Raw genomic sequence first — 72,089 nt, forward strand, 5'->3', positions numbered from 1 at the left:
ACCTATGTTTCAACCGTTTCAATTGAAACGGGCCCCAGCCACCAGGGGGGCCCCCAGCTGCCAGCCACCAAGTAAAAGACAGCACAATAATTCATAGGTTTCACCTTATCATACACACACACACAGGCCTACATCCACCACACACACAAACAGCTCTGTCCACCGTGTGGTCACCCACTCGACCCCTGATCCGCTCTACAACCACAGATGCGCGCATCATGCCACACCGCGACTGTAGCCTACTAATCGCTCCTGATTAATAATACGGCAGGAAATATCAATAACAACGTAGGCTTACCTTTGAAAACGGCCGCAAACTATCAATAGACCCTCGTTTTCCTTCTCCCAATATTATTCCTTTTCTAATGTCCTTTTGTTTTTCCTGCTTTCCTCCTGACGTGCGCCCAGTTGCGTAACCTGATGATTGACGTCTGTCAATCACTTTCCTCCTCTTTTCTTTTTTTCTTCGGGTTAAAATGCCTCCAAACAGGCGATCTATGAGTACGTCCTAACTTAACAGAGAAATTAAACACAGCAAGAGCACAACTAAAATGTGATATTATTCGCAGCTTATTTACAGATTTTAATAATGAAGGAGACAGCTGTCTGTCTGCCTCCAGTGGCTGCTCCAGCACCGCAGCACCGACAGGATCAGCACCAGACGTCTGTCTCGTCCCTTCCTTGTCCGTGGTGCTGAAATAACGCGGAGCACTTTGCTCTCATTACTTTTGTTGCCAATTTAAATTCAGAATATTGTTAAAGCCTGTAGTTTTTGATTGTGTTAAGATTCCTGTTTATGTCTTTTTTTCTTCTGGTTTCTTGCCCTGATAGTGATTTTAACACTTAATGTGTTGTGCGTACCTGGGATGCATGGATAGTGCGTTTACTGCGTCCTTTCAGGGTTTAAAGCATCAGCGACACATGGGAACATAGCTGGCAAATAATTTTATGTTTAACAGGGTAGGGCCTCATATGAAATATTGAAACGGGCCCCCAGATGTCTAAGGCCGCCACTGCTAAAACTGATCCCCACCTTGGGGAAAAGCTGCAACACAGAGTAAGAATGTTTGCAAATTAATATTAAAGGGATAGTTCACCCAAAATTGAAATTTCAGGGGGTCTCTGCGTAGCAGTGCATGTCCATATAACAGTTGCAAATGGATACCAACTGTCTTCGTAACAAAAAGACACACCAAGAAACCACAGATAACTGAAATTTCAATTTTGGGTGAACTATCCCTTTAACAGAGATTGAAACTCAATAATTAACATTAGCTTTGTGTCTCAATGAGCATAGTATTCTGAAAATATGCATTGATTTACATTCGTGTTTTAGTATTATTAGTAGTAGTATAACAGAGATCTGTTGCCACCTTCAGCCATGACAGAATATCATGTGCTAAACACACTGACCTTGACCTACGATAATCATGTCAACAAAACAATAATAAACTGTTAAATCAAGCTGAATCTAATTTTTTCACTTACCACCAGGTAAGTCCAAGGCCATACATGGAGGGACACCTGGGGAGGAACATTAGAGATTGAATAATGTCAAAACACCTTTCTCTTTCAGAAACATCACACCTTCATCAAAAGATATTGAACCTATAATAAAACATAACTTTAATCAGGTCTATGTCAACACATGTAGCACAGCTTCACAGACACAGTAGATACAGTATGTGTTGTTTTTTGTTGATAAGATCACTCTTATTGGACTAGCCCATAAAACATCAGTGCTTACTTGTGATTGGTTCACAGAACTGTCCATCAGGAAGTCCATTTATGCAGTCACATCGTTCTGTGGTGGTGTTACTGCATGAACCAAACATGTCACACTTGTCACATGACCAAGCATAGTCCGGCTGACACTGACACTGCCGAACTCCATTTAAGCTGGGAGAGCATGCTGTTAAAAGAATTCCAAAAACATCATGTCACCGTATCAATATGACACATTGTTGATAAAAGAGCTTAGTCAGTCAGATCATTTTTAATCACTCGACACAAGAAATTTCTTACCAGTAGTGACATTTACACCTGTTACATTTAAAGTGTCTGAGATGGCAAGAGGAAAGCTCAGAGATTCCAGATGTCCTAAGAAAGAGTCTTCTGAGCTGCGCAAGGCGAGGACTACATCGATGATCAACAGTTCTTCTGTGGTGAAGAGCAGGAGAAAATTTCATCATAGAAGTCTATCAACATCTCATGGAGCCATGTACAACACTTTTCACTACTGACATTGATCCCATTGATCAAAGTGTTGCCAACCTACACTGTCTCTCAAATGTTCCTGCAAACCTTTCTGTTTGCATACACATCTTAACTGTGCATACAGTACGTTGTATTAACCTAGAGGCATACATGTGTATTTTCAAACCATTTAACCTCTTACTAACACCCACTGGCCTGTGGATTGTGTTACTTCTAATGCATGCCCTGGGATTTAAGGGGTTAATTTCTGGTACAGATACTTTTTAAATTCACATAACAAAGAAAGAATCAAATCAAATCAAAGAATCAATTGTGCTCTATCCATTCAAAGCTAAATCCATTTTTTTCATCAATACTTTTCACGTTGGGTATTCATTTCATAACTTTAAATACATGCTGATGTACTCTGTAAATCAACATTATCATGAAAGCTGTAGGAGCTTGGAAACTGATTTACTGTATCTCTTTCCAAACCAATGAATGATACAACATCACGATTTACCGAAAAGGAAACTTGAGAGAGGCTTAATAATAACTTTGCGTCACAGGGGAGGAGGCATTCACGACATCTGTTCAATCAAAAGGCATCAACTAAACAAGGAAACCCCGTAGAAAGCCACTGTGTGTGTGTGTGTATGTGTGTGTGTGTGTGTGTGTGTGTGTGTGTGACAGATTTGTATCTTCAGGTATGTCTGATGAAAATGTCACTGAGTTCATGCAAAAGAAATTGAGGAAGCATTTTATTTTTTGTGATGAGTGGCTTCTTGTTTCATGACTCAGCAGAGTAACAACTAGGTGTCTAACACTTGACATATCTAATTTCAGGAACGGTACAGTAAACCAGCAACACACAGATAATTTGATGCACACAAAGCAACACCTACTGGCAAAATGGGGCCACACATTTATAAACTAAATGGACTCATCTTATATGTAACATAATGAGGATTAAAAGTCCTCATTGAGTACAATACTCTTTATAAAAGTGCTATATATTTTCATTTACATTTACAAGTAATAAGAGAAGAATGTAGTGAAGTATGAAATACATCGTATCATAAAATTGTATGTACTGTATGAATACACTAGTCATGAACTTCACATTTTAATGAGTATGAAAAGTGACATCGCAGCTAAAATGTCCCATATTGAGCCAATCACAACCAGAGGAGAGGCTCACGGCCTCCTCTCTTCTGATTGGCTCACTGACCTGTTCTTTGTAGAGCTCCAGAGAGAAGATGTAAACTACACCAATGTGGTTTATGGTTCTTAAAAAAATGAATACACTCCATGTCTTGTATTCAGAAGCTCTCTACTCATTTAATAAATTGTTGGGTGGTTACAACAGTAGAACCAGTATCATATCTGCCCAGCGATTGAAGTGGGGCAATTTGGTTGTGGAACATCAATTCTCTTAGGTACTGATTATAATATTTCACCAATGGATGAAGGATCAACTTAGCTTACCTGGAAAGCTAGTATTCAGCTGGCAGTACTCGCCAGGTGGAAGGGCATTAATGCACCCACATGTGCCATCAACGATGGCATCACAGGCCACATGGTTAATGCAGGTGTTATACGACCAAGCATAGTTCTCCTCACATCTGCACTGGTATCCACTGATATTTGATGATGAACACACTGAATGAGGAGGTTTAATGACACGTTTACTGTCAGGTAAGATGCAACTTTGATGCAAGAGTCAACTCAAGCAGAGCTGAATTTATTCTAACATGCAACAACAAGGAAGTGTTATGTACCTGTTGTGACCTCAATGTTGATAAGGTCAACAGAACTGTTGATTGGTAAAGGAAAAGAGAGATTGCTCAAAAGACTTCTGAAATGGTCCAAGTCATGGGTGGTTATTTCAGCTTCCAGCGTAAAGTCAGTGGAATTCAAGGCAGCTGGGAAGATAATGAAACAGTCGTAAACACTCAGCATCTAAGTTGGCATTGCATGGTACTGTGAGAACACGGAAATGTCAGTATGATATGATATATGAACAGCAGACAGAAGAGACTCACTCGCTCTCTTTTCTCTGGCATGAATGTTTGTTCCCAACAAGTCCTGTAAAAATAAATTTCCTTCCAGTTAGCTCAAGTGAACACCTTGTTCAAAACTAATTGATCAACAACAAATACACCTTAAATCAGACACACTGTACTTGTTTCACAATCACAATCTTGATTAAACGATTGGTTCCAGAACATTGTGGCTTGCAATGTCTTGCGAAAAAGCAGCTGGGGATTTTTGTTATGTGCATCAGTTGTCTATGAGCTGTTAGCAGTTACACCAAATAGAAAAAATCCCAATGAATGTTTATAGTTCATAGAACAACATTGATACAGTAGAATCATTAAGCGTTCAAGTTCCAGAGAGATCAAATCTTGGGTGAGGTGGTAACTGCTTCATGACAGCACATACAGTAGTTACGGAGGTTCTAACGGCTGGTTTAAAGTCTTATTCTCTGAATAAAAACTGTGTGTGGACTGAATGTGTTGATACTTTCACAATGTTAATATAGAACCTAGAGCTGCGTTGTAATCCAACAAGACAGTGTCCACTTCATCCTTTAAATTAGGAAACCGAATACTTTCTTGTCATATTATATATATACATATACTTCTTGGTCAGGATCACACTTACTTACTTATCACACTTCAAACCTCTGACACACTTATCGCAGTGTCACATAAAGAGCTACAGCACTGATTATTTATAATTATTTATAATTGTTCATTTTAAATCTTACCTTAAATAATACAGTCAGTGACTGTCTGTAGCCCCCACTCTCCAGACTGTAGAAAAGAGCCAGAAGAACAATCGTGCATCCCACTGTCTTTGGTAATGCCATTCCAACTAGAGAGAATAGAGTCAATGCAATGCAAAATGTCTTATCATTAAGTCAACCTGGAGAAATGCATACATATACTTATGGATAAAAATTGTGTAAATGTTTGATGATACAGTAGCTTGAAACCACGTTGTACAGGTGCACAGGGTTCGCGTACAGACAGAAACCAGGAAACAGACGTGTACTAGTAGCTTCCTGATTCTTAAAATGATTCCTTGTGGTTAATGGACATTCGTGTGTGTGAAATAATGGAACGTTACAAGGCAAAGTTGTTTTAGAGGTAAATTAATGCAAAACCGCTGATGCACGTTCCCATCGAGTGCAATTTTTCGGCAAGCAGTCTCTGCATTTGCCTCGAAAACAACTCTGTCTGGTAACGTTCTGTTATTATCTTATAGTGTGGTGAATGTGCAGGTCACAACTTGTCCACCAGAGCATTTTGGAGTTGTTGGATTGTGTATTTGATGAGTTTGATGAGGGAAACCAAGAAATCCCATTAGCCTCCGTAGCATAGCTCTGAGCAGCTAGCGGCCCTGCTCCGCCGTTCTAAAAATAGCTTGCACCGACAATTAAAGGTAACAAACCTACTCCTAAAACGATAGGGATTATGGCAATGGGACAATTTGACAAAATGTTGAACTATCCCTTTAAGTGATAGAAGCCTGTGCTGTGAATACAAGGCTCCGACTGTAGGCTGGTAATGGTAGAGCTTGTAAACAATGAACAGGAAGAAACTATGACAAATGGTACTGGTATAAAAATTACCTCCGTGTAATATGTGACATTCCCTCTTTTTCCTCATATTTCTGTATGTGTGTATGGAAGTTAAAAGGTAAGACAGACTATACACAACTCTTCCTGGGTTCCTGATCCAGAAATGCTTTGACTATGATTCAGTTATATAATTCAATTTGAGTCACACTTCTTGAGAAAATGATCTACGCCTTCCTTACTTATATTACACCACGTCTCAAGCTTACAGATTGTTTCAGAAAATTATATTATTTTTTTGATGGGACGTTTCTTACTGTCTGTAGCAGTGCTACATGAAAATGACATCAAATATACAAATCACAAATATATTTTTTTAGAGGAAGCAGGTTATTTCTATAATTTATTCATTCATGGAGAAGGGGTGGGAGTGAATAATACATGTACGTCCATGGTTTGCACGGCTTGTATGTACACTGTAATTCACGTGTTGTGATCAAGGGTTCATGTAAAGAGATAACTTTATGTGACAGCTGTATAGTTTCTGGTTTGGAAAGTTGCATGAAGTGAAGTGAGTGTTGCTTTGCATTAAAAAAAAAAGGATATATCTTGTGATCATAACTTCTGTCAGTGATAATTATGTCTTACTGTGTCATAATTATAAGTTGACATCCCATAATTATGCCATCACATAATGGCTGTCATCGATCAAGTCAAGTTCCAGCTCATATTTTTCACTTCTATTTGACACTCATTTGGGCGGAGGCAGCATTCATTGCGTAGTGGCGTAGAGCAAAGAGGTCACTGCACATAGAGTTTTACATACATCTCCTCTCTCAGGCCTCCCTCTGAAGCTCTAGTAACAACAGGTTGGTGAGCCAATGAGTGATTTAATGAAAATAGAGCAGATTTCAGGAAAACACTCAGAGAAAACAAATCCTGCACGTTTGCAGGTGGGTTCCATTGGGTGGGGCTTGGGTTTTGGCTGAGGGTAGTAAGTAACCGCTCAGTCCTGCTTAGGAGCTTTTTGTCCTAACCACAGAGGCCTGGATTTGAGCCAAGCCTGAACCCACTGCTGTAAGTCGTCACCTCTCTCACTGCCACTATTGTAATGAAGGCAACACTTCCTTCAAAAATAACTATAGAGAAGAGCTTTGAGTGCCACCACTAAATTTCCCTCACTTTACGGTTTCAATCAGTTATTTATATCAACATGTTACGATTTTCACTCATGATGTAGCAGCTGCTGCTGCACACAAACAAGGCAGATGTATATGTCTGATGTTCTTGAACCAAGTCACCTGTATCCGCATTCAGTTTTTCTAAAATCTGTGGCATGTGATGAAGGCAAGGCAATTTGATATGTATAGCCCGTTTTTACAAACAGTTTGTCTCAAAGGGCTTTAGTTGGCATTGTTTATGGTCGGAACTACTATCTGATTGTCTTCAAACCTCTGACATTAGTTCTAAATGAATGAAAACATTCTTGGCAAATGCTTTCGCTTTTGTCCGTCTTGCGCCCGGTCCAAGAATTTTACTGTGCGCTCATGGGAAATGTAGTGTGAAAACACTTTGCTTTCCGAAACTCTTCATAGTCCCTTTAATAAACGATCTGCACTCCTTTGTGGCTAAAAGACAGGGAAATATATAAATATGATACAACACAGAACTGAATCAAACTGCTTGAGAATGATGTTAAATACTTAACTGTAAACGTGTCAACTAAATAAATATGAAATGTGAAAGTGGTGTAACTAAGTCTACTGTATACATACTAGGCTGAAACCAGGACTTCTGAGAGCAGTGCAGCCCATTTCCTGTTCAGTCAAGTTCACCTCAAACTCTCGCACACACACCACTATTCTCACACACATTGCCTATAGCGTTCTCTGCATTACATTCACCATCATGTTGTTCCATTATGATTATTTGCAATAACAGCATGTGTCATGCACATCTTTTTGTACAAACTGAGACTAAGCTTACATTCGTCTTGTACACATACATCTTGAAGTTCAGTTATACCTCCATTTTCATGTACGTCTATTACAGTACAGTAAACTAGAGTGTAAACACAGCATCACAGCACCAATACTGAAAAAAGAACACTGTATAATATACTGTTGGCAAAGATTCAGACACTGTGGACTACAAGCCAACTCTTTAGAAAAATATGATGATTACAGTTTCTCTTTAAGTCCACCTCATTTAACCCTCTTCCATCCGGGCAACGATATCGCCCCCCTCTGCTTACTAAAAACAGAGCAAAATTTTCTTCTGTGCCCCAGGCCATTAAATCCCTTATTAATAATCAATAGTCACTGTTAGTGTTGGTCAGCTCATAGCCTGCTCAGCTGGTCTGACCAGGTTAAGGCTGAGATAAACATAACAAGTGTGACTCACTGATGATGAGTGTTAATGATGAGTGTTAATCTATGTGTGAAAGTTGTACTGTGCTGTTTTTATCTGTGTTGTTTGTTTTAGATGAAATGTCAAGAGTGTGATCTGCTGCAACTCAATTTCCCTACGGGGACAAATAAACTACTACTACTTCAGCATCTTGCCCATGCACATCTGCAGCAGGCTTACCAGACCTTAAAGGGACAACGAGGAGTTTCGGAAAGCATAGTGTTTTCACACTACATTTCCCATGAGCCTCGGTGAAATTCTTGGACCGGCGCAAGATGGACAAAAGCGAAAAACATTTGCCAAGAATGTTTTCTTTAATCAAGAATGGAAGTTGGAGGTTTGAAGATGATAAGATACCGTCGTAGTTCCGACCATAAACAGCGATTTGGCGGCATTATTCCCATGACCCGCCGGGCAGCATCCGGGAAACCGAAACTAGGAAATCCTTGGCGATTCGACCACTAAAAAAAACTATAAAGACCTAACTTTATATTTATCGAAATTGGACCCATTAACAAGTGTGGGTAATATAGATTCATCCAAATTAAAGGGACATTGTGTAACTTCTCCTGTTATCTATTCACGAAAATCGATTATTTGATTCAAAAGTATGTTTTTCATTAATCAGTAATCCCCCCATCAACAAACTGAAGTGTTCCTTTCAGCTCTGAATTTGCCGTTCATGTCATTCATATCTACATGGAGCGGGTAAGCTCGGTGCTGGCTGCCATGTCATGTCACCATGTTTTTACGTTCAGTGGCAGCGTGACGGTAGGAAACCACGGAAACTCAGCGGAGACACCAGAGCTGTCGGCTCAGGTCGAGGTGCCGTCTGTGAAAAGTCACCGCGGTAACGCAGTGAGGACTATGAGGACTGCACGTGAATGCTGCATTCAGGTGCAGTCAGAAAAACGGCAGTCGGTAACAAACCAGATGTAATTTTAGTCACAGAAGTGGAGAGAAAGCCGGTAAAACGTGGGTCAGGTAAACAATACGACATCGCCATGACAACATATTGTCACGTGTATTGTTTTGCCTCGTGCTGACGGGCCACTTGTTTACAAAAAGGCTTGTTTAAGCTGTTACGTGCAGCTGCTGTTGTCCGTCTGCCATCTAACTGATTTCACATGAATGCAGCATGAAAAATACGACTTGCTTGCGATATACAACCGCAACGCTAGATGGGAGTAATTCTTACACAATATACCTTTAATATGAGACTTTTTTTTTTAACCAAAAGAAAACTTCTCTGGGTCTCTTTAAAGGCCCTTGTATCAATTATGGGTAGAATTGTGAAATTGTTTGTTTATATAGTTTGGTTTAGGAAAATAAAAAATACACAGATGATGTGTAGGCTTGATTTTCATTTTTGAAATCCTTTGTAAATTCTGTTTTTGGAAAGTACTATACAAACACAAATGATTATTACTTGTTATGAGCAAGGTCATGCAAGAACTGCTGTTCTAAATCAAAAATGATTTAGTTGATGATTTTGCTGTGAAATCTCTGACAGTGACATTGACTACTGAAGACCAAAGAAAACTTCTAGTTCATCTTAATTCGACTAAATCAGAGCAATAAAAACTAAAAGAGAAGAAAGTCTGGTTTTCTGTCACTGCTAGCGCTATTGGCAGATTAAAGCACTTCACGTTAATGTTATTGTGAAGAATGGAGTTTACCTTTAAGTTGAAAGCTTATTTATATTATATAAAGTTAAAAAAGATAAGACATTAAAATAGAGTCTTCTTCGTACGTCCCACATGAAAAGGTGTTTCTTTTCAAAATAAAACAATTTCGGCAACTCTCAATTTTAACCAAGATTACACAGAGTTTAGCATTTCCCAGGAGACTATCATGACATATTTGTTGTTAAAACTGAGTAAACAGATGCAGAATAAAATGTTACCTCGTAGAAAATGCGAGCATCTGTAGTCTTTATACATAAAATACCAAAGTCAGTCTGTTTCCCTATTGGCTTTGCTTTGCTTTACATTCTCTGTAATACGCGAGACAAGAGTCAAATGCTAATTGTAATTTATTTACCTCTCATTTTCCTCCAGTTTCAGAGACAGTTCCTTCCAGGACGGCACAATCATTACACTGCGCGTCTACACATGAGAACCAATTATTGTGTTCACATACAAGAAAACACATCCACTTCCTGGAGTACTATCTGACTCATACACCTGTCTGGCAAGTTATGCTTGATGCCTGGCAGACAGTGGCGATATGTAAGGTAGTGTGAGTGTGTGTGTCTGTGAGATGGATTTCACTGTAGATTTTCATCTAAAAGTTGGCTGAGAGACACAAATTGTTTTGTCTTTACACCGTGATTGTGTAAAACAGGCATATTGTGCATTCCAGTAAAGGACATGTACTGTATAGGGCTGACCCAAAAAAATCGAAGCTTCGAAGCTTCGTTCCTTGCCATGGAAAATCGATCATGAAGTCCGTGATCGATTGTTGAATATGATAATCGGGTCAGCCCTACACATGTAATGCTGTCTGCTCTATTCATTTAACCTGTATACTCATATAAACAAACTCATCCATCCCATTAAAATGATGTTTCACCAGCTGTGTTAACGGGGGAACTATGCAACAGTACATGCTCACTTCAGTGACAAATACCTTTACTTACCTCAGAGGAGTTGGTCATGGGGTTTAATATGAATAAGAATCATGAAGGTGTTGTGTGTCATATCCTTCTTGTTTGTCTTAAGCTCAAAACGGTCCAACAAGTAACCGCTACTGCTCAGGGCACGGCAGTCTTATGAAAAGCCTTTGCTGCCAAAATACAATGGAGAATTAATCACACACAGTCTACTGTATGTCAGTGTCAGGCTGACCACTTTCTGTCTCAGTCAATGAATAAGCAGACGGGGAGCTTCTACGTTTGTCTGAAATGAGTTATGAAACAAAACACAGACACACTTCTATTCATGAAACAGCTTAAAAGAATAGCTTGTCTTTCATTTTCTTTTCTTTTTTTTACATCAGCACTTGAGCACTAAAGATCAGTCAGTGTGACTCATGAGTCGGGAAAAAAAACAAAACAAAACATGGGGTCCATGTTTGTTGTGGCCTGTTCAAAGTGTAGATTGAGAGGTGAAGGGACAGAGGCCAGAAAGAGACAGGAATCATGACGGTAGGGATTACAGGACACTCAAAATCAAGATTACAGAGGTTTTAACAACTTCAGCATGAGACAGCATTATGATAAGAGTACATTTCAGAGGAAATTGTTACCTCTTGCAATTTCTGTGCTCTCCTATTCATGCACCAATAGCTTTAAGGAAGGGCTTAGGATTTCAAAGATAAAAACACCCTTACATGGTGTTAAGTGTCATTTATGTCATAGTTACCTCAAGGAAGGAGATTATGTTTTTACCCGTGTCTTTTTGTTTGTTTGTCTTTCAGCATAAATAGACAAAAAGTACAGTACCAAACCAATTTGTGCCAAACTTGCTGGAGGGTCATTTGGGCCATGGAAACTTTGCTGCCAATCCAGTTAAATGAGCAGGTCTAAGAATAACTTTAACAGTTCAGTCGGACAACTCACAATTAAAATGTTTATTGCAGCTTCATTATACATTTGAGTTTGGTGTCAAGGCTCCGACTTCATCACTCCCTGAGAATAGGATTTCATTAAAGAATATGGGAGTGATGAGCGACTATCTTAACCCGGAGCCTACATGTGGATGCTGGGGTGGTGGTGGGGCAGAATATAGGGTACCGCAAAGAGGACGATGGGTAAATCACCCATCTAAAATAGACAACCAGATTGAGAGGGTGTGTGTATGATGTCATGAGAGTGATGCAGCGGAGCTCGAGATGGCTGCCTGAACTAGCTCGCAGGCTTCGCTCCATTTGTGCAATCGCACATTTTTGACAAACTTATCACTTTAAAGGGTGTTTGGATCTCGATGGGAAAAAACGCAAATATTTATAGTGTTAAGATCTGACTGTAAATCCAGATAAAAATCTGGTGGAAAAAAACAATGACTCTGCAGCAAACACAAGGCACTGACAATGTACTGCTAATAGAAGGCAATTCATATGAGCATTTCAGAAAGCTTATATCAGTATTTCATTAAAACATGCACATAATACAACAATGACGAGACAATAACACAGTCAGGGTAGTTGTTTTGACAGAATTATACAAATAGCTGTGGAGCTGTGTTGTATAATACTCATCATTTCACATAAGGTAGGAAACGGTACAGCTGTCACCGTAGCCTACTGTGGCACCAAAGACAATAGATTCATAAAGTCACACTGAGGAACAGCAAAACTGTTTTGCAGAACTGGGTGGATCCACCAGTGGCACGCACCTGCGTGAGTGCCACTCCAATAACACCTTATAGATGTCATACTGTCAAACTGTCACTGGAAATTGACAGCATGTGTTCCCTTTGCTACCATGTCATTTTGCGTTTGTAAAAATTCTCTCAACATCCTTTAGGGGGGTTTGGGTGATTAGCAAGGATGTCCCATACTGGCTCAGGCCCTTGTGTAGGAGATCGCCAGTTTGGTTCCAAACTGAGACGATTGTTTACCGTGTGTCTGTTCCCCCACTCTCAGCAACAAAGAATTTGTGTGGCTGTTGAAAAACATAGTGGTGATAAGTAGTATTCAAAGTATTGGGGTCAATGTCTATATGAAAAAATAATGCTGCCTGTCTGCAACAGCTGAACACGATCAGCTGATCTCTTTAGTGTTAAGATTAAGAATAATTATTTGTTCTGTGAGCTGATGGTTAACACTGATTTATCACGTTTCAAGTTGACTTGACTGTTTTAAACTCTTGAAAAAGCCATTTAAACAACTGAGGCTATCAAGCTGCACACTCCAGGCAGAAAGTCTAAAATAGCTTGTATCAGCGGATCTCCTGTGTGCTAAACTGAAAGCAAAACACAGGCCAACTAACACAATGAATTAAGATCAAGCAGCTGTTTCATTCCAACATAACCCTGTTTGTCTGCATAGTTTACATACCTGTCACTTGGTTACATACTTCTGTGTATTCACTTCTAAAGTTTCAACAGGACAGGCCTTTAGAATGAAGACAGTGTGTCTCAGTGAAAGCTGGCCAAGGTTCCCACAGTGTAAACTCCCTGAAATACAATAAAGAGAGGCTCAGAACAACAGACATTAGCCTGAACTCTGATAACATACAGGACAAACACCAGATAAGTAGATCATATGCTATGAACTGCTCAGTTGGCAGTTTAGCATAATGTCTTATCCCTGTTAACAAATGATTGCTATGAACTAATATCAACTTATTTAAATGCAATCAAATGTTAAGGCATAAAATGTAAGATTACGCAGCATCAATGTGTTAGTATCACTGTAAACACGATGTATTAAGATTTGACTGATGTGATATTGGAAATTATCTTTTTTGATGTAAGGTTTTTCGGACCTCAGGAAGACTAGCTTGTGCCATTGGCATCAGCTAATGGTGATCCTTAAATCAATCAATACATAAAAAAATAAACAAATTGTAGCAAAGGGCTACAACATAACACAATGTGAAAACATCTGAAGGGGTCAGAATACTTTCTGAATGTATTGTACTATATGTTGTTTTTCGTTGAACCATGAAGGTAATCTCCCTCTCATCTGCATCACATTGTCTTTCATGCCTGAAAGATTTGATCTTTGAAAAACAAGGAAGCTTTCAAAGATTAAATCTTTCAGGCATGCTGTTCTTCTGTACGCACCTTTATACATAATTTAACCACCAGTGATATGGGTTGCTTTCCAATACTTATGATGCTAATCTCTTAAATTTTATTAATCATATGACTATGGTGACTATAGTTTGTTAACTAATATGTAAAGGCCTAACATTTGTAACCATTGTCTGCCTGTGTGTATCACAGACACTGAACGGCAAGAGGCCTATAGGCTAAAAGTAGCTCATCCAAAGGCTCGAAGAGTCTGTACAAACCAACAATGTGCAGCCACACAACTTGTTTGTGAAATGAGGTACATAATCAAGTCTGTTTATGTCAGGTGATATCCAAATAACATCTCTAATGAGGAAATTAACTAAAAGTTTTCTAACAAACAGGAAGGGTGCTAGAGTGAAGTTTGACACCTGTTAGTCAACAAAAACACTGAATGTACTCCCGGGAAAATACAGATGTAAGCTCAAAGTGTTGTTGTCTTGTTAAGGTGTTGTCTTGTTCCTCATTACATTGGACTCTGTGGGTGTGTTATGTCCTAATTCCTATCATCAGTGGCTAAGGACTGTTTTGTTTTGTTTTGTTTTGTTATCATTGGAAAACAATAAGGCCCAAGGTAGAAGAGGTGAGATAATGCAGACAGTTGGGAGGAGTATGTGTACGCGCACACACACACACACACACACACACACACACACACACACACACACACACACACACACACACACACAGGGAGCTCAGGGACCATGGACTGCACCATACATTCACACTTCTAATTGAGGACTATTGCATCACATCATGTAATTGGAGACCTCATTATGAAACCCTAAGTGAGCATTTGGATCAATTTTTTTTTTTTTTTTTTTATCAACCTGCATCATACTGCTACTGATACCAACTACCCGGAAAAATATTACAAAGCAGACAAGGGCAAACAGATTAACTGGAACTACACTGATCCAATTACACATGTTCAATAAAGCCATGGTGTATCAGTATCACTCTATTTCCTTCATTTCATTTTTTTTTTTTTTTTTTAGATAGCCTACATTAAGTGTTAGGGTGGTAAAGAACAAATTGCAAAGAAAAAAATATGAAAATGTAATTTAATTTTAATTTTACAATATGGAATACAACATATTTTGATGCTTATAATGCATGGAATGCATACATGGAAAGACTAGAATTATCTTGTAAAGTACAGTAATATATATAAAAAACTAATGTCAATTATGGGGTTTTCTTTCTTTTTTTTTATCAACTACACTGTTTATCTATCTGATTCCATCATTAGACATTCTTCCTGAGATGGTATTTCATTGAGCATTTAGATGGCGCGATGACACGCGATTCAGGCGGTGGCGGCGCGAATGCAGCGTCTGGCGCGATGAGACGCGGTGCGAATGAAGCGGCGCGAATAAAGTTGAAAATATTGAACTTTTCAGGCGGCATCGCGCTGCGACATCCAATCAGCGACATGAAAGCAGGGGGCTTGTCGCTGTGTGTGGGCACCCGGTCCGACACCGAGCCAGCAGCTGAACAGAGCTGAGGAGGAGACACTGCTAGTAGGCTATACTCGACTGTGTCTCTCTGTGTGTGTGATACGTGATGCATGGTTTCTGTGCATGAGTATCAGGAGCACCTAAATATTAACCGTGTGTGGCAAGGTGAAGAGGGCCCGGGCGGGGATTGAACCCACACCTCCCGGGTAAGAGTCACGTGTGCTTGCCAGTCACCCAAAGGGACATCCCTTTGGCTAAGTAGCCAGGGCACATGATCAATTGGAGGCATAGTGACAGGACCACCACTGTCACACGTGCATTAACCGTGCTTGATGTGCAACGTCCGCCTCACCGACAATAGTTCAACAATTACCTCCACGACAACAGTCACATGTATCTTTTTTTTTTTTCGAGTATCAAGCGTGAATGAAGCGAATGACGCGAATGATCCAAAATGACCAAGCGGCGCAAATGAAGCATCTGACGCGATTGTATTCGCGTCTATCGCATCCGGTGTGAACGCCCCATAAGGGAATTTCTTGGTTTCCCTCATCAAACTCATCAAATACACAACCCAACAACTCAAAAATGCTCCGGTGGACAAGTTGTGACCTGCACATTCACCACGCTATGAGATAATAACGGAACGTTACGAGGTGGAGTTGTTTTAGAGGTAAATTCATGCAAAACCGCTGATGCGCGTTGCGTTCAGGGACAGTTTTTCAGCAAGCAGACTCTGTATTTACCTTGTATTTACCTCGAAAACAGCTCAGTTTCGTAACGTTCCATTATTATCTCATAGCGTGGTGATTGTGCAGGTCACAACTTGTCCACAAAAGCGTTTTGGAGTTTTGGGATTTTGTATTTGATGAGTTTGATGAGGGAAACATAGCGTACATACATAGCGTAGCTCTGAGCAGCCTGCTGCTCCGCTCCGCCGTTCTAAAAATAGCTTACACCAAAAATAGCTTACACCAATGTTGAACTATCCCTTTAATACCTCAACAAAAAACTTGTTGTCCATCCATGAACAGTTTTCATTGATTAAAGCAGAAGGATGGAGTTAGCAGTCCCCGCCCTCGTCCCTACGTCACCACATTCACGCGCATCCCTTGGCTGCACACACAGAGAAGACCGCCCCTTTATGCCGTTTTTGTCTCCTCATTGGATAAAGGTTGTAGGATACAAGGAAAGTTTTCTCCTCGGCTTACAGCAGAGCAGAGTGACTGACAGACCCGTGTTTCAGAACAAACACTTTAAGTAAGTGATTGCCGTCGGAAGATATAACTATTTAAGACTTATATTAACACAAATATTCCGCTTACTTCTGCTTTAATCATTATTTAGAGTCAAGAATAAAATCATGATATCAGTTTTCTGGATCATATTTCTATAGGCATTCATTTTGCACTGATTTAAAACCTCAAAATCCTATGTTTTGGTTTCGGCCCATAGAAGCCGATGGTGCACCTCACCAGCTCTGTGTCTTGATCTCCCTCATCTGGCTCTTCCTCATCTGAACTTTTACACTCTCCTACAGGGTCATCAACCTTCCTTTGACTCTCATCCTCCAATAAATCTATTTCTTAATCTCCCTCAATGATTTTGTAAATAATTCACTCAAGTACAGAGTCCTGATGTCCACTACAGTGTACATTAGTAAAATGAGCTTTTTTACATATGAAAAGTAAACAATCCAGTTCTGAAAAATCACTTACATGTTGCTGAGATGTTTATTTATAATAAACAATCAACATATAGGACTCAAAATACTTTTAAATTGTCAATATCATGCTCACATTTACTCTTTCCCATCAAATGTGCTCGTTGAGATGTCGGCCATTTTTAAGAGACACACAGGAAGTTTGTAAGGTCACACCCCCACACACAAGATATCATTGTAAAGGGCCAGTTGTCCTCTGTAGTGAACAACAGGACTTAATTAAGATTAAGATTATACTTTAATTATCAGATCACTTCTGAAATTTGTCTTGCGGTGACATGCATAGTATAAGAGAAATGGGCTTGAATATGATGTGCACAACAGTGTACAAAAAGTGTTTCAAATGGTGAAAAGTGTCCGCAATTGTGCATTGTGCTGCTTATTATTACATGTGTCTGGAACTTTGGAACCCTGCCCCTGAGGTCTTGGTGACTTGTGTGCACTGTGCACCAATGAGCCAAATTACCTTACCTTACCTTGCGCCGAGAGTAGACCAGGTTGGAGCTGGCAGGCTTTTGGCGCCCCTTTGGCACAGCTTTTTGGAATGAAACTTTCACTGTGCCAAGCTGAACCTGTGACACCACCCCCTGCTGCACCTCCACACCCATCTCGATGCACCTCCATCTGCCAAACTGACCATGCGCCATGCTGCATTCAGATTGCTGGCTGTGCTTTCAGGGAGGGCAGAATATTGGTCGTAAACCTTCCCGTAATCGCTGGCATCGTCATTGTACGTAGGGCAAGTGTAAGCTTTGGTTTGATTGATGTTCCAAGGTTTGGCAGAAATCGAACCTCATCAAAAAGCCCAAAATTTGGCAAGGCAAGGGCAAGGCAAGGCAATTTTATTTGTATAGCCCATTTTTACAAACAGTTTGTCTCACAGGGCTTTACATGGCGTCATAACAACATCCTCTGCCCTTAGACCCTCACATCCACTGAGGAAAAACTCCACGGAAAACCCTTTTAACAGGGAAAAATCTGAGAAACCTCAGGGTGAGCAACAGTGGAGGGATCCCTCACCCAGGATGGACAGACGTGCAATAGATGTTGTTACAGACAAGAAAACAGTTTATAACAGAATGTGGGAAACATGAAAATGTTAACAAGAGCTGAAGAAGGAAGCTTCTGGTAGGCAAGGGAGGCAGGGAGAGCAGGCCAGCTTAATGGGAGGACTGTTCCAAAACCGAATTCTGGATTCAGTACATCTCTAATGCAAAGCATGGTTCAACCAGGGAGTTACTTGGCTCTCAGAGTCAAAAGTATCTGACAAAAGCAAATATAATGATGGAGGAGGACGTGGTATAGGCTACTGTAATGTACCTCTTTAAGAATAGATACATTTGGTTCGAAGAGTTACGCAATATCCAATTTGAACTACTGGTAAGATTGCCTCAACAATTTTTAGTGACACTGCTCCAGACAGTACAGACAGTTCAGTCCATTCAATTAACAGTGAACATTTATGAGCCTACAGACAGAAATACACACTCAAATTGAATTAAAATATGTAGCACTGTGGATTACTTTAGTTTAGTTAATTTATGAGAACTTTTTAAAAACCTTTAAAACTCTGTTGTGTATCCTCTGGCTGTCCTTGGGCTTGACACTGACATGCCATCTATAACCTTTCATTGCAGCTTCTCAGCATCAGCACCATTCTGACAGTCACTATTGAAACATGGGCCTTGTGCCAATACAGGCACTAGCTTTCACTTTTTAGACTACTATATTTCCCATATAGCTGGTGTGGAGAGAGAAAAATTAGAAAGAGAAAGCTGATTCAAAATGGTAAAATTAGGCCGCCGGAGAAATAAAGGTTGGGAAATTAATGTGGAACTCTATCTTCATCCTGAAAAAAAAGAAAAGCAACCGCCTTCATACACGTTACATCTCTGCACTTGTTGTGTAATTAGTATCTCATTTATGATTGTGCAACAATTATGGTAATGCACCAGAGGTTGAAGTATATTTAAGTTCTAGACTTGGCTAAGAACAGCTATCTCTGCTGCTGCTGCTTCTGCTACTCACTCAGGTATTTACCGAAGAACTTATGTTTGGCAAAGAAAACTCAAATCATTCATTCTCTACATGGTTTTGTCTGAAACAATTATTCAAATGCAAATTCATTTACAGTGCTAATTATATCATATGTGCTGAATTTTAGAAACTCAGAAACATGGAGCCAGAAGTGTCGTTCAACAGGACTGATGTTGTGGCTGACATACATCCCTGCTATGAAATTGATAACTTCAATTACGTACTGACAGTAACCCCTTCTGTTGTATGTGTCATATTATATATTTTCCTTGTGTTACTGTCTGTTATTACAATATGTGGAAATCTTCTTGTGATAATCTCTGTCATGTACTTCAGACAGCTTCACACTCCTACTAACTGTCTGATTCTCTCTCTGGCTGTTGCTGACCTGCTTGTTGGGATTATAGTTTTTCCTTTCAGCATGGTGTTCTCACTCAGCTCATGTCTCTATTATGACAGTTTATTCTGCAAAATAAGGGGTAGTTGTGATATATCGCTAAGCACATGTTCTATTCTGAATTTATGCTGTATTTCTATTGACAGATACTACGCAGTGTGTCGGCCTCTGACATACAGGACTAAGATAAACCATTGTGTTGTTGCAATCATGATTCTGCTGTGCTGGGGTATTTCTGCTCTTATTGGAATAGGTGTCATAATTGCTGGCTTAAGCAATGAGAAATGTGAGGAACGGTGTTTAGTTGACGTTCTTATTGCAAACACTGTTGGACCTATTCTATCATTTTACCTTCCAGTGATCATAATGCTTTGTATCTACCTTAAGATTTTCCTTGTTGCACAGAAACAGGCACGCAGCATCTGGAGCACAAAGTCTGGAGCAGCTGTCAATTACATGGAAAGAAAGGCAACAAAAACTCTGGCTGTCGTTTTGGGAGTTTTTCTTTTATGTTGGACCCCTTTCTTTTTATGCATCACCTTTCTGCCTTTTTCTCTTCATCCAGTACCAGTCCCTGTGATTGAGACTCTTAACTGGCTTACATTGTCAAATTCAATGCTAAATCCCTTTATCTATGCTTTTTTTTACCGCTGGTTCAGATCAGCTTTCAGAATTATAATTTCTGGGACAATATTTCGTGGTGATTTTGCTAACTCCCTGTTATACTGACTCTCTGAAATAGACCTATAATTACTGATCATGGAATGTTACAATACATGTTGAGACATTAAAGGCGAATACTTGTGTAAAGAAAATGCCTGTTTATTGAAGTGTACATGATTGTTACATTTCAGTACATTGTACTAAGGCAGGCTATATCACATACTACAATCACAGCGACACCAAACCTCAAAGAAACATTTTTAAGCCATGGTAAATGATCCAGAACTGTAAACACGTGTAAATTAAAAAGGGTCTTCTGTAAAGATGTCAAGCAATTACAAAAGTAAATCTAATCAATTACATGCTCTGTGAGTAATCACTAAAAACAAATTGAATGCATCAATTAGAATATGCTTGCCTGCCAAACTAGCCCCAAAAGTAAAGAAAGCAACATCACTCTTGAGCCAACATGCTCTTAAGAGCCATGGCATCGGAGGCATGGTATGTTCAGCCATGCCCCTGCCAGAAGGTAGAACCATCTCCAAATCTAATGGGGGGACACCCAGTCTTCAGGAAGAGGGAGCAACCCTATAAGCAACCCTAAGAAAATGAGCGATGAGGTCAAAACAGCCCCTTGCCAGTTTACAAGGCCTGCCGGGTCCCTTGGATGCTGCCCCTGAAATGCTCCTATTAAATCACCTACTTGGACTGGCACGACTACCAGTCAACATTCTTGTGTTTAGTCATTTAGTCAACAATTTCTAGTGATATTGCTCCAGACAGTACAAATTGTCAGTTTAGTCTGTTAACAATGAACATTCATGAGCCTCCAGACAGAAATGCACACTCAAATTGAAACCTGGGCCTGGTGCCATATCATCTGCCTGCCAGTGCCTGCATTCGTGTATGTGTGTGTGACCGTACGGTGTACATTTCAGGACATCCTCAGGTGTCAGGCTTCAGCTTCAGACTTTAGATGAAAAGGCATAAGGTCTCAGGAAAACCTCAGTCAGATGTCCACTACATAGTGTCACGGGTTCATTTTGGATGAGAGAGAAAAAATGATGGCTCAGTGGGCAAACTTCTGTGTGGTGAATTTTATTAACACCAATTCCCAAAGAGTAGCACAAAGTGGCAAAAATGTTCACCAAACAGGGCGGAGTGCACACAAGAAAAACCAAAGTATTTACATGAAGGTTGAACACTCACACCAGCTAGTTACCCACAATGTCACTAGGCAGATAACTCTCTCTTGAGTGAGCCGAGCTCCCTTTAAACACCCCTAAGCCCCTCCCCCGGGCAAACCAATTAACGAATTGTGGGGTTTTAAGCATAGACTGTAAAAAATTACCCATTGGCTTTGGGGAGTCGTTTCTGTGACTCAAATATGGCAGCCTGAACAGCGCCATGTTGGATTTACCGGCCAAGAACCCGCCCACTGGCCGCAAAGCAGCTCTCTCCGGACCTGTCACTCAACGTTTCCGTGCCCTAATTGGCGGAAATTTGAAACCTAATAATAGTAAAACGGTAGAGTTAAAAAAAAATTCAGCCCCCTCAGAGTGTGTGCGGGGGTAGAAACTATCGGTTGAGACCAAAAAACGTGATGACACCAGACCAGTTGTTCTTGCCACCTCGATGTCAGATCTGGAACTGGAACGGCTGGAGAGAGAGGTACCGGCGGGTGCGACGACTATGATGGTCTTTCATGGAGTTCATCCAGGTCAGAGCCCAATGATCGGTCTCTAAGTCAAACTGCCTCCCCAGCAGGTAGTACTCAAGCTCTCCAGGGCTCAGGTACAGCACAGGTTGTTCTTCACCAGGATGACCTTGGGCCAGGACTGCCCCAAGAACCACTAGCCGAAGTCAGGACTCCTCAGCACTGGAGAAAAGCACAAGCCAGCCTTGAGGGTTTGGAATGAGGTCTCACAGTCCTCGTTCCAGACAACAGGGTTCCTCTGGTCCGTCAGCGCTGTCAGGGGGGTGGCGATGGTGGCGAATTGTGGGACGAATATCCTGTACCAGCCGGCCAAGCCCAAGAAGCCAAGAAGGACCTCACCTCCTTCTTCGTGCAAGGGCGTGGGCTAGGGGTTGCATGACTTCAGATTAGGGCTGACCCAAAATAATCGAAGCTTCGAAGCTTCGTTTGTTGCCATGGTAATCGATCTTTAAGTCTGCGATTGATTGTTTTTTTTCCTTCCTTTTTTCCTTTTTCACACCGGTTCTCATCGGCAATTGTTACATTAAAATGAGTAGGCGACTTGGCATCCTGGAAACCTGCCTGATTTTGGAGATATGCAGTGTAGCTCCTCACAGTACTTTTCTGTGCCCAACTTCCTGTCTGGTACGATCTTGTTCTATCCAGCTTGACGGCGCTCGTATTTTTTTCATTCAACGCACTCAGCTGTTGTTTCAAGCCGCTCCTCTCTTGTACTGTCACATTATCAGCGACTAGTCGACGTCAAGCTCAAAACGTCATTGTGGAGCAGTAAAGTCGACTAGTCGATTAGTGGACTAGTCTGTGCAACCCCTAGCGTGGGCAGCTGCAGATGGCCTCGACCATGTCCAGTGGGGTTCTTTAGAAAAAATAGGAAACCCCGCGGTGTAACACTTTTGGTCTGATGACTTTTTTCTGACGCCTTTTTTTCTGATGACTTTTTTCTGATCCCTTTTGGTCTGATGACGTTTTTCTGACGCCTTTTGGTTTGACGCCTTTTTTTCCGACACCTTTTGGTCAGACGTCTTTTTTTCTGATGCCTTTTACTCTGACGTCTTTCTTTCTGACGCCCTTTGGTCCGACAACTTTTTTCTGAGGCTGTTTAGTGGACATCTGACAGAGGTTTTACTGAGACCTTATGCCTGTACACTGTACATATATTGTCAGACATGACATGGAAGCGCTGGCAGTGTTTTTATGTTTATACCTCTTAACAATTTTTATTTGGTCAACTGAAATCTCAAATTCTTGTGATGCAACCTCTATTTTCCTATGATTATACTTTGGTAAATTCTGTAACATCACTGGCAAGGAGGACAGTATTTCTAAATAATACATTACAAATACACAACTGAAAAGTGTTTAAAAAAGTGAATCTGGACTATTGTGCAGCATGTTGTTCTAACTCCAGGTGAAGTCAATCAAGATGAAAGTCTCACATCTGATTTGACAACGGCTTAGACACTATTGACTATGTAATGTGATATGAGTAGATATAAGCTGAGGTCCGTTGAGCACACCCACACAGTAAAGAGCTGTCATCTGTCTTAGGTATAAACTTGAAGTCTTTCTGATTTGTAGTTTGGAATTTATGGTGGACAAACTATGAGCTTTTCAATAGTCTAATTAATAATATGAAAACTGATTTACAGGAAGATGGCATCAGAAGTCACTGTCAATGCGACTATTAACATACATCCATGTTATGTTATAGAGAAGGTCTCAAACATTCGGATAAGAAAACTCTCAACAATATGTGTTTTATTTTATCTTTTGTGTTGCTCATTGTCTATTGTAACTATCTGTGGAAACCTTCTTGTTATAACTGCCATCATTTACTTCAAACAGCTCCACACTCCCACAAACTCTCTCATCCTTTCTCTGGCTGTAGCTGACCTGCTTGTGGGAGTTGTAGTCTTTCCTCTCAGCATGGAGTTCAATACAGCCACTTGTTTTTATGATATAAATGTATTTTGTCACGTCAGAGACAACTTTGATATAATACTGAGCACAGCTTCAATCCTGAACCTTTGTTGTATTTCCATTGACAGATATTATGCAGTGTGCAAGCCTCTAACATATGGTACTACTAAAACTAATGTCTATGTTGTGATCATGATCCTGGCGAGCTGGGCTGGCGCTTTTATAGTAGGCATTGGCATGATCATTGCAGCATTCAATTTTGAAAAATGTGGGTGTTTAATCGACGTTCTACTTGCAAATATTTTAGGACCTTTTTTAGCTTTTTACCTCCCAGTGATTGTAATGCTCTGTATCTACCTAAAGATATTCCTTGTTGCACAGAGACAGGCACGCAGCATCCAGAGCACAAAGTCTGGAGCAGCTGTCAGTAAGATGGAGAGAAAGGCTACAAAAACTCTGGCAACTGTTATGGGAGTTTTTCTAATATGTTGGCTTCCGTTATTTCTCTGTATCACCTTTCAGCTTTTTTATGTTCAAGTGCCAGTTACAGTGTTTGAAATTCTTGACGGACTTGCACAGGTCAATTCAATGCTGAATCCATTTATCTATGCTTTCTTTTACAGCTGGTTCAGATCAGCTTTCAAAATGATTATTTCTGGGAAAATATTTAAAGGTGATTTTGCTAATGCAAAACTCTTCTAAATTGTTGTTTGGTGTGATTCAGTGGCCCACTGACTAGTGAATAACACTCATTCTCAGCTGTGACAGTTTTGATGTAATGCTGGACAATTCAGTGTGCTGCTTCAGAGGCTGAGATATAAATGCTAAGGCTTTATAGAAAGCAGTACACATTTATAGTCACATACATAAATAGCATTGTCTTTCTTGCAGTATTTGCAGTAGAGGCATTACTTGTTTTTGAAATATGTAATAAATGTGAAATATTGTGTGATAAATTGTATGCAACATTTCTTAACCTATGGAACTTATATTCTCTTATATTATGCTATATTTAATTACCACCATTATTGCTGTTTTGTATTTCATGCTTGGCCTGTGGACAGAAATAATAACCTGAACCAATGAAGTCTTTAAGCCATTAGCTGTTATTGTGAGGATCAACGTTGCATCATTGATCATTCTGCTTTGAGCTTTGGGAGTCATCTTAGCAGGATGCCAATTTGGAGGGTGATGACACAACAAAGTCATCTCCTTACATAGAAAAGTTTGGACTGCTGAATATCTAAACTCTGACATGACAGCTGATGCAATGTTTTTGAGGCATGGTACACATCCACAAGATCTTCTCATTGACATGACATCCAATTTAAAATGTCTCAAAATGTTAATATTTTTGACCCACTATTGGAGTTGTGTTTCTTTAAAAAGACTGTAGGTTATAACAACTGACTCCAATTACCCTTTACTGTAAATTTGCTAAGGGGTTGATTGAAATTATTCGTTTTCCTTGGCTGTAAGGTGTGCTCAGTTAATTTCAAAATTGCATATAATAAACCTAATTGTGTAACTAGCCCCATAGCCTAGTGCACTATGCCAGTATTTCTGTCCACTTATAAGGCCAAGCCAACATGAAAAGTAAGATAGTTATCTAAGCCAGTGGTTCCCAAAGTGTGGTACGTGTACTCCTCTCTTTTTCTCCGCTGTCTGAGTGTACATGTGTTTGTTGTGAGAGAGCAGGGAGGGGGGAACCCTGCCCGTCAGAGGAGAGGAGATGCATTGTAATGAATGTAATGAAACAATAGCAACACATTAGACTCTGATATTGTACAACTGACAAAAAGATAGCTTTTTACTTAATTAAAAAAAAAACAACACCTGTTATAGGTCCTTTCGATTATAATATAAATAGAATAATGGAACAATAATGGAAAGAAATAAGCTGGGAGGCACTGCTGCTGTATTGAATATGATGTCATATTGATTTTTTCAAGTTTGAAATTCAACTCTGTGAAGACACATTTGGCCACGACAAACACCAAAACAGCCAGAAACAACTAAAATGCAGGAGAATATACTGTATGTAAAATGTTTTTGTACAAATTGAAGAGAGAAATTAAAATGATTGTCATTTCATGATCAGTTGTGTTACATTCTATATTATGACCACTTTTGGAGAATCATCAACACGTATGAGGGAGGGGGTACTTGTGGTATGGCAAAAATGCTCAGGGGGTACGCAAGCCAAAAAAGTTTGGGAACCACTGATCTAAGCAATTATATGATCATAGTAACATTAGACCAGTATTTCCCAGTATAATGTTTTTTTCTGGTGACCCCACAGTTTAAAAATGACAAACCACTGCGACCATTGTAATTGCTCGTATCTACAAACCGAGCAGCAGCAGCAGCTTTTTTCATTTCAATTGGAGAAGTGAACGAGATGGATTCTTTCCCTCTATCATCACTGAAAAAAAATTGAGGCCATTTTTTACAGGCCACTGATGCTCCCTAAAATTTTAAATCAACTTTTTTTTATTGCCACCAGTTTTTTGTTTGTTTGTTTGTTTTTACAGTTGGTTCAGATTTATAATTTCTGGGTAAATATTTTGTGGTGATTTTGCTAAGTCCCTGTTGCAATGACTTCAGTTCAGTTCTTCAGAAATAGACTTACAATGACAGAATGTTACAATACAAGCTGAGACATTAAAAGTGAATACTTGTGCAAAGAAAATGCCTTTTTATTTGAGTGTACCTGATCATTACATAGAAAATGCTATATGTGAAAATCCCTACTTCATAAGAACTTTCTAAAAGCTGCACTCAGGCAGGCTATCACAGACTCCAGACCTGGAGCACCACGACTGAGGCTTTACCTCCTGCAGGCAATCTAGCCACCATTTCACCATACATCATTTGTATGAGGTGTCCAGAACAACATACTAAAAGTCCTAAGAAATCATAGTTGGGGAAATATTGTTTAATTCTCATCAATCCCAGATTGATTTACTGTATAAAGTCTATGGTGCCAATCAGGCCAGAAAACAATACACCCCAATGGGGCTATTTTTTCCCCCTTTACTCCTACCACAATGAAAGTATCCATGAATAGTAACATTTTTTGTATGAAAAGTTTCTTTGAAAATGAATATGAATATGCAAATGAGCAATACATTAATGGCATATGTCCAAAATACACCTGAATAGGCTTTTTCCCCTTTATTCCTACCACAATGAAAGTATACATGAAAAGTACAAATTTTTGTATTACAAGTAGAAAATTAAGTTTAATATGCAAATGAGCTCAACACTAATTGACTTACGGTCAAGAAGCCATAAAGCCATGAGCAGCAAAAACAGGGGCCAAATAATGTAGTTCTTAGTCCCGCTCATATATTGTTGAACATAACAGCATATTTAATATAACATCACACACAGTCATTGAAACGACGAATCTGACTTTCTTCTGATGTTCTCTGCAAACTGGGGGGAAAGTTGTTAGGTAAGGCTTGTTCACTAATAAAAAATGAATTTAGAAAGCAACTGGAGACAAAATTGTGCAGTCAATTCTTAAGGTCAATATCTTTTTGTGGCAACTAAGTGTGGCAAGTGACATCAAATTGTGTGTATGCATACTGTAGGTCAAGTGTGGCAACTGGCAAGTGACTTCAGATTGTGTATGCATAGGTTAAAGGACAATTCTGAGCAAATTCAATTCGGGGCTGTATTTTCCTAACATTTTAGGTCTAAAAGAAGGAATCTGATAGCCTAGAAATCTAGACGCACCCTAGTGGCAGCAAATATATTTGCTCTGCAGGTCAGTCTAGAAACAAGCCATAGGAACTTTTTGAGTCTCGAACACCGTTTGTGTTCACCAATCACAGCACTCTATCTGTTTAGAGCAGGGGTCTCAAACTCAAATGAGCTGGGGGCCACTGCTGGCACTGTCATCTCAGTGGGGGGCCACTTCAGTGTTCGAGACAAGTATATAAAAAAAAAAAAATTCTGAAAACGGGGTTTATTTTCAAATATTGTATGATAATTAGGGCTGTCAAACGATTCAAATTTTTAATCGCTATTAATCTCAAAATTTCCTGATCACATCTTTTTCATTTTTGCTTGAAATACCAGCAATATGAATGGAAAGCATAAGAAACATCCAGATCTGGACGTTTCTTATGCTTTCCATGCTTTCCAAAAACCATTTTCATGGTATTTAAAAATCATCTGTCAGAGAGAGAGCATCCTCGTTTGGTGACAAGAACAAGTTCTCTAGTGTAGGAACATGAGGAGAAAAAACATGCAGGTTTATTATAAAACGGCGCCCCCCACCCCCTTACACACGCGCACGCACGCACGCACGCACGCACGCACGCACACACACACACACGCACACACACACACACACACACCACCCCCTCCACCCCCCTCCCTCCCTCACCAGGCTGAATGAACGGGCAATTGAGGGGGGAAAAAAACTTGCTTGTCGAAGCGGCAGCTCTACGTCGCGCACAACCACAATAACGTCAACAACAGCAACATGTTGCAGTGGATTATCACCGTTTGACCACGGGGCAGAGAGAGCAACTCCTCACAGTACAAATCCACGGTCGTCGGTGTGACGTGCAGAGCGCAGTGGGACGACTCCTCAGTCCATGAGTTTCATGTCTCAGACCGGATCATGTAAATCCAGCTGCAGAAATATCCGGGGGACGGGAGCGCCGCGGTAACCGTAGTAACTCACACACACTCAGACACAGACACGTACACCGACCTGGAGAGACAGCCCCTGCTGCCGACCTGTGTGGCCACGTCTGGAGAGAAGCAGCTTCTCTGTTTCCCAAAACTACGGAGCGACCCGAGGTTAGCGGATTAATCGCGCGTAAAAAAAAAATAGTGCCATTAAAAGCATTTTGCGCTAACTTTGACAGCCTTATTTTTTACGTCAAGACGCGGGCCGGATGTAGGGGGGCTGCGGGCCGGATGTGGCCCCCGGGCCGGGAGTTTGAAACCCCTGGTTTAGAGAGTCGTGGGCGGGCTTAACGCCATGACGACATACTTGCGACGGTGAAAAACAACGGCTTTGGCAAAGGAATCGTTTGAATCGGCGTTGGCATCAACTTTGAAAGAATTAAACTTGTCATTTTCTTTAAAAGTTGAGCAAGAAACTGCACTCAAGTCATTCATTTCGAAGAAGGATGTATTTGGTGTTTTACCGACGGGATATGGGAAAAGTTTAATCTACCGACGTCATCCTGCTCTTTGCTCTGATTAGTCGTAGCGCTACCCTATTGGTGTAGAGGCAGTTTGAAAGACTGCCTTCATCCCGCCCCCTGGATTGAGCCGAGGTCTACCGGTCGTTGCCAGACTAGACATTTTAATGATATAGTCTGGCTTGTCAGGCTAGGAATCTGAAGATTTTCAATTTAATTGCTCCTGTTTTGCGGTAGTTGTGTCTGTCCCTGCATCGCCACGGCAGTGATGAATGGGAGCGGATGCAAATTCCGCTGCTTAGGCTGTTTACATCCCTCAAAGCCACAATTTTTTTCCACAGACAGCGTCAGATGGCTACTCAAACATGCACCGAGAAGTTTATTTACTTCAAGCAAGCGGACATGTTTGTAAAACTAGATCTAATTCAAAGTCTCCCGGAGACTCGCACAAGACCCAAGTTGACGTGCACAGTGTGTTCACCTGACGCTGTCTGCGGGAAAAATGTACACTTCAAGCAAGTCAAGAGTTGATATACCTGTTTATGACACAAACTATAGCTTCGGACTGCATGTGAACACACCGAGCACGTCAACTTGGGTCTCGTGCGAGACTCCGGGAGACTTTGAATTAGATCTAGTTTTACAAACACGGCGGCTTGCTTGAAGTAAATAAACTTCTCGGTGCATGTTTGAGTCGCCATCTGATGCTGTCTGTGGAAAATAATTGCGGCTTTGAGGGCTGTAAACAGCCTAAGCAGCGGAACTTGCATCCGCTCCCATTCATCGCTGCCGTGGCGATGCGGGGGGCAGACACAACTACCGCAAAACAGGAGCAATTAAACTGAAAATCTTCAGATTCCTTCTTTTAGACCAAAAATGATAGGAAAATACAGCCCCGAGTTGAATTTGCCCGGAATTGTCCTTTAACTTACTGAATGGACATGAATGTGTTAGTTATTTTGTCCCTGTCTTTTGCTGCTTGTGGCTTTATGGCTTCTTGACCATAAGTCAATTAGTGTTGAGTTCATTTGAATATTTAAAATCAATTTTCCAAGAAACTTGAAATACAGAAATGTTACTTTTCATGTGGTAGGAGTAAAGGGAAAAAATAAGCCTATTTGGGTGTATTTTGGGCATATTCCAATAGTGTATTTCTCATTTGCATATTCCAATTCGGGTTACATGCTGCTATTCTGACATGCCGATATTTCGACATTGACTTCTAATTGTCGGAATAGCAGCATTAACATTATTTTTCAAGCGTCCCACTATTCCGACTTTTTTTTTTTCATTGTCGGAGTAGCGGCACTTAACAATTTTTCAAACATTCCGCTTTTCCGACATTGATTGATTGATTACGTTATAGTCAGACGTGTCCTTCTGATTTTTTTTTTTTTTTCATCTGAGACACTGTTTCTCATACACAAATAGGCTACATAGGCCTATAAGAGAGAAGAAAAAACAAACCCGCCAAGTTTAAAAACACACTGGCAGCAGCGCACACTGATCTGCAGCTACTGAGACTGTTATTATTCTGTCACCTGAGTTAACAAGGTGCAAGTGTGTTTGGAGCTGACGAGAGAATAAAGAGTGAGACAACGCGGCCCTGAGGAGGAACTGTGAAGGACTCGGCTGTAATGGAAAATGACCTAAACCGAGTCCAGTAGAGCTGTAACTGTATAGTGGAAAGGCGTTCAAAGTTATAGTAACTATCGTCCTGCTTTACATTGTTTTAACATAGGTAAAAGGAAAAAAAAAAGATTTTCTGGGATAAAGGGGCAGATTACATAAGATTATTCTTCTTTCTGCTCCCTTTTGTTAAGATTTGGGAGGTTTTTGTTTATATTGTAGCTTATTAAAATGCAAGATCATTTTTCTGACTAATTTATTGCCCGATGCCATGTATCTCGCTTCACCCCCCCCCCCCCCTCCCCCCTCCCCCCGTTGTCTTCGTTGTCACTTTGTTGTCACTTTGTTGTCACTTTGTTGTCACTTTGTTGTCACTTTGTTGTCACTTTGTAGCCTCTCCAGAGAGCGCACATGGCTAATTTATATGCACGTGCTAACCATATGGTTGTGTCTAGGCCAGGGGTCATCAACTATATTTGTTGAAGGGCCAGAATCTTTCTCAACAGACACCTTGGGGGCCGGACATTCAAATAGGCCGAGATTGAAATTAAATTCACCCGTTTGCCTAACAATGTATTTGTTTATATTCTATTTTACCTGTAAACTCATAATTTTCATTGATACATATCTTTGGTGTTTGGAATGATATAAAATGAAAAATCTTGACAGCTGGACTTTCAGATACTCCCACATGCTGGAGCTTTACACTGCTGACTTGCCCTGTGATTTTCAGCCTAAATATGAAAGGAGGCTGACAATCGGTTCTGATGATAGTCAGTAGTCCTGAGTAGTCAGTAGTGTTTCCCTTACACATTCTACATCTCGGAGGCCACGTTTTTCCACACACAGGCAGAGCTCAGTGGGAAACAGTAGGAGAGACACAGGCCGAGGGGGAACCGGGACAATTGCCCCTCGGGGATAAATAACGTTTTTTGAATTGAATTGCACACCGGAGGGAGAAGCAGGTCCGCGCAGCTGTGCGCCACGGACGTGCACAAAAAAACAACAACCGAGTGGCATCAAACACGTGCTGCTACCGCATCGTTTTTGGGTTGTGAACGTGCATGACACGCATCTACACAGAATGGGTTTGAGTGCGCAAAAGACGCTACATGGCCCGCCCGTGCACACCCAGATTAACCAAGGCGGCGGCAGCTCGCCTCTGCAGGCTGGGAAACCCTGCAGTCCAGTCGGCTCCCTAAACTTTTACGCACGGGGCTTTGGTTACCGCGGTGTTTCCTTATCCCAGCACATTGACTTACAGGCGCACACTTTGAGCGTGTCTGTGTGTCTGCGTGTCTCCGTGTCCCAGCGCATTGACTTACAGGCACACACAAACAGAGACCGAGAAATATAATAGCTACTTTTTAACTATTAGAACTCAGTCGCGGGCCGGATAGGAAGGTTCGGCGGGCCGGATTCGGCCCGCGGGCCGCCAGTTGATGATCACTGGTCTAGGCATTCCGGGGGCGGAATATGAGGTGTGTTCACGTGCGCACCATTCTTGGATCCAGTTTGACTTAGCAAAGAGAAATTGCGGAGAGTTGTGCACGCACAGTTTGATAGATCTGAAAAAGGTGTAACTATTTGGGGTATCTTTTCGCCATAGGCCTAAGCAAAACATTTAGTAGCAGCAGTTTTACACTGCTTACTTACAGTTTTGATAAATGAGACCCCAGGCCATAAGCCCAGAGCCCAGACGAAAAAGATGACGTGTCGGACTAGCGATACCAAAAAGTGTCGGAATAGCGGCATGTCTAGATAGAGGGATGTCTATGGCGAGTGGATTGTGCCACGGTTACCCAGCCAAAGGAGACTGTCGTGTGGAATTGACGTCTGAACTACGTCGCCTCACCATACGCCGCCTCACCATACGTTGCCTCACCACGCCACCTCACCATACGTCGCCTCACCATACGCCGTCGCCACCCCCGTCGCCTCAGCTACGGCGCTACTGCCTAAGCTGCACAAAGCACCGTCAGTGCATATAAAACACAGTTTAGGCCTAAGAAAAACAAAAAGTGAATCCAATATTGAAAGACTGGAATTCACTCAATTACTGTAAATTGGGGAAAGTGACGATGAGGGGATCGACGTAGCCTACTTTTTTTTCTTCCAACTTTATTGAACAACAGACAATTCAGACATTCCAGCTCACGTTTCAGTACAATAGCTAGATTTACACATGACAGCATAAGAGTTAACTAAAGAGAGAACAATAGAATTAACAATAAAAATAAAAAAACATGTCTTGGTGACAGAGCTTGTAATCAATAATGTTCTTGTTATGATGTTTAAGTTCTATGATTTCTGACTGACTGGGCAGGTTGGATGAGAAACTGAGGGGCCGGGGTGAGTGTGAGGAAGACACAGTCCTGTGTGTGGGGGGGTGGGTGAGGGGGAGCAGAGAAAGAAGTAAGCTGTCAGATAAGTTTCTGTTCCCATGAGAATTGTAATTATAATAAGTGTGCGATTTGTGGAAAAAAACAGAGGGGGGCTCGTTGGGGCATCTCCAGGTTGTGGACCTGCAGTTTATATCTACAGTCACATCACAGTATGTTAATACAGGCATCTATATGGGACGCTTTTAGCTATTTAATTTAAAACAAAACAGCTCAGCAAAGATGGGAAATAATATCTAATCATAATTAATTCGAGAATGGACGAGAATTAATGCACGTGAGTCTGGCCGCAATAGCGGATCAGATCGGACCATCAGGTCTTTAAGAACTGTAGCAGGAATTAAGCACTTTGCAGAGGTTTTGTTCATTCACTAGAACTTGTAGAAAACAGACCTGGGGCCGTATTCACAAAGCATTTTATCTTTTCTTAAAAGCTATTCACAAAGCCGCTGAGACCTACTCTTACTAAGGATAAATCACTAAGAGCAAACTAAGAGTGACGTCCTGGTGACGCCCCGTTGCTATGGATTACGTCAATTCTCATGCACGAATTCGAGGCGCTCAACACAGTGATTGGTTGTTGAGTGCCGGCGGCATTCAAAAATCCACACGTTCTGACGGCGACGGGAGGGGAGGTTGCTCCTTCTCCTTCTCCTGGTAATCCTTGATTTGGCACAATACACTCGCCATAGGATGTCGTAATAGCAGGATGTCTAAATAGAGACATGTTGGAATAGCGGGATGTCTGAATAGCGGGCGGACCCCGGTCAAGTGCATGGCGCTGTGCCAGCTTTGCGCAGGTTAATTGTGGGGCGGCGCTGTGTTGTGTGATTAAAACAGGTGTGTTGGTCACCATTTTCCCTCTCTGCTTCTGCTGTGCGGCGCGTCCGGTGAGCTGGCCGGTGTGCATGTCCGTGTCTTCCCATCGTATCATTAAGGTACGCATTCCGTGTTATTTTCTGTTTCGTGTTTACTTTTGTTTGGCCCTGGGGCTTTATCCTTCCGCTCCATTGCAGTGCGTGGAGCGACGGCGAGCTGGAGGGAGCGAGCGCTGGTGGGGCGGGCACGATCTGATATCACCAAGTAAACAACAGCCCAGGACTAACCCTAACCCTAACCCTAACCGGTTGGTAATAACAGCGCTCCTGGGCTGTTAATTACGTGGCGATATCAGATCATGCGGTGGGGCGGGGCTGTGTTGTGTGATTGGGACAGGTGTGTTGGTTGCCATTCTCCCTCTCTGCTTCTGCAGTGCGGTGCGTCCGGTGAGCTGGCCAGCGTGCATGTCCGTGTCTCCCCGTCGTATCATTAAAGGGATAGTTCACCCTAGAATGATATTTCGCTCATTATCTACGCACCCTCATGTTGACTAAGGGCTGGAAGAATTTTCAGAGTCCACCGTCCCTTCTCTGAGTTACAGGGGGTCTTGGCGTAGCAGTGCATTTCAATGCAACGGTTGCAAAGGGACACCAGAGCTCTTCGTAAAAAAACACACACAAAAAAACATCCAAATACCTCCATGATGCTCGTATGTAATGTTCGTCTTGTGCTGAAGCCCCAAATTGCGTAATTGTCCCGAAAAAAATTAAATAAGTCCACATTCCAAGCATGTTTGTAGCATTAGCTCCTAGTGTCTGTTGTCCGGTGTTCCGCTGCCAGCGCGCATGCGCAAGGTTCGCACGTGCGAACCTTGCGCATTAGGAGCTAATGCTACAAACATGCTTGGAATGTGGACTTAATTAATTTTTTTCGGGAACAATTACGCAATTTGGGGCTTCAGCACAAGACGGACATTACATACGAGCATCATGGAGGTGGAAGGGACGGTGGACTCTGAAAATTCTTCCAGCCCTTAGTCAACATGAGGGTGAGTAGATAATGAGCAAAATATCATTCTAGGGTGAACTATCCCTTTAAGTGCTTGGAGCGACGGCGAACTGGAGGGAGCGAGCGGTTATATCTCACACAGGCTTCGCCCTCTACTGGACTCTATGGGTATATCTCTCCTCCAATCGCGTACGCGCGATGGCCCACTGAAATTTGCATGTACGTAGCCGGCCAGTATGGCGTGCCTACCTTTCCCGCCCTTAGCGGGCTATATAAGCAGATGCACCGCCAGCTGCCCTCATTCCTTTTTACTTCAGCGTCGGCGAGTGCCCACTGTCACACTAGCTCCAAGGATGGAGTCGCCGCTTCAGGAACAACGCCTCTGCCGGCCTGCCCTAACGGCATCATCGCCCCGGCAGACCCACATCTTCTTTGCTTCGAGCGTCTCGGGAGGAAGCGCGCCACCGCCGGACTGGAGCAGCGACGGCAGGAGGAGGACGCCGCTCCAGCGTACACCACCTCCACGCCGCCTGATGAAGCTTCGCCGCCCAGACCCGCCTCAGCCTCTGCTGCAGACTCGCCGCCGCTACGAGACGAGGAGGATGAACTCTCCCTCTCCGACGGCTCGACGGTGTTTGGCGCCGCTTCTATCAAGCTCAACTTCCCATAAGTCATGACGACTGCAGCGGAGTGTGTCGGGCTTCCCCGGCCCCCCCCCCCCCCCCCCCCACTGCCCCCGAAGCCGGTGAGCCGCCTCCGCGTGTGCAGGGCGAGACGGAGACTGTGTTCCCCGGTGTGCCCCCGCTCGAAGACGCTCTGGCTGTGCTCATTATCCCACACTCAGCCGGCTGGTCAGGACACAGAAAGCCACTACCACCGCTGCTGCAGGATAAGGACACGCTGGAATATTTTGACAAGATATTCCAGCTGGGCGCGCAACTAGCAGCAGCAGCAAACAACCTCGGTGTGCTGGGCGTAGCAGCGACGGCTTCACTCCCGCGCGACGCCCCCCCTTCCCCTGACACTATGGAGTTTCTCGGCCGGACCATCGGTCAGATGAACAGGACAGGGAGTTGCTACTGCTGCCGGACGAGTGATGTCACTGTCGGGCGTCGGCTCTCGCCACGTCTGGCTAGGTCTCACCGCCCTCCCCAGAAGGGACCGAGAGGATCTTCTGGCTGCACCGGTCTCTACTGACGGTCTCTTTGGCTCCCTCACTACGGTGACGCAGCGGCTAAAGAGGCTGGAGGAGGAAAAGGCGCAGCTGAGCCGTCATCTACCGCTCGCTGTCGCCGCCAAGCAGAAGGGAGAGGTCAAGCTGCCCCGCCGCTACGCTACAGCGAGGCGGAGGGATCGCCGCCAGCGAAGAGGCTTCTCCGCGGCGGATCCCCCAGCTGACCCACAGCCGGCCCCAGCGGGCCCGCCGCAGCAACGCCCCGCACGGGACCCCAGCGCGTCCCGTCCCGCAGCGGCTCGCAGCACACCCAGGCCGAAGCTGTCCTGGGGCACACAGCGACCAGAGTGACAGTTAACGGGAGGGACGGCACCGGCAGACTGCCTCGCCGCCCTCCCTCATTGTTCATATGGTTCTGTATGTTCTGCTTGTGTTCACTGTTCTGTGGATGTGAAAAATGTTTTTATTAAAACATGTTACTCCACTAACAGAGCAAAAATTCCCCCTCCCACCTCCACCATGCTCCCCGCTTGCTGCGCAGCCCCGGCCGGTGTAGTCACCGCTACACCGTCGGTCAGGCTGCCGGTGGCTTGTGTTACACCGTCACATCCCCGCAGCGGGCCCGGCAAGCAAGGCCCCCCGGTCACGGTTTCACAAGCACACTCACACAACACACCCTCTACCGTCCCCGTTGTGGGAGACGCGGTAGAGCGGAGCACCGTTGTCAACCGGGTAAAAGCTACCGTTGTCCCTCTATATGAGCGCTACAACCGGCGAGGCTGCACAAGAAAACATCGCTCCCCACTGGTTGTAGCGACCACACAGTTAGCCCCGCGCGCTGCTAGCCGACACCGTGTCACTTCCACGGTGCGTCCGGCTCAGCGTGTTGACCGGCTGACGAGCGATGGTTGTCACCGCCGAGCTAACGGCTACAGCGGTGACAAGCATCGTTCACAGCAGCACGGCAGGGCTGTGTTTCCGGACAATGAGACGGCTGCCTCACGCTCGTTTAACCCGCGCCGCTCCAGTGAAATGGCCGGGCTAACACGAACTGTCTCCCCGGTAAACAGCAGTGGAGCGGCCAACGTGTCTGACCGCTCTGGTCCTGTGGCAGTTATTTCCACGGGCGGATCTAACAGCGGCAGGGACGTCATGACGGTGAGGTGCCGGGCGGCGGTGGTGCGTTCAGGTGACACCACGCCGGCTCGGACAACAGAGATGCGTTCACGGACGGCCCCGCGAGCTCGGACAACGGGCCTGGTGCGTTCAGGGACGACTCAGCCCTTTCACAGAGGGCCCCCCATGGGCCAAACTCCCGTTTATGGCGGGTTTGGCGGCGGAGAGGGCCGAAATTGTGTACCACAGCTTTCTAGAAGCTGCTCCACAGCTGTCTGCGCGTCCTCTCACGTGTTTTTACGAAGCATGGCAGAGCAGCTGCGTACTGACAGACTGGCTGGACAGGACCCTCAGACTAGGATATTCTCTCCAGTTCTGCGGGCTCCCCCCAGCGTTCAGGGGCATACAAGAGATGAATCTATCCTCTCAACAAGAGATAGAGTTCCTCGAGGGGGAAATTCAGGACCTGCTATCAAAACAGGCCGTGTCAATTGTCCCTCTTCACGACAAGGAACGAGGTTTTTACTCCCCATACTTTTTGGTTCCCAAAACGACAGGGGGCTACAGACCCATCCTGGACCTCCGTGCCCTGAACACACGTATCGGTCGCAAAAACGTTCCGCATGCTAACCACAAGGAGGCTGCTGGTACTCGTCCAACCAGGCGATCGGTTCTCAACCATCGACTTGAAGGACGCTTATTTTCACATCAAGGTGGCACCAAAACACAGGAAGTTCCTGCGTTTTGCATTCCAGGGAACAGCCTACGAATACAACAGGCTGCCATTTGGCTATTCCCTGGCCCCTAGTACGTTCAGCAAATGTGTGGACGCAGCGCTACATCCGCTGCGCAGCCAGGGGATGAGGGTCTTCTTTTATCTGGACGACCTCATCGTGATGGCCAGGTCCAAACAATGGGCCATTTTTCACACAGTTCAGTTGATACTTCACCTGACCAAGTTGGGTTTTGCCATCAACTGGAAGAAGAGCAACCCCCAACCAAACCAGCGGGCCGAATACTTGGGGATTGTGCTCGACTCTGTCAGCCTGAGAGCCACTCTGTCGGAGTCCAGACGGACAGCCCTACAGCAGGAGGTTCTCAAGCTGCAACAGGGTCCACGTGTCACAGCCTTGACCGTCATGCAAGCACTGGGGCACATGGCAGCAGCTCACCCGGTGGTTCCACTAGGACTGCTGCACATGCGTCGCCTGCAGAGATGGTTCGCCAGCCTACGCTTAGACCTCAAGAGGCAGAAGTTTCTGCTGCTGACGGTCCCCCCAACAGTGCGGGGCAACCTGCAGTACTGGGGGTCCCCACGACATTTGTTGACCGGGACACCACTAGGACGAGTGACCTCGTACACGTCGGTGTTCACGGACGCCTCCCTGATGGGGCGGGGAGGCACCTGCCTGGGGAGGGCGATAGGTGGTGTGTGGCCTCCGGGGGAGGACCGCCACATCAACCTCCTCGAGTTACAGGCAGTGTTCCTGGTTCTCCAACACTTCAGTCACCTGTTAAGGGGGAGACACGTGTTGGTGAGGACCGACAATCGCACCACAGTCGCTTACATCAACAGGGCTGTGTACATTCCGCTGCCCTGTTAGCGATGGCGGAGAACCTGTGGTCATGGGCTTCAGAGCACCTACAATCTCTGAGAGCCCTCCACGTTCCAGGAATCGAGAACAGGGGGGCCGACCTCATGTCAAGGGGCGGCCCCCTGGAAGACGAGTGGAGACTGCAACCAGAAGTGGTACAGCAGATCTGGACACGATTCGGGAGGGCAACGGTGGACCTGTTTGCTAACAGGTCGAACACCCACTGCCCCCATTGGTTCTCCCTGAGCCCGCAAGACCATCCACCCTTGGGGGTGGACGCGTTTGCACACGCTCCATGGCCAAGAGGGCTACTTTATGCCCCCCCCCCCCCCCTCCGTCTCATCCCCCAGCTCTGGAGTTGGTCCCCGGGCGCTGCACCGCGGTTAAATGCAGAGAAAGAATTTCACTGTACTAGCTGTATATGTGACTAATAAAGTACCTTTACCTTACCTTTACCTTACTGGAGAGAGTGAGAGTGGCTGAGGGTCATTCTGGTGGCTCCCGACCGGCGGTCGGCTCCGGGGTACGCAGAGCTGACCACAATGATGGCGGCCCCACCATGGCCCATTCCCAAAATCCGGGGGGCGCTGTCACAGGAGGCAGGCGCGATACAGGCGCTGCCGATCCTGGGCCAGTCACTTCAAGCCTGGGCCCTGAAAGGGACAGGTTAATGCGGACTGGGCTGACTGCGCAGGTGGTGAAAACCATCCAAGCGGCTAGGGCTGGATCCACCATTGCCTGTTACAGGGCTAAGTGGTTAGGTTTCCAGCATTGGTGCGAAGAGAGGGAAGTGGACCCACTGACATGCTCAGTGGGAGACACTCTTTCCTTTCTACAGCTTTTGGTTGATAGAGCGCTGTCTCACGCGACTGTTAAGGTTTACGCTGCAGCCATCTCATCATGCCATGAAGGGTTGGGCGGAGGTCCAGTCTTCGCCCACCCTCTGGTAAAACGGTTCCTGCAGGGGGTCAGAAGGCTACGACCAGTGGCACGCACTTCTGTACCACAGTGGGAATTACCACTGGTACTCGAGGCCCTCACAAGGGACCCCTATGAGCCTTTGGAACGCTCCTCCTTAAAGGTGTTGTCGTTCAAGACAGCGTTGCTTCTTGCTCTGACGTCAGCCAAGAGAGTGAGCGAATTGTGTGCCCTGTCAGTCCACCCGAGTTGTTTACTCCTTCGCGGGGACCGCAGTGGTGCCATCCTTAAACCGAACCCCTCCTTTCTTCCTAAGAACATAAGGAGCTCATTTCGGTCCAGAATCATCCAGTTGGAGGCTTTTCACCCTCCCCCTCATGAGGATTCGAGGGAGGCGAAACTGCATCTCCTATGCCCTGTGCGTGCGTTGACATACTATGTCGACCGAACAGCCACTGTCAGGAACACCGACCAGTTGGTTGTGTGTTATGGTGACGGGATGGCTGGCAGAGCCCTGTCCAAGAAACGCTTGGCGAGGTGGATGTGTGAATGCATCCTCTCAGCCTACAGTCAAGCGGGTCGAGAACTGCCCACTGTGGTCCGGGCGCACTCCACAGGAAGTGTGGCGACGTCTACGGCCCTGTTCAGTGGTGCGAGTGTTGAGGACATATGTACGGCGGCATCGTGGTCTTCACCCTGCCCGTTCATAAGGTTCTATCTCTTGGATGTATCAGGCTCCTTCTCCAGGTCTGTGCTCACTGTAGGGTCACAGGACATGTGAGAGGAAGGATGTGTCAAGTGTTTTTTAATACTTGATCCCCACAGGGTGTCATGCACCTGCATTGGACTGTGCTCTGCTAGGACACTGTCAATGAGGTGCGCAGGAGGTCTAGGGTTGAGACCCCTGCGAGGTTAGACCACAACTTCACCCAGCCTAGTCAGGTGCTGCTAACTGGGATGAAGTTGGACCCGTTATCACTCCATACGGTGGTTAAGATTAATAAAGTGGTGACTGGGTCTTGGTACCTAACCGGTAGCTGGTGTAGTCAGTGGGCGGAGCCTCTCCCGCGGCAGGGAGTACATAAATCGGGGCTTCGCCTACTGTACCCATAGAGTCCAGTAGAGGGCGAAGCCTGTGTGAGATATAACGAAGGTTACGATATTGTAACCCTAGTTATATTAACACAGGCGGAGCCCTCTACTTAGGGCCCTGCCGCTCTTTCGCCTTACGCTGAAGTTTGGTGGAATGAGGGCAGCTGGCGGTGCATCTGCTTATATAGCCCGCTAAGGGCGGGAAAGGTAGGCACGCCATACTGGCCGGCTACGTACATGCAAATTTCAGTGGGCCATCGCGCGTACGCGATTGGAGGAGAGATATACCCATAGAGTCCAGTAGAGGGCTCCGCCTGTGTTAATATAACTAGGGTTACAATATCGTAACCTTCGTTCTGGTGGGTGCGTGTTGGGTGCAGTAGAGCTCAGAGGTGCTGTGAGCCCCGAGCGGCGACCCAATCCCTGGTGGCGGCTTCTCCACTTCTCCATTGCGTGTGTGTGCAGTGTCATGGGTGATATTATTTTCTTGGTTTGTTTTCCTCCCCTCCTTGGTTCTTTTTGGGCCGCCGTGGCTAGCCCAGCCCTGTCCATCCCCATTTCTTTTTTCTTTTTCTTTTCTTCTTTCAGAGTAATTTGCCCAGCACTGCCAGTAGGCTGGGTAGCTATTAGAGACATGAAAAATGATCTGAACTTTTGTTGTTACTGGCTGGACCACTTTGCAGCTGGGCCAGGTTGTTTTGTTTACATTTGATTGATAAGTAGCCTAAGTTACCTGTATTGCAAAATGGATGGCTAGTTAGCGACAGGGACAATAAAAGCCAGTCAAGAAACAGATGGCGAATCGACAGGTGATCTCCCCACTGTCAAACAAAAAAGATGTCGGACAAAGTACAGTGCAGAGTATTTAGGTTTGCGATTTTTTTTGGACTGGCTCAGAAGCTGAACAGTTACTGGTGTGTCTGCTGCGCTGTGAGACGCTGTCAAATGAAGCCTTTGAAGCCCTGTAAACTACGCCGTCACCTGGAGACAAAGCATGGACAGTATGTGACAAAGCCACTTCACTTCTTTGAGAACAAGCTCAAAGAATATCAAAGTAAAAAGTAAGTTATCGAATGTATGGGCAGCGAGAACACAAAGGCTGTGGAAGCATCATATCACGTCTCCCAACTCATAGCCAAGGCAGGAAAACCGCACACAATAGGAGAGAATTTAATTCTTCCCGCAGCAAAACAAATAGTTGAGGGGATGTTGGGAGAGAAGGCAGTGCAGCCTATCAACCTCATCTCATTGTCAGATAATACAGTAAAACGCAGAATTGATGAGATGGCAGATAATGTATGTGAACAGCTGGTACAAAGCATAAAAGAGAGTCGGTTTTATCCCCTCCAACTAGATGAATCTACGGACATTGCAAATGTGTCAAACCTGTTTGCCTACGACAGCGCCCCCATGCAGGCTCAAGTCGGGAGCGTACCTATGTTCCCCAGGTCCTATGTTCCCTGATCGGGGAATATAGGACCTTCTTTTTGAAAAAGGTTCCTATGTTCCCGGGTCACAATACATAGGCTACTGGGGAACATAGGACCTTTTTTCAGAAAAAGGGTCCTACTGTATGTTCCCCGCTGTTGCTGGTCGATGGACTCTCTCTACTTACTGTATCTGGACTCTCTATCTGGCCTGTCTAGCCTCTACCTGGTCTTTTTTACTAAACTTAACCAATTCCTTTCTTTATTGCCTAAACCCAACCAATTACACTTCTCACTCAAAGTCACAACTCAACTTGTTACTCAAAAATTCCTCCTCCTCCTCCTTTTAGGGAAAAGTGGGGAACATAGAACCCTTAAAAGGGTTCTATGTTCTAGTATTGCGAGTTCTCATAGAACGTATATCACAGTATGTCTATCAAAATAATACATTACAAAGAAACAACTGGAAAGGGTTTCAAAATGTTAATCTGGTGAAATGTGCACATGGACGGACTGGCCATAGGGCAATATGGGCAAATGTCACAATGGCCGCGGCGTGGCGAGGCGGCTGCGTGAAGACGCGGCTGTGCTGATGTGACGGCATAAAAAAAAGAAGAAAGAAAGAAAGTCGGTCGGGGCCATCTGGTTTGTGGCCAGCCAACTCTGAAAGACGGGAGACACAATAATGACTTAAATAAGGAGTAATGTAAAGCTCATCTGGTAGGGCAGCTCCCTCTGTAATCTTGTGCAATTTTGGAGATCAATATTTTTATTTTTTTCATCATCATTATGATCACTGCTGTACACACACACACACACACACACACACACACCACATCTGATTTGACAATGGCATAGACAGTATTGACTATGTAATGTGATAAGAGTACATATAAACTAAGGTTGAACACACTCACATAGTAAAGAACTGTTATCTGTCTTAGGCATTTAGGGGTATGATATAAACTTGAAATCTTTCTTTTCTATTACAGATCTGATTTGTAGTTTTGGATTTATGGAGGACAAATTTTGAGCTTTTCAACAGTACTTACTAATAATATGAAAACTGATTTACAGGAAGATGGCACTACAAGTCACTGTCAATGCGAGTGTTAACATACATCCATGTTATGAAATAGAAAAGGTCTCTCAAGTTCTGAAAAGAAAACTTTCCACAATATGCGTTTCATTTTATCTTTTCTTCGGCTTATTGTCTGCTGTAACTGTCTGTGGAAACCTTCTTGTTATAACTGCCATAATTTACTTCAAACAGCTCCACACTCCCACAAACTCTCTCATCCTTTCTCTGGCTGTAGCTGACCTGCTTGTGGGAGTTGTAGTCTTTCCTCTCAGCATGGAGTTCACCATAAGCTCTTGTTTGTATTATGAAGATATATTTTGCAAAGTACGAGACAGCTTTGATGTAATACTGAGCACAGCTTCTATTCTGAACCTTTGTTGTATTTCCATTGACAGATATTATGCAGTGTGCAAGCCTCTGACATATGTTACCACTAAAACTAATGTCTATGTTGTGATCATGATCCTGGTGAGCTGGACGGTTTCTATTCTAGTAGCCATTGGCTTTATCATTGCGGGATTAAACCATGAAAAATGTGAAGATGGGTGTTTAATTGACCTTCTACTTGCAAATACTTTAGGACCTATTTTCTCTTTTTACCTCCCAGTGATTGCAATGCTCTGTATCTACCTAAAGATTTTCCTTGTTGCGCAGAGACAGGCACGCAGCATCCAGAGCACAAAGTCTGGAGCAGCCGTCAGTAAGATGGAGAGAAAGGCCACAAAAACTCTTGCTACTGTTTTGGGAGCTTTTTTACTGTGTTGGCTTCCTTTCTTTCTCTGTTTTACCTTTCAACTTTTAAGTCATGTGTCAGTGCCAGTTGCAGTGTTTGAAACTCTTAACTGGCTTGCACTATCCAATTCAATGCTGAATCCATTTATCTATGCTTTCTTTTACAGCTGGTTCAGATCAGCTTTCAGAATTATTCTTTCTGGGAAAATATTTAAAGGTGATTTTGCTAATGCAAAACTCTTCTAAATTCTTCTTTTTTTTAAATATATTTTTTAGGGGCTTTTCTCGCCTTTAATTGACAGGATAGTTCAGAGAGAGACAGGAAATGGGAGGCAGAGAGGGGGGGAGTGACACACAGGATAGGGCCGCTCGGCACGGGATTTGAACCGGGGTCGCCTGCAGTGAGGACTATAGCCTCAAGACTTGGGGCGGGTGCTCTACCAACTGAGCTACACACAGCCCCAAAATCTTCTACATTCTTGTTTCAGTGTGATTTAATGGCCCACTGACTAGTGAATAACACTAATTCAATTTTGATGTCATGCTGGATAATTCAGTGTGCTGCTGATAGGCTTTATAGAAAGCTATACACATTTACAGTCACATACATGAACAACATTGCCTTTCTTGCAGTATTTGCAGTAGAGGCATTACTTGTTTTCGAAATATGTAATAAATATGAAATATTGTGTCATAAATTGTATGCAACATTTTTTAACCTATGGAACTTATATTCTCTTCTATTATGCTCACATTTATTTCACAGCATTATTGCTGTTTTGTATTTCTGAGAGATATATAAAACAGCATATTAAAAAGTTGAACAACAATAACAAAAAACATACAAAGTACAGCAGATAAAGTAAATGTGCAGGAGAACCCAAAAAAACCCTAAGGGCTTGTCAAGTGGTCCTCCTAATGATAAACATTAACATACATTTAATTTACAGTAAAGTGAAGAACAACATGAAACAATTAGAAAAGAGAGAGAGAGAGTGAAAATCAATATTGTGTGGTGATGTAAAGTATGTGGATTATGCATTGCTCAACTGGGCCAATAGAAAGTGAATTATTTGTTTCTTAAATGAATTTATGCTTGTGCAGTTTCTAAGGTGAATTGGTAATGAATTCCAAAAGTATGGACCTCTAAATCTAATTGAGAACTGAGAGAAAGTAGACTTGAAAAAAGTGAGATGAAGATTATTTGTCCTAGTGTTGAAATTATGAATCTGGGAATTTAACTGAAATACAGTTTGGAAACAGATTGGAAGTAACTTGTGAATAGATTGATAAACAAAAATACATATTTGAAAAGTATTTACAGCAAAAATAGGAAGAATACTCGGGGATTGAAACGGGTGTGGATCTAGTGAGTCTGTTAGAATGTTATCATTTTGATGAATCATTTTTATAAGGTGAAAATACTGTTGAGGGAGCTCTTGAAAGTACTTGCCCAAATAATATTACAATATGAAAGGAAAGGACAGATCATAGTATAATATAAATTAATCCAGATTTTACCAGGCAGTAGATGTATTCTTCTGATAACTCCAATATTCTTTGCAATCTTGTTTGAAATAGACAGAATATGACTTTTCCAAGTGAGATTTTCATCAACCTAAGAATTGTGTTACAGTGACCCTTTCCAAGATGTTGTTGTCAATTAGTTAGAGAGTTTGTTGACTTGAGTTGTGAAATATGGTGTGATGAATTCTTTAAGCCTTTAGCTGTTACAGTGATGATCTGTGTTGCATTACATACTGAGCCTTGGGAGTCATCTTAGCAGGATGCCCACTTCTGTACGGTGGTGACACAACAAAATCATCTCATTTCACAGCCAGTTTGTCTGATTGTGCACGAATGAATATAAATTGATGTTTTTGAGGCATTAAACACATCAGCAGATTCTTCTCATTGTCATAAAACCAAAATGTCACAGAATGTTTTGACATTAAAAATACACCAGTTTTGATAACAACTGACTCCATTAGCCTTTATTGTTTATTAGTTAAAGCTATAGTACGTAACAAGTTACAAGTGGCCGTTATAGTGTACTTTCACCGGTACCAGGTGCCTGGAACGCTACAAAGACTTGAAGCCATAACTTATGGTTACACCCCGCCTTTCCGAAAATAGACTTCCATTCATCGTAATAGTGGGGTTTTCTATTTTTTCTAAAGACCCCGCTATTCCCCCCGCTATAAAGGCTATTGGGGAAGCCCTTCCATTCCAAGACCCCCCCACTCTGAACGGGGCGCGTGACGTCAGTCCGACTTCCCATTACCCCCCCCCCCCCGCAGCTGTCCAAGGTGCTGAACCGCGTGACGTTGTTTACACTCTGTGTTGTGGCTTGTCTGTGAAACGTGCGCTGCTCAGGGACTGGGCAGATCTGCCCCACTTGCTTTCTCTCCGACTCTGTTGTTGGAGATCTCCACACAGTAATAGAAATACACTCCCCCCGGCCGCTCCGCTCGCTCCGGCTTGAGCTCACAGGGGCGCGAGGCTGCTGCAGCCGCCGCTCGTGCTGACAGCTGACTGAGGGAGACATTTTTTTTTTAGAAAAAATAGAAAACCCCGCTATTACGATGAATGGAAGTCTATTGTCGGAAAGGCGGGGCTTCGGAAAGGCGGGGTGTAACCACCTTCTTTCTAATTACCATGCCATGTAAAGCCCTTTGAGACAAACCGTTTGTTTATTTTATTTATTTAAGGAGAACAATGCACATTAATGAACATAGTAAAATGTAAAGGTGCCAGTGTTAGCCAACGACTTGTTTCCGACTGTAATCCTCCTGGCAAGGTGTTGTAGCCTGTTTGTAAAAACGAGCTACCGTAAAACACCAAATAAGGGCCCGGGCGTTTATTTGCTTAAATCGCTCAAATCAACAGGCGTTTATTAGGGACCTGCGTTTATTTGGGACCTGCGTTTATTAATAGTGTTCAACCTGGACCTCCTTCTGGGGAAAGAGGCTTCACTCTGTGGCGGCAGGCGTGGAATGATACGTGCGTTTCTCAAGGCATTACTGTAAATACGGCCAGGGCGGACTCGTTCTCTGTCTCTCTGACCTCCACCGTCCTGGACCGCACAGGTACCAGGAGACTGAGACCCCCCGTCATGTCGGTCCTCCGCATCTCTGATCCGCCGCAAGTTGCAAAAACCCTGCAGTCTCTCCACTCCTCTCCCACACTTCAGCACCTGTTGGCTCGCTCCTCTGTTCTTTTTTGTTGTTGTTGTTGATTGAATGAAGTAGGTCTATAACTAATAATAATGCAACGTAGCTATAGCCTAACTAAATACGCGCATGAGTAATCAGAGAACAGTAGGCTGTTTACGCTACTTTTAAAAGGAGTGAAGTCATTTAAAACAGGAGCGAGCCGAGCCGAGCCGACACTGTGCAGCCCAGGACAGGTGCTGAAGTGCGGATGAGAGGAGTGGACAGACCGGGCAGGAGCAACCAGCCCAGAGGCGTCTCGTCGGTCCTCGGCCGACTTTAATGTGACACCCGCTATATTTGCATAGAATATTTTTTGGCAACCAGAAAAACAATGTTTGACCCGGCGTTTATTTGGGATGGGCGTTTAATATAAAAAATATTTTGCTACACCCGGTGGTTAATTGGGACCGGCGGCAATTTGGGACTCGGCCATTATTTGAAGTTTTACGGTATACAAATAAAATTGCCTTGCCTTGCCTAGGTTAGCCAAATGTGTGTACACTTCAAGTTACTTTGCTCATGTAATTGTTTATGACAAAAAAAGGACACTTGCAAAATCGTGGCACAAATACATCGAGGTAATGACATAGAGAAGCTAATAGAATTTAAAATCCACCAACATCTTCTTTTTGTATCTTATTCACATAGTTGGGTTCATTATTTATTTGGGATTGTAACGGTTGCACTTTATGACTATGAAATGCTCCAATGTTATCTCATGGCTGTAAAATAAAAATAAACTATTGAATTGAATTGAATTGTAGGTCTGCAGTGTCTTTTAAATCAATCAACATTGAGCTCTTGAGTTCATACTAGATATGTGGCTTAATAACACATTAATACAACAAGACAAGATGGTTGATTGATAAGGCTCAGATAAATGGATACAGTAGGTGTTAGGCAGACTGCATCCACTGTCATAGGTACACACACACACACACACACACACACTTACTTGTAACTTCTTTGTTATGACATTTCAAAGGATGTTGTTACCAAATCAGATTGGTCCACACAAGTTTTGTATTGATCATATTCATGACAGAGAGGTTCATAAGTATTAAGGTGACGCTCTGTTTGTGTTAAGGACACCCAAGGGTTCCACTAGTAACTACAAAAACTGTATGAAGTTCAGAAATTGGATTACATTCTCTTATCTGTATCGGCACAAGTTCGAATTATTCATCAAAACTCAGCCAAATAGATTGAAATATATAGTTTCTATATATGTGATGAACTACACACAGCAAAAACATGGATCTGGAAAACAGGACAGATTTTATTAATATGCACCCATGCTATACGACAGATGTCCCTCACCTACTAATCAGAACCCACTCTATATTATGTACACTGTTTCATGTTCTCCTTGGCTCATTATCGATTGTAACTATATGTGGAAATCTCCTTGTTATAATCTCCATCATTTATTTCAAGCAACTCCACACTCCTACCAACTCTCTCATGCTCTCTCTGGCTGTGGCCGATCTGCTTGTCGGAGCTTTAGTTTTTCCTCTCACCATGACATTCTCTGAAACCACGTGTCTGTATAATTATGATGTATTTTGCAGAATTCGTCGATCCTTTGATGTATCTTTGTGCACATCTTCTATCCTGAACTTATGCTGTATTTCTATTGACAGATATTACGCAGTGTGCCAGCCCCTGACATATACAACTAAAATAAGTGATCATGTTGTTGTGAGCATGATTCTGGTGAGCTGGGGTGTTGCTGTCCTTGTTGGACTTGGCCTATTAACTGTAGGAACCGACCAGGAAAAATGCGGTGAAATTTGTTCTATGAAATATGATGTGATGGCAAAAATTCTGGGACTTGTTTTCTCATTTTACCTCCCACTGTTTATCATGCTTTGTATCTACCTAAAGATTTTCCTTGTTGCGCAGAGACAGGCACGCAATATCCAGAACACAAAGTCTGGAGCAGCTGTCAGTAAGATGGAGAGAAAAGCCACAAAAACTCTGGCTACTGTCATGGGAGTTTTTCTGATATGTTGGCTTCCTTTCTTTCTTTACGCCACTATTCTTTCTTTCATTCGTGCTTACTTTCCATATTATTTGGTCGAATTACTAAACTGGCTTGCACTGTTAAATTCACTGATCAATCCATTTATATATGCTTTCTTTTACAGCTGGTTCAGATCAGCTTTCAGAATGATCATTTCTGGGAAAATACTTAAAGAAGATTTGACTAACTCTAAACTGCTCTGACTCACTGTTTGCTGTGAAACAATGAGATATTCTAATCAAATGTTTAAAATAAATAGTACATCCAAGATTTAATCCATGGAGTTAAGTATTAGGTATTTTTTCCTAATAATGTTTAGTTGTTTTCCCTCAGACACAAACCTCAGTTTGTGTAGAAGTGATTCTATTCTCACAATTCAAGTCATCCTTTTGCTTCACTGAATCTGTATTTATTATGCAGCTGTATCTTCACAGACAGCTGCTTGAGATAGAGTGTGGTTTGTGTCTGTTACGGTCAACTATGAGTTTATATTTACCTTTACTGTCTAATACTGAAACTACAGGACACATGTTGTCATTGAACATGCTTTGATAACAAACTAGAATACAATATGAATGACAAACTTCAGTGAGTGACTACATAAATAATGACAGTGGCTCTAGTAGATTCTAGTCAATGTGGAATAAAGCTTGTTTTTACTGAATAAGGTCAATGGAAAATGAAGAGCTTTGCAGTGCATTTCAATACAATGCAGTAGTGACGATACTTGGGGAATTATATGAAGATTGTTTTAACTGGGAGTTGAACTGGCGATCAACTGTTTTTGAACAGACTAGGCATATACAAGATGCCCTCTAACCACTCGACCACCTCGGCACATTGTAATTATTACACATGTCCTGCTTTTTCCTATTTGGGGTAGCCTAAATACACAAGGTATGTGTGGAGGCTGGGCTCCGTTATAATCCTGTGGACTTTTAACAGCCTCTTTGTCATGGACTGTCCCTTGGCTGACCTAAAGAAAAGTATAAAACTATTTGTTCTACAATACTTATTACTTGTTCTTATCCTTTGAACAAAATGTTTCTTCGAGAAAAATGCTGCTGGGTCATAATAACTGTGCTGTGCTATGTTTTTCCTATTGTGTAGTCTCCCTACCTAGACACTGTTTTATCGACAGTTTAGACAGGAGTTATAATTCTTGGATTAGCCAAAAGTTAGATGGAGTCATTCACTGCCAAGATGGTGACAGCAGAACAGCCCACTCATAAACGTATGGAAATAATTATTTCATTAAATCAAATGTCTTAACACGTTTGAGAAATCATTTCATATAGATTTACAAAATATTGTAATTGCAATACTGTGTGGAGTGTGTGAGGCGCTGTAACGCTGCCACACATAAACACCAAAAACAGAAAAGACGAAAAGTTCCCCTGCTCTATGCCAACTCTGAACATTACAAATGGATTAAATGTTGACTGGGAGTCATGTGTGCAAATATGATCGATGATGATGTATTGGGTGAGATTCAGCCGCAAGGGGGGGTCAACCGCCATTCCGACATCCCACCAGTCAGACATAGGCCTCTAATTGTCTAAATGGCAACACTTAATTTTCTATCAGATGCCCCATCGTTCCAACAATTTTTGCCTCCTATGGTCGGAATGACGGTATTTTTTTCTTTTTTTTAAGATATTCTGCCTTTCTGACAATTCCTTTAAAGCAGAAGTAAGCGATCCGGTCGTTTTGGCTAACTTCTTGTCAGCCAAATGGAGTTAGCAGTCCCCGCCCTCGTCCCTACGTCACCACATGCACGCGCATCCCTTGGCTGCACACACAGAGAGGACCGCCCCTTTATGCCATTCTCTCTCCTCATTGGATAAAGGTTGTAAGATACAAGGAAAGTTTTCTCCTCGGCTTACAGCAGAGCAGAGTGACTGACAGACCCGTGTTTCAGACCAAACACTCTATATAAGTGATTGCTGTCGGAAGATAAACTATGTAAGACTTATATTAACACAAACATTCCGCTTACTTCTGCTTTAATAGCGTATTTTTTTCCCCAAAATATTTTGCACTGGTTGGGCTTAGGCAATGATGCAAGGAGTTGGTTAAGTTTAGTAAAAAAGACCAGGTAGAGGCTAGACAGGCAGACTAGTCCCTGTCTGCGCTCTGCTGCAAACCTACTGCTATGACTATAGGGATTATGGCAATGAGCCAGTTTGCCAAAATGTTGAACTATCTCTTTAAGCTCTGTGAGACCCTGATAAACAGTATGATTTCAATAGGCTCCTTCATTGTCAACTTAGTCAATGCTCAAGCCTCAAAAAGAAACGGTACGATTTCAATAGAGTCCTTGTTGATGTTGTTGCGCTCAGGCCTGTTCAGGTCCACATGCACTAAAATAGGGACCATGGGAGTTCCCACAGGAGACCACATGCAGACCTAAAAACTAATAAACCTGTAAACCTAGGGGGAAACGCTAATAACAGTCTTATGCTTTTACATTAATGTAAATATATAGCCAAAAATGGAAACCAAGCACATTCATTCAACAAATGCAACAGGCATTTGTTACATCGTTTTGTCAAACAGCACAGCATTAGCCATTTGTAGGTACGGTATGCAGTGTCTCAAAGGAATTTTAAGTCGAAAGCAAGACGTTTCACCTCTCATCCAAGAGGCTTCATCAGTTCGATGAGTCCAGTTGCTTTCAACTTAAAATTCCTTTGAGTTACTATGACCTGGATGTGCACAGGCTTAGGTATGCAGTGTGTAACTCAAATCAATCAACATTGAGCACTTGAGTACACATCCCCATACCTTGGATATATCCCTTAATATATTAATACAACGAAACAAGATGCTTGATGGATAAGGGGCAAATAAATGGATACTAGTTAGGCAGACTCTTCATCCACTCTCATGGTACATAGCAGCTCACTCACTCACACACACACACACACACACACACACACACACACACACACACACACACACACACACACACACACACACACACACACACACACACACACACACACACACACACACACACACACACACACACACACACACACACAAAAACACACAAACAAAAAAAGTGTAACTTCTTTTTTCTTTGTTAGGACATTTCAAAGGATGTTGTTACCAAATCAGATTGGTCCACACAAGTTTTGTATTGATCATATTCATGAGTTGGGGTTTTATAAGTATTAAGGTAACGCCCTGTATGGTGGTGCTGTTTTAAAGGACACCCATCAGTCTACAAGGTTCCACTAGTAACTACAGAAAACTGTGTGAAGATCAGAAATTGGATTACATTCTCTTATACCAAAGGAATGCCCAAGTTGAAATTGTTCATCAAACCTCAGCCAAATTATTTTAAATAGTTTCTTTTCATATGATGAACTACACAGCTAAAATATGGAAATGGAAAGCAGTGTCAACAGTACTGGTTTTGTTAATATGCATGCTATACAACAGATGTCCCTCACCTACTTATCAGAACCCACTCTATATTATGTACATTGTTTCATGTTCTCCTTGGCTCATTATCGATTCTAACTATATGTGGAAATCTCCTTGTTATAATCTCCATCATTTATTTCAAGCAACTCCACACTCCTACCAACTCTCTCATGCTCTCTCTGGCGGTGGCCGATCTGCTTGTCGGAGCTTTAGTTTTTCCTCTCAACATGAAGTTCTCTGAAACAACGTGTCCATATCATGATTTATTTTGCAAAATGCATCGATCCTTTGAGGTATCCTTGTGCACATCTTCTATCCTGAACTTATGCTGTATTTCTATTGACAGATATTACGCAGTGTGCCAGCCCCTGACATATACAACTAAAATAAGTGATCATGTTGTTGTGAGCATGATTCTGGTGAGCTGGGGTGTTGCTGTCCTTGTTGGACTTGGCCTATTAACTGTAGGAACCGACCAGGAAAAATGCGGTGAAGCATGTTCTATGAAATATGATGTGATGGCAAAAATTCTGGGACTTGTTTTCTCATTTTACCTCCCACTGTTTGTCATGCTTTGTATCTACCTAAAGATTTTCCTTGTTGCGCAGAGACAGGCACGCAATATCCAGAACACAAAGTCTGGAGCAGCTGTCAGTAAGATGGAGAGAAAAGCCACAAAAACTCTGGCTACTGTCATGGGAGTTTTTCTTGTATGTTGGCTTCCTTATTTTCTTCACGCCACTATTCTTTCTTTCTTTCATGTTTACTTTCCATATTATTTGGTTGAATTACTTAAGTGGCTTGCACGGTCAAATTCACTGATCAATCCATTTATATATGCTTTCTTTTACAGCTGGTTCAGATCAGCTTTCAGAATGATAATTTCTGGGAAAATACTTAAAGAAGATTTGACTAACTCTAAACTGCTCTGACTTACTGTTTGCTGTGAAACAATGAGATATTCTAATCAAATGAATAAGATAAATAGTACCTAAGCTCTAAACCATGCAAGTACAGTATTAGGTATTTTTTCATAATGATGTTTAGTGGTTTTCCCTCAGTCAGAGCCCAGTTCTTTTGTAACTCAGTCAATGGAATTATCAAAAAACCAATCCTATTTTCAATCATCCTTTTGCTTCACTAAATCTGTCTTTATTATGAAGCTGTATCTTCACAGACACCCGCTTGAAAGAGAGTGTGGTTTGTGTCTGTTACGGTCAACTATGAGTTTATATTTACTTTTACTGTCCTGTACTTTTAGTATTGGGCAGTAAATGACATGTTGTCATTTAACATGCTTTGATAACAAACGAATGACAAACTTTGTACTTAAGTGTGACTACATAAGTAATGACAGTGGCTCTAGTAGATTATAGTCATTGTAGAATAAAGCTTGTCTTTTACTGAATAAGGTCAATGGAAAATGGTGCATTTCAATATGATGCAGTAGTGACGACGCTTGGGGAATAACATGCTGATTGTCTTAACTGGGAGTTGAACTGGCGATCAACTGCTTTTGGGCAGACTAGGCCTATGCCCTCTAACTGCTCAACCACCTGAGCACAATGTAATTATCAGCATTACATTTCCTGCTCTTTCCTATTTGGGGTAGCCTAAATACTAGGGCTGGGATTAATCTCAAAACTTCCTGAATTAATCGCGATTAATCGCATCTTTTTCCTTTTTGCTTAAAATAACAGCAATATGAATGGATTCCATTCATTCATTCAATCATTTTCTATACCGCTTATCCTGCACTAGGGTCACGGGTGAGCTGGAGCCTATCTCAGCTAACTTCGGTCGAGAGGCGGGGTACACCCTGGACAGGTCGCCAGTCTATCGCAGGGCCGACATATATTGAGACAGACAACCATTCACACTCTCATTTGAGTCACCAATTAATCTAACCTGCATGTCTTTGGTCTGTGGGAGGAAGCCGGAGTACCCGGAGAGAACCAACGCATGCACGGGGAGAACATGCAAACTCCACACCGAAGGGCCCCAGCTGGCCGGCGGGTTCAAACCCAGAACCCTCTTGCTGCGAGGCGACAGTGCTAACCACTGCACCACCATGTCGCCATGGTATTTAAAAATCAGCTGTCAGAGAGAGAGAAGCCTCGTTTGGTGATAAGAAGAACAAGTTCTCTAGTGTAGGAACATGTCAGAGAAAATTTATGCAGGTTTTCTGTAACATTATAAGACCGGCGGTGCAGAGAAATGCGCAGCCAGTGTGTCCCTAGTCTACTTGGACAAACTGCCCTAAATGCGTAGCCAGAGATGTTTCAGGGATTTTGAGAGAGGCGTAGGTTTGTGAGAACACTGTTTGACCGGACGTGTTAAAAGGATGATGTGGAGTTGGTCACCAAACCTTCATTTATTACAGAAACGTACAGTGACTCACTCAAATCACCACCTGTGTGTCCCGGGGACTCACTGGGCCCTAGTTTCGTGGCACAGCGCAGGGTAGCGCAGCCGGTGCAGTGCAAGTTTCGACCAGCGCAGCCTGGCTCAAAGTCAGTTTGGCAGATTGGTAGATCGCGCTGCGCCGTGATAGGTGTGGCGGCGCAGCAGGGGGAGGTGTCACAGATTCAGCTTGGCGCAGTGGAACCGAGGGTGCACTGAAAGCTCGCCACCTCAATGGAAGTTTGGCTGCCCGGTGCGCAGTGCACACACGTCACCAAGACCTCACAGGCAGGTTTACACAGTTTCAGGCACATTTCAATGCAATAAATAACCACAATTTAATGCAACTAATGGAATCAACACGTGAATTTATATCTATATAGATTGTCCCATCACATCTGACATCAGATCAAAGGAATGGAAACTCGACCTGAATTAACACAGCAGGGATGAACTGAGAATGAATCCCATTTCACCCCTTGGCCCTATAACTTGGCCGTACCCCTCTGTTTTGCGCGTTCACGTGTAGGGGTAGGGGTGTCCCAATTGCCGTTAGGACGGAGGGGTAGGGGGAAGTGGTAGGGCTATATACCCCTTCAAATGGAGATTTTCCAGAGGCACACTCCAAACGGAGGGGTACGACAGATTTCCCAGAATGCATAGCGATTCACCGGCAAGATGGCTGCTACTGCGAAAGAAGTTCACAAATGTAAGTATTTTCTCCATTAATAAAGTTTAAAATTTACGAAAACCATTGTATTGTCTAGTTTACCGTTGTTTCAATGTGTAATGGTCATTGTCTTAATAAAACGCACACGAAAAAAAAAAAAACGCTATTAGCGGTGCTCTGTGGGCAGCCCTGATCTACACTACAGTGATAAAGTTAACTTCGGCGACCTCGCTGCTAGTATTGATAGCGTTATGGGATACGCAGGAATGTCATGCACAAATCGGATGTAACGTTAACATTAGCCTGCATGAAGATGTGAACGAATTGCGAGCATCCATGCTACACGGATATTGTAACCCGAGCAATATCACTGGTTTATATAAGATCTTAACAACAGCTATCCCTGTCTTCTATCTATGCGGGGACTCCAGAAGAAACCAGACGGCTCATCCGTTTCAGAGCTGACAATGAGCAGCGTTTCCTCAAATCCAAAGTTGCTGCAAAACAACTTTGGGAGTAAGTAATTTGTTTTAGGTTGCTTACATAAACAATTATGTTTTTTTTTATCTTGCTTTTCATTGTTTTTACATCAGCCCTCATGTTTGTTATACAGTAATACAGGACGTTGATCAAAGAGCTTGGCCTGGAAGGAAAAATCACTTGCCAACAAATCTCAAAAAAGTGGGAGAATTTGTAGGAAACATATAAGGTAAGCGAGAAGCACTGTAGTTCTAATAGTAGATGCCTAATCGTAATCTGTAATCTTTCATTTAGCGCTGCAATGATGAAGCGCATATTTATAAGTTATAACATAATTTTTTTTATTGCAGGAGCTGAAAACTCCCAAAACAGGATCTGGAACAGATGCCGGTGAAACAACAGCATCTACGTGGCAATTCTTTGAGGATATGCATCAGGTCTTGGGAGCCAGGCCATCCATGGACCCTCCTGTTGTGGTCGCATATGGTCCTGATGATGATCCTGTCACACTTCTTATGGTAAAGATACAGCCATATTATGTATTGTTATTGATTATTGATCTTTTGATATGAGAATGATAATGTATATGTTGTTGATTATAACCAGCGTCTTAAGAAATATATTTTCAACATAGTTATTATGTATTGTACATACACACATGGCCATCATATCACCTACTTCAGGAATATAATACCTTCTCATTTGTTTTTTTAGGAGATCGTCGAGCCCACTACTTCAAACTCAACCCCAGCCACAGCTCCTTCCGAGGCAGCCAGTACCTCTGATGCCCCTACCTCTGTTGCTGCTACCCCGGTCCAAGCAAGAGAAGACGCACAGTTAACAAGAACCTCTGTGAATTTGCAGAAACAATTGGGCAGGCACAGAGTGACATAGACAAAAAGACCGAGTTCAAGAGGTTATTTTACAGGGTTATCGATGCTGTGCAAGGAGAGATGGATGAGCGTTTTGGAGAGCACAGTAGCGAGCTCATTGGCGCACTGGCTGCTCTGGATCCAGAGGCCGAGAATAATTTCCTAGACCCATCAAAGGTAACCCCTCTGCTGGAATTAGCTAGATCTGATATGGTTGAATCTGAATATGCTGTGGCCCGTGAGTTCTTGGTGAAAAAAATAACAGACACCCCGGTCCCCCCCGAAGATGGAAAATGGACAATAGCCAACATCCTTCGCACATTGTGCTCTCCAGGCTATGCCGACTGTTGTCACAACATACACCCTTGCCCTAATTTTAGGAGTTTCTACAGCAGTACATGAAAACGCATTTTCCACGCTCAAAAACGTGTTCTCGGAGCATCGGTGCAGTATGCTGCACAGACGCAAGGCCCAGCTGATTCAGCTCGCTTTTGAAAAGAACCTCACTTACAGGTTCAAGTCCCAGTGGAAGGATTCCGCCGCCTCCCGCTGTATTGACACAGGATGGACTGATTAGAGGACAGCGCTGCCTCCACTAAGAGTAGGTTCAAAGTGCGTACGTGTGTCTGAGTTTGAGAGACGGTTCTGGTGTTATATCTATGTTGCATAGTCAAGTGTTTTGTGGATATTGCTTTAAATTATGAGGACTGATGCTATAGGATATATAGCTGGTCATATTTGCTGTTGGTTATGTTTAACGTGATGGTTACGTGTATCAGTGCTGCGTGAATAAACTATAGGATTATGGCTAGAAATAATGGTGCCCTCCCATGCATTTGATATGCCCCCCTGAGGTCTGGCGACGGGTCTGATTCCAGATAAACAAGAGTTAGGGAGAAAGTCTAAATAATTTGACACATTTGAACGCAATAGTTGCTTTTCCTGGTAATTAATTACTTTTACCATGTAGTAACTCTGTTACATACTCTTACTTTTTGGGCAAAGTAACTAACTACTTTTTAAAAGTAATTTGCCCAACACTACCTGTCAGCATATGCTACACTGTTGTCTCAGATTATGAGGGGGGGTATTATCTCATACATTGCAGGCACAGCTTGCGTCATTACTAATGTATTCTGTAAGTTCCTAATGAGATAGGGGTTTATAAATATTGTAACAAGTCCAATGGTTCTGCACAGTCGCACTCCAAGGACACACAGCACTGAGGTGTTACTAGGTAAGACAACACGAGACAAATAGTATGCTATGATGAAGCTTTGCTTAAAATAGACCCTAGTTGTACATGCAAACTGATCTAAATACCTTTCAAATATTCTTTATGTTACAGGTTATTGCCGCAAAGAGGCATGGAAGCAGAGCTGACACTCAGCGGCACTTATATTAATGACATACATCCCTGCTATGAATCACATAATGGAACTTATATATTTACAGTCAAGCCTTCCATAGTATGTGTTTTGGTATATATGTTCCTTAGCTTATTATCTGTTGCTACAATATGTGGAAACCTCCTGGTTATAATATCCATTATATACTTTAGACAGCTCCACACTCCAACTAATTACCTCATCCTGTCTCTGGCTGTGGCCGACCTGCTTGTAGGGGTTCTAGTTTTTCCTTTCAGCATGGTGTTCACTGTGACCTCATGTCTTTATCATGAGGATTTATTCTGTAAAATACGAGACAGCTTTGATGTATCACTGTGCACATCTTCAATTCTTAACTTGTGTTGTATTTCCATAGACAGATACTACGCAGTGTGTCAGCCCCTGACATACAGAAGTAAGATAAATGTTCATGTTACTGCGATTATGATCCTGGTGTGTTGGGTTATCTCTGCTCTGATTGGGATTTGTATAATAGTTGCAGGATTCAGCCAAGGAACATGTGAAGAAATGTGCTCAGTTGATGTTGTAATGGCAAACACAATGGGACCTGTATTCTCATTTTACCTCCCAGCTATTATAATGCTATGTATCTATTTTAAGATTTTCCTTGTTGCTCAGAAACAGGTGAACAACATCCAGTGCACCAAGTCTGGAGCAGCTGTCAGTAAGATGGAGAGAAAGGCCACAAAAACCCTGGCTACTGTTATGGGAGTGTTTCTTTTATGTTTGACTCCTTACTTTCTTTGCATTGTCTTCCAGCCTTTGTCATATAATCCTCCACCCATCCCTGTGATTGAGACACTTAACTGGCTTACATTGTCAAATTCAATGCTTAATCCATTAATCTATGCTTTCTTTTATAGCTGGTTCAGATCAGCTTTCAGAATGATCATTTCTGGGAAAATATTTAAAGGTAATTTTGCCAACTCCAATTTGTTTTGATGAATTGACTGAATTGAGAAATTGGTACAAAGGAGGACTAAAATAACTCAATTAAAGCAGAAGTAAGTGGTCCGGTCGTTTTCGCTAATGCTGCGTTCCAGGCAGGCTTTTGAAATCGTAAATTACAGCTTCAAGTCACAACTTACGACTTTGTAGCGTTTCAGGCAACCCACTCGTGTTTTTCCGACCTGTTTTACCGGTGAAAGTCACTATAACGGCCACTCGTAACTTCCGACCGGTGAACTCGTACCAGATCGAACTGGTACCACTTCACGGTCGGAAAAATACGAGTTTCCTTGAACGCACCATAACAGTCCTCATCCCTACGTCGCCACATTCATGGCGTTCCTTGGCTGCACACACAGCCCTGCATGCCGTTCTCTCTCCTCATTGGATAAAAACTGTAGGATACGATAAATGTTTTCTCTTCGGCTCAGAGCAGAGCAGAGGGACTGAGAGACCCGTGTTTCAGTCCAAACACTCTATGTAAGTGATTGCTGTCGGAAGATATAACTATTTAAGACTTATATTAACACAAATATATCACTTACTTCTGCTTTAAGGTATTTTGCAATATGAAATTTAGCAATTGCAGTATGACGGGGACAGTCCCCACTCCAAAACACTGCTGTTCCAAACCCCCTCCCCCTCCTGCCGACAGCAGACCGGGGGAGAAAAAAAGAAATGTCTTTGCTCGATGCTTTGGTGTGGTTTAGGCAATGGAGAAAAGAGTTGGTTAAGTTTAGTAAAAAGACCAGGTAGAGGCTAGACGGGCTAGACAGCTGAAGCATAACAAGCATTATATGTCATTAATATGAAGTATTGCTTGTTTTGTGGTTAATTATGCACATATCATTCGACCCCAAAAAGGAAAAGAAGGATCAATGCACAGCCTCTGTTTCCTTTCTGATTACATCCATCTGTCCGAGGGATGCACATGACTAACCGTTAACCGATAATATTAACCCTTAAGCCCCTGACACACCGCCACGACGCTTCCCGACGCGTCCCGACGCCGACGGCTTTGGCCGACGAGTCTGTCGCCTCTCGTCGGGAGAAAGGAAAAAGTGAAACACACTGCCCCGACTGCCGACCAGAGCGACTGAGTGGCGAGGACTCCCCCATAGAAATACAGACCAATACAGACCAGGGGCAGCTCTGCTCACTGTTCATTCAAACAAACTAATGCCACTGCCACAGTTAATTTCATCAATGAGACCGACATTAATCTCCCCAAAACAATTTAACCAGCCACGTTTTAACAGCGCTAAAGCCGAAATTAAAGCTTACTGCTGTGGCTCGGTTGCCACGAATTGGCGATAGCCGATGCTAATTTCTGTTAGCCCGTCTATGGTGTTTTACATTACACGTTAGCATTAAGCTAGCGGGCTTTATATGCTTAGTTGTGAGCTGTGTGTGTTTTGAACGTTGTTTCAAACTATGTGGGTTTGATTGAACATATTTGATGTTTAAATATTTATATTGCCGCTTAATATATTGCTTTACTCCTCTTTTTATTTTATATACCATTTTTACTGTAGGCTAGGCTAGGACACCGTTTGTTTACTGTGGTCACTTCCGTCCCTCCCACACACCGCGCTGATTCGCTTAGGGCACGGCCAATCAGAATCGCCATAGCTAGCACACAGCCAATCAGAGTACCCGACGAGTCTACTCTCCCGACGGCCGACGAGTCCCAACTGAGCATGTTCAATCGGCCCCGACGAGATCCGACAAGAGCCGAGGCTCCCCGACGGAGAGGAACACACCAAACAGACGAGCTGCCGACGCCGTTCGATGAGGCCAGACGCCCGACGGTCGGCTCGGTGTGTCCCTGGCTTTAGGCCCTGTAAGGACGTTTTGAGTCCTCGCCTGTTACATTATTGAGCGGCATTTTGGCTACAATCATGCTGTGGCAAAATGGTTTGGAGCAGGGATGTATTTATCTGTGACTGTTGAAATTAAAAAAAAAAAAAAAGTTTTTTTTTATTTCTTCAATGTGTAATAAAAATACTCCCTTTCACCCTGTTAAAGCAGAAGTAAGTGATATATTTGTGTTAATATAAGTCTTAAATAGTTATATCTTCCGACAGCAATCACTTACATAGAGTGTTTGGACTGAAACACGGGTCTCTCAGTCACTCTGCTCTGCTCTGAGCCGAAGAGAAAACATTTATCGTATCCTACAGTTTTTATCCAATGAGGAGAGAGAACGGCATGCAGGGCTGTGTGTGCAGCCAAGGAACGCCGTGAATGTGGCGACGTAGGGACGAGGACTGTTATGGTGCGTTCAAGGAAACTCGTATTTTTCCGACCTGTGAAGTCGTACCAGTTCGATCTGGTACGAGTTCACCGGTCGGAAGTTACGAGTGGCCGTTATAGTGACTTTCACAGGTAAAACAGGTCGGAAAAACACGAGTGGGTTGCCTGGAACGCTACAAAGTCGTAAGTTGTGACTTGAAGCTGTAATTTATGATTTCAAAAGCCTGCCTGGAACGCAGCATTAGCGAAAACGACCGGATCACTCACTTCTGCTTTAAATAACTGTTAACACACATTCATTTTGGTGTCAAAAGTCTGGAAAGACTGCTAAACTCAAAGTATGATATAGGGCTCCCAAACACCTCAACTGCCTTGGAGTCACTAGCTTCTATTACAGATTTTCGCAAAATAAAAGCGATATTTCATGAATTTCAAAAAGTACAATTGCTATTTGCGGGTGTTTCCACTGAAAGGTGTTTGGCGAATAAGCCATATTATAGTCTCGGGATATCCCATCTCGCCCTGCGAGACTTCACTCTGGATGTAAGCGTTGTAGTGTATTATTCACCTGAAATTTTAGCTTTAATATCATGTATTATGTTTATTCTTTGTATGTGTGCCCTTTTTTGGGAATTGAAGGAAAGTGTGAATTGGTGCTTTACTTCACGGACATGTTTTGCTTTAGAAGTAAACAAATCGAAGGTAGATGTTATAAGAAAGATAGACGCACACATTTATAGATATATAAAGATGTTGCATTAGGTGTTTAGTAACAGTAATTAATTAATTAATTAACCCTTTAGAGGCCAGTTTCTGTATTGTGCACTCATTTCTATACAAGAAACAGCCCAAAAATTAGATATTCAGTGATAAGAGATGAATTTTTTTTTCATGATTACAACTGTCTGAGGTCAGACAATGTTTATGGAAAATATCAGTTTTTTTGCATTTTTACTTTTTTTGTAGTGTTAGATTTAAATAAAAAATCCCTTTCACACTGTTAAGGACTCATTGAGTCCTTGTGTTAGTGAAGTCGTATTTTTTTAATGGTTTTACATTTTCAGATTTTTTTTTTTTTGTTATGTTATTTAACTTCTCTCCTATCGTGACTGTTAATTTCAAACAATAAAATTAATTAATTAACCCTTTACAGGCCAGTTTCTGTAATGTGCACTCATTTCTATACAAGAAACAGCCCAAAAATGAAATATTCAGTGATGAGAGATGATTTTTTTTTCATGATTACAACTGTCTGAGGTCAGACAATGTTTATGGAAAATATCAGTTTTTTTTGCATTTGTACTTTTTTTGTAGTGTTAGATTGAAATAATTCCTCTGGATATCAGCTGCGGAAAATCGGAGGGGCGGCAGATCAGAGGGGACAAAGCGGCACAATAAAGCTCAGCTGCGGGGAATTAAATAAGCAAACCGAGGAAGAATCGCCATTTTTCAGATTTGGTAAAAACTGAAAGAAATCGAAAATGGCCAGGTACTCCAAGAGAACCATGGGTCCGAAGCAGGCTCTGGACCACCTGTTAGAGCAGGAGAAGTTGGAGCGTCGGCGTCAGGCCGCAGCCGCTGTCCCCGGCCAGTCGCAGCCTTATCGGACACAGCCGCTCATCCGCTGCCCTCGTCCTCCTCGTCCTCCTCCTCTTCGGACAAAGGAGAGGAAGAAATCCCCGGCTCCTCATCTGATGACTCGCTGAGCAGCGGCTCTGACACCCTGTCAGAGGGTGAGGACTGGGCATCCCAACTCCAGCCCGAAGAGGAGAGCAACTCCAGCGGCAGCGAGGCGGAGGATGAGCCGGGGGATGACTCATCTGGGCCCGGCTGGGAGGGGAAGAGAGCGGCGCGGCGCCCCGGGGCTCCACCGGAGATCCTCACCTGGTACCCCGACAACAGTATGACGCTGCCACACGTTCAGAAAAAGATCCTCAAATCGGGGTTAACAGCGTTTGCCGCCAGCCGCATATCAAACATCTCCAGCTGCTTTTCACTTTTTGTCACTGAGGAGATCCTGCAGCTCGTCCTGGAGGCGGCACCGAAAGGCGGGCTGCCGAGGTTGGAAAGATTTAGACATGCCGGAGTTGGTGGCCTTCCTGGGGCTTCTTCTCCTCGCCGGCGTCTACCGGTCCTGGGGGGAGGCGACTCGTAGCTTATGGGACCCGCAAACTGGCCGTCCCGTCTTTGCTGCCGTGATGAGCCGGGAAAGGTTTGAGGAGATCTCAGGAAGGCTTCGGTTTGACGACCGGGAGACCCGCTCTTACCGCCGCCAAAAGGAGGGAGTGTTTTGCCCCATCGCTGAGGTCTTCGAGATCTGGTCAGACCGGCTGCCGCGCATGTGGGTCCCGGGACGGAATGTGACCGTGGATGAGCAACTCGTCGCGTTCAAGGGTCGTTGCTCATTCCGCGTGTACATGCCACAAAAGCCATCCAGGTAGGCTAATAAACACTTATAATAATTATACACTATTCTATTGTAGCTATATGTGGCAAGGAAAGTAATTATCACTTGGCTCAGGAAAATGACTCTTCTTTTTGGAACCATAATAACAATAAATGAATAACAATAGTATTCTGATGCATAATCAATTAAAAAACATTAAGATAAACAACATTAAAATACACACTGCATAAGCAAAATATTTTACTATTGAACATTTCCCTCCTCTAGGTAGCCTACTGTATATTGACACAACTGTAAAAAGTCTGCTGATGTAAGACAATAATTTATCCATTTGTCTGTCTATCTTATCTAGATATGGACTAAAGATGTGGCTGCTGTGTGACTCGGTCACATTTTACGCATTGAAAATACAGCCATATCTTGGAAAAACAGGAAACAAGCCAGAGAAGGGCCAAGGCCAGCGGGTGGTGCTGGACCTTGTGAAGGAGATATCTGCAGGTCACAGTGTGACCTGCGATAACTTTTTTACAAGTTTCGAGTTGGGAGAAGCCCTTCTCCAGAGAGGCATCACCCTCCTCGGAACAATTCGGAAAAACAAGCCTGAGCTCCCCCCAGCTCTGAGGCAGCTCCGCCTGAGGAACATCAATTCCTCACTCTTTGCTTTCACCAGATCTGCCACTGCTGTCAGCTATGTGGCAAAGAAAAACAAGCTGGTGACACTGCTGAGCACTCGGCACCGGCAGGCCCAGACATCTGGAGAACCCCCGCACAAACCCCAGATGATCCTGGATTATAATTCCACCAAGGGTGGAGTTGACACTATGGATCAGGTATGTGCAGGCTTGAATTACTCAGTAGGCTGTTTCTTATTGTGATTTAGATGTGTTTAAAAAGGAAAGAGTAATAATAATAATAATAATAATAATGAATTTTATTTGTAATGCACTTTATATTGAGCAAACAATCTCAAAGTGCTACATAAGAAAAAAAGAAAAGTAAAAGTTAAAATTTGGAGAGAGAACGTATGCATTTATTTTTGTTTTCTTCTTCCTCTGTCACCCCAGCTGATAGGATCATACAGCTGCCGCCGAAGATCCAACCGATGGCCGAAGACGGTGTTCAGCAACAACCTGGATTAGGGATGTCCCGATCCGATATTGATATCGGATTTATGTCCGATATCAGCCAAAAAAACGAATATCGGATTATATCGGACTGCATCTAAAATCTCCGATATAAACGCTCCGATAAAAGCAGTCCATTGTTCCGCTCCAGCATTTCTGTCCTAGGTGACTCTGGTTCACACTCCAAAACAGTAGGTGGCGGTACTGCACCTTAATGTTGGTGCGCCGCCCACAGCGAAGAAGAGCGGCCCGGCTCCAGCATGCAGAGATCACATGATCACAACAACAACAGCGTGTATGCGACACACACACACACACAGACAAAGGTGCATGGACAGGTCGCGCTTGCCCGCTAATAAACGGTAAATGCGCTATATTGCTCTAAAGGTCGGTGGTCAGATTCTTCTGGAGGAAGACCAGCTGGTCCACATGTTGTGCCGTGTTAAGGTCAGGTTACGGTGCGTTCACACCGGGCGCGAGTAACAGTGCTAAAGCCAGCATTAAATTAACGATGCTAATTTCTGTTAGCCTGTCTATGGCGTTTTACATTATACGTTAGCATTAAGCTAGCGGGCTTTATGCTTAGTTGTGACACTGGCTGTGTGTTTTGAACGTTGTTTCAAACTATGTGGGTTTGATTAAACATCTTTGATGCTTAAATATTGCTGCTTAATATATTGCTTTACTCCTCTTTTTATTTTATGTGCCATTTTTACTGTAAGGCAGGCTAATCTTCAATTTGGAGTGACAAAACCTTGAAGCAAGAAGATTTTGCCTTTTGTTTGACATTGATGTACCTACAGTAATTCAATAACAGTTGTAAATAAGGTTTATTTTTTAATATTTTACAGTTCAAAAGTAAGCTCACTACTGTCTGTCCCATAGAAGAACATGACAGCGGCAGCCTGTCAGTCAGCAACAGGAGGATCTCCTTTGTATTAGAATTTGAAAAATATAAATAATCGTTTTTTTTCACCACCCCTAATATCGGATCAATATCGGTATCGGGCCGATATTGAAGGCTGCAATATCGTTATCGTATCGGAAGTGAAAAAGTGGTATCGGGACTAGAGGTCGACCGATAGTGGATTTTCAAAGGCCGATATAATAACGATAGTTTGGAGCAGGAAAAAGCCGATAGCCGATTAATCGGCCGATACCGCCCCCCCCCCCCCCCCCCCCCCCGAAAAAATTCAACACTGTTGGAAATTCACCTCTGACTTTATTAGCAGCAACTGCTTTACTGAACAGCTAATAAATATCCAAATGTATAAAATCGCAAAGTGAACATCAAACTCAAAGTAATAAATACCAAAATAAATATATAAATCTTGAACTGGATATAAAAGTAATAAATACCGAAATAAATAAATCTGCATAACTGAACATCAGTCTCAATGTAATAAACACCTAAATGGATATACTGAACATCAGTCTAAACACATAAATGAAATCTGGAACTGACATCAAAGTTACTCAAAGTGATTAATCAATCTGGAACAGAGCATCAAACTAACAGTAGGCTAAAGGAAAAAGTCAGTTGGAGTAGGAGCTATTTTTTCCCCTCAAAGACTCAGTACTCCCAGTTAAGAAGCCTGATGTTGTAGTGGAGGAAGCAGAGCTTGTCTGCATTTTCTCCAGACAGGCGGCTCCTCCGCTTGTCATACAGGATCCCCACCTCGCTGAACACTCGTTCACTGGGGACGGTGGAGGGTGGTGGACAGAGATACTTACTGGCCAGATCAGCAAGTTTTGGAAATCTCTCCTTATTTCTCTTCCACCACTCCAAAGGCTGGGTACTCCTGTCAACCACTGGGAGTTTGATGTAACACTCCAGCTCAGTGTCGAAGCTGGACTCAGCTGTGTGATGAGGTGTTCCCAGGAGTTTTGCATACAGACTGTCCACAAGAGTTGGAGGAAGATTGGTCTGTAGTTTCTGTTTTTTTGGTGGATCCTCTGCTTCACCAGTCTCTTCCACTGGTTTTTCATGGGCAGCTTCCTCTTTCAGCCAGTCTTTTGCCTTCTTGACTGTCTCTGCTGAGGTGAAGGCCTTGTCCTTGTAGCGGGGATCAAGGACTGTTGCTAACACCAAACACTTGTTGTCCTCTGCCTTTGAGAATCGCCTTGTCAGGCTGTCAAGCATGGTCTTCCGCAAGGTTTTGATGCCTGCTGAAGATGGACCCTCATGTTGCAGCATCAGTTTCAGAACAGATACACTGGGGATTACGCATGAGGAAGAAGACTCTGAGTTGCTCATTTCTAGTGTCACTACCTCAAGTGGTTCCAGTGTCTCAATCAGGTTTGATACGATATCCCACTGTGCAGCAGATAGACAGCTGATATGGCTATGGTCACTTGCATACACATTCAGTGCACGCCGCTGCTCAAACATCCTCTGCAACATGTGTAATGTTGAGTTCCAGCGAGTCTGAACAGCTTGAATGATGCTGTGTGTTGGGAGGCCAAGCTCCTCTTGAATTGCTCTCAGCCTTTGTTTGGCCAGTACGGAGTGACCAAAGTGACCTGCAGAGCTCTTTAATGTGGCAATAACGTCCAGCACAGCTCTCTGACTGGAAAGGCCATCATTGATTACAAGCTGTAGAGTGTGAGCAGTACAGCTTAAGTCTGGAAGCTCAGCTAGCTTCATTCCTTTTACCATGTTGGCTTCACCATCCCTTAGAACAAGAACCACACGGTCTGGGTTGATTTTCCATGAGTCCAGCATTTCCAAAAATGTCTCTTGAATGTACTGTGCTGTATGTGATCCAGTCATAGTCTTTACATTTAGCACAACCTGCTGTCTTTTCCAGTCCTTTTGGATAAAATGTCCTGTGAGGCTCATCAGTGATTCAGTTGTGCCTGACCAGCAGTCAGTGGTGAAGGCCATGTATGGTGCCTCTTCTGGAGTGATCAGAGTCTTCACCTTTGTCACAACTTCAGCATATGTTTCATCAAGCATCTGTGTACAGTAGAATTTCTCATCCTTAATATTGTAACGGGGCTCAGCAAGTCTCATAAGCCGCTGAAAACCAACGTCTGAGACCACAGTGAATGGCTGGTTATCTGTAGCTATCATCTCTATAATTGCCTTGTCCATCTTCTTGGTCCTTGGGTCTGAAGAGGTCCATTTTGCCTGCTGATCAAATAGTTGAGTGACTGTGGTCTATGTTTGAGGCTTTGGTTGATTGGCCAACTTTTTTTTCATGGCGTCAGAATGGGCCTGGGGATGGCAGTGCTTAAGGTGAGTCCACAAGTTGGAAGTATTTTTTGTTTTGGCTGTTGCTGATCCCATACTTATGACTTTATCGCACACTTCACATTTTGCTTTTCCTGGGGTAATTTCAACAAAATATTCCCATACAGGAACTTTGGATCCTCCAGTTGCCATCTGTAATGTAAGAAACAAGATGTGAATTAATGTAAATTAATTAAATATAGGTAATGGATAAAAATATATTCATATATTTTTAATAGCGCTATGTTTTCATATTTGATTAACATATAATTAATATCAATACATTTAATTTAAACTTGTATGTATTCAATATCTATTAAAATTGACATGGATAATTTTGTTACACTTTAATATGGGGGGCGGGGGGATTAAGTGATCCTTCACATTTTGTGAGTGATGATACTGCATGCCCTAAAAAATAAAGTAACACTAGTTAAACAAGGCGTATAGAGTGAAGGGATTTGAACTGTAATTTTCTCATCCTCCCATAAGCTGTAACTTTTATCCTTAACTTATATCTTATATATGTTCTTTATCACTACTAGAGAATGTTTTTTTTTTTTAATTAGGCTATATTTTTTAAAAGAATAAATTCGGAATTCATTTCCAAATATAGCCTAGCTAACCCACTGCAGCAACAGTGGGGGGGGGGGCTGGTTTGTCTCAGCCAGCGGCTAAAGTTTACAAGAAATTGCCAAATTTTAAGATTCATGGCAAACTAAGATGAACAGACTACACAGAGACAGCTTTCTTTTAGCGTGTTTTTAACGAGCTGTTAATTGTTAGCTTAACAAGCACGTGTGGTTGCGTAAAACTTGCGGTGGAAATGTCGCTGTTTATGCTGAAATATGATGCACGTTTATGCTTGTTGAACAGGTGGTACTTATTGCCTCCACCAAGGAGGTTACGTCTGTTCACTTTCAACATGTGAAGGTTTAAATACACTTACAGTGACGCGTGTCGTCGTCTCCACCTCCTTCTCCTCTCTCTGCTGCCGCTGCGCTGCTCACACTCCGTCTCTCTCTCACTCTCCCCCCCCCCCCCATGCGCGCTGTGTGTGCAGAGCAGCCCCGCCCCTCAGTGATCAGAGAGACAGAGAGCAGCAGGCCATGGAAGGAGCAGTTCACGGCGCTGCGGGGAAAAAAAACAACAACAAAAAAAAACAGCCATCGGCCACTATCGGGGCCATTTTCCGTTAATTACGATACTTTGTAAAACGTCCTATCGGGGCCGATTAATCGGCCAAACCGATGAATTGGTCGACCTCTAATCGGGACATCCCTATCCTGGATATATCGGCACTAAATGCCTATGTCCTGTGGGGGGAGGTGCAGCCTGCCTGGCAGAGAGGGGTCACCTACAGGCGCAGGCTCTTCCTGCATGAGCTGGGGATGGCCTTGATCTCACCCCACTTGGAGAGAAGGCAGAGGATCTCGCGTGACCCGGGTGTGGCTGAGGTGGCAGCTGCCCTTCGCAGGGCTGATCACAGCCAGCCAGCAGCATCGAGGAGTGAGAGGCCACAAAGGACTTCATCTGCCTCAAGCAGCCAGCTCGCAGCCAACCAGAGGCGCAGCAGAAGGCTGCCTCGAGCCAATCCCAGGGTGCCAAAGAGGAGGAAGACCAGTCGGCAGATGTGTGCCTTATGTTTGGGCACTAAAAGGGCAAAGGTGGGCACTGTCTGCTTCAAATGTCGACGACCTGCTTGTAAGAAGCACAGAGTTTGTGTTATCAACTGCAAGATCTTCCAGAGCGAGTCCTAATGAGTGTTGAATGAGAATTGTTTGTTGCTGCAACTGTTTTTGTTCTTTATGATATGCTTACTTATGACATAAATTAGGCTACGTGAAGTTGGGGACACCAGCCTGTAAAGGGTTAATTATTGAATTGTATTGTTAGAATTTTAACAGTTATGGTGCAAGAGAAGTTAAATAGCATAACCAAAAAAAAAAAAAAAGAATTCATTAAAAAGTTCTGCTTTCAACCATCACAAGGACTCAGTTATTCCTTACAGGGCAAAAGGGATTTTTTTTAACTTAAATCTAACACTACAAAAAAAGTACAAATGCAAAAAAACTGATATTTTCCATAAACATTGTCTGACCTCAGACAGTTGTAATCATGAAAAAAAAATTCATCTCTTATCACTGAATATCATAGACTGTAAAAAGAATGGACGTAGCGTCCGTGACGTCACCCATTGGTTTGGGGGAGTCTGTTTTGTGCCGCTACTACGGGGGTTTGAGCCGCGCCATGTTGGATTCTACTTTCCATATTTGGAGCGGTGCGGCCGTTGGCCGGCCGAGAGCCCGCCCACTGGCCTCGTAGCAGCGGTCGCCGGACCTGTCACTCAACGGTTCTGCGCCCTAATTGGCCAGAACTTTAAACCTAATAACAGTAAAACGGTAGAGTTTTAAAAAAAATTCACCCCCCTCAGAGTGTGTGCGGGGGTAGAAACTATCGGTTGAGACCAAAAAAATGAAATGTACCAGGCTGTAAATATGTTTTTTAAAGCTGTAAAATCGGCTATTTTAACATGGGGCTCAATTGGAGTTGCTCCCTTCTGGAGCCAGCCCCCAGCGACAGCCGAGGGGATTGCAGCTTTTTGAACGCGGAAGTGAGCTTCACTTCTCAGACCGACAACTGCCCCCTTGCTGAATATCTAATTTTTGGGCTGTTTCTTGTATAGAAATGAGTGCACAATACAGAAACTGGCCTCTAAAGGGTTAATTAATTAATTAATTACTGTTACTAAACACCTAATGCAACATCTTTATATATCTATAAATGTGTGCGTCTATCTTTCTTATAACATCTACCTTCGATTTGTTTACTTCTAAAGCAAAACATGTCCGTGAAGTAAAGCACCAATTCACACTTTCCTTCAATTCCCAAAAAAGGGCACACATACAAAGAATAAACATAATACATGATATTAAAGCTAAAATTTCAGGTGAATAATACACTACAACGCTTACATCCAGAGTGAAGTCTCGCAGGGCGAGATGGGATATCCCGAGACTATAAGTAAGGGATAATGCCCGACGAGGTGTCCATTATCATAAATTAATGGACGACGCGGAGGCGTGAACCGTCCGACGCGAAGCGGAGGACGGTTGCTTCCGCGAAGTCCATTAATTTATGATAATCGGACACCTCGAAGGGCATTATCCCGCTTATACCATGGTCACTTACGAGATAAATACACATTAAATCATTCACTCATGATTTAATGTTGTTTTTACCGTTAAAATCATAAGTTTTTCACAAGAAGCGGCTGAGCGGACTATTTAACATCTCCTGTCCGCAGGCGTTGCCATGGAAACCTGCTGTGGCCACACACAGTAGAACCAGCAGCTCGATCCCGCAGCAGTGAGCAGTTATTAATCAGCGGAGGGGAAGTGAGATGATTTCTTAACGTTACGTGATACAAAGTATCATTTCAGAAGGCCAGTGCACTTATTACCGCTTGTGTGTCCAGAGGATCATGCGAAATTTCCACAGAGTCAACAGATAGTTTCCTAAATCGTTTTTATTGCAAGAAATATTATCCACCATTCGATCATTTAAATGTGTAGAAAGGAAATCAAGCAGAAAGA

General features: G+C 43.1%; 6 protein-coding genes and 2 pseudogenes across 6 annotated transcripts in view; 6 read left to right on the forward strand and 2 right to left on the reverse strand.

Moving 5' to 3' along the window:
• Positions 1-10,850, reverse strand: part of adgrf7 (adhesion G protein-coupled receptor F7) — a 24,218-nt gene extending 13,368 nt beyond the window's left edge. Inside the window, exons 1-8 of the mRNA XM_085771740.1 lie at positions 10,833-10,850; positions 10,235-10,299; positions 8,372-8,376; positions 3,978-4,121; positions 3,685-3,858; positions 2,026-2,160; positions 1,748-1,912; positions 1,489-1,524 (exon numbers count right to left, since the gene is read on the reverse strand). Coding sequence (XP_085627866.1) covers positions 1,489-1,524; positions 1,748-1,912; positions 2,026-2,160; positions 3,685-3,858; positions 3,978-4,121; positions 8,372-8,376; positions 10,235-10,299; positions 10,833-10,850 — 742 coding nt within the window. The remainder of the gene's footprint in view (positions 1-1,488; positions 1,525-1,747; positions 1,913-2,025; positions 2,161-3,684; positions 3,859-3,977; positions 4,122-8,371; positions 8,377-10,234; positions 10,300-10,832) is intronic.
• An 8,414-nt stretch (positions 10,851-19,264) lies between these two features.
• On the forward strand, positions 19,265-20,279 carry LOC146962195 (trace amine-associated receptor 1-like). The gene has a single exon (XM_085770081.1). It carries the CDS (start codon positions 19,292-19,294, stop codon positions 20,276-20,278), a length of 987 nt encoding a protein of 328 aa, XP_085626207.1. The 5' UTR covers positions 19,265-19,291; the 3' UTR covers position 20,279.
• Positions 20,280-23,582: 3,303 nt separating this feature from the next.
• LOC146962196 (trace amine-associated receptor 1-like) lies at positions 23,583-24,551 on the forward strand. The gene has a single exon (XM_085770084.1). The coding sequence runs from the start codon at positions 23,583-23,585 to the stop codon at positions 24,549-24,551; it is 969 nt and encodes a 322-aa protein (XP_085626210.1).
• An 18,730-nt stretch (positions 24,552-43,281) lies between these two features.
• LOC146962197 (trace amine-associated receptor 1-like) lies at positions 43,282-44,263 on the forward strand. Its single transcript, XM_085770083.1, has one exon. The coding sequence runs from the start codon at positions 43,282-43,284 to the stop codon at positions 44,257-44,259; it is 978 nt and encodes a 325-aa protein (XP_085626209.1). The 3' UTR covers positions 44,260-44,263.
• Positions 44,264-48,479: 4,216 nt separating this feature from the next.
• LOC146962198 (trace amine-associated receptor 1-like) lies at positions 48,480-49,457 on the forward strand. The gene has a single exon (XM_085770085.1). The coding sequence runs from the start codon at positions 48,483-48,485 to the stop codon at positions 49,455-49,457; it is 975 nt and encodes a 324-aa protein (XP_085626211.1). The 5' UTR covers positions 48,480-48,482.
• A 3,187-nt stretch (positions 49,458-52,644) lies between these two features.
• Positions 52,645-53,621, forward strand: LOC146962199 (trace amine-associated receptor 1-like; annotated as a pseudogene).
• Positions 53,622-58,481: 4,860 nt separating this feature from the next.
• LOC146962200 (trace amine-associated receptor 1-like) lies at positions 58,482-59,465 on the forward strand. The gene has a single exon (XM_085770082.1). It carries the CDS (start codon positions 58,482-58,484, stop codon positions 59,463-59,465), a length of 984 nt encoding a protein of 327 aa, XP_085626208.1.
• Positions 59,466-66,831: 7,366 nt separating this feature from the next.
• LOC146962201 (zinc finger BED domain-containing protein 4-like) lies at positions 66,832-68,646 on the reverse strand (annotated as a pseudogene).
• Between the last annotated feature and the right edge of the window lie 3,443 nt (positions 68,647-72,089).

This window comes from Trachurus japonicus, chromosome 24 (genome assembly GCF_045865225.1).
Source record: "Trachurus japonicus isolate A0001 chromosome 24, Traja_1.0".
Lineage (NCBI taxonomy): Eukaryota > Metazoa > Chordata > Actinopteri > Carangiformes > Carangidae > Trachurus > Trachurus japonicus.

Bases quoted from the DNA above. Each gene is read 5' to 3' on its own strand.
- LOC146962195 (XM_085770081.1), top strand. From the start codon at position 19,292: ATGGAGCCAGAAGTGTCGTTCAACAGGACTGATGTTGTGGCTGACATA.
- LOC146962198 (XM_085770085.1), top strand. From the start codon at position 48,483: ATGGATCTGGAAAACAGGACAGATTTTATTAATATGCACCCATGCTAT.
- LOC146962200 (XM_085770082.1), top strand. From the start codon at position 58,482: ATGGAAGCAGAGCTGACACTCAGCGGCACTTATATTAATGACATACAT.
- LOC146962196 (XM_085770084.1), top strand. From the start codon at position 23,583: ATGGCATCAGAAGTCACTGTCAATGCGACTATTAACATACATCCATGT.
- LOC146962197 (XM_085770083.1), top strand. From the start codon at position 43,282: ATGGCACTACAAGTCACTGTCAATGCGAGTGTTAACATACATCCATGT.